At 36.8% G+C, this 72,089-nt stretch overlaps 4 protein-coding genes across 10 annotated transcripts; 3 read left to right on the forward strand and 1 right to left on the reverse strand.

Annotated features, from left to right (window-relative positions):
- The first annotated feature begins 5,937 nt into the window (after positions 1-5,937).
- On the forward strand, positions 5,938-10,160 carry LOC135627390 (uncharacterized). 3 transcript variants are annotated; one of them, XM_065133474.1, is made up of 8 exons: positions 5,938-6,042; positions 6,138-6,304; positions 7,412-7,700; positions 7,843-7,910; positions 8,023-8,227; positions 8,327-8,423; positions 8,803-8,915; positions 9,974-10,160. In XM_065133474.1, the coding sequence occupies exons 2-7, from the start codon at positions 6,257-6,259 to the stop codon at positions 8,891-8,893; spliced, it is 798 nt and encodes a 265-aa protein (XP_064989546.1). In that variant the 5' UTR covers positions 5,938-6,042; positions 6,138-6,256; the 3' UTR covers positions 8,894-8,915; positions 9,974-10,160. The 3 variants fall into 3 exon arrangements, with proteins under 3 accessions (XP_064989546.1, XP_064989545.1, XP_064989547.1); XM_065133473.1 differs by having other exon boundaries at positions 5,944-6,042; positions 7,489-7,700; XM_065133475.1 differs by lacking the exon at positions 5,938-6,042 and having other exon boundaries at positions 6,119-6,304.
- A 3,722-nt stretch (positions 10,161-13,882) lies between these two features.
- Positions 13,883-14,495, forward strand: LOC135627321 (F-box protein SNE-like). The gene has a single exon (XM_065133379.1). It carries the CDS (start codon positions 13,883-13,885, stop codon positions 14,351-14,353), a length of 471 nt encoding a protein of 156 aa, XP_064989451.1. The 3' UTR covers positions 14,354-14,495.
- An 844-nt stretch (positions 14,496-15,339) lies between these two features.
- Positions 15,340-28,969, reverse strand: LOC135626208 (probable histidine kinase 5). 5 transcript variants are annotated; one of them, XM_065131357.1, is made up of 15 exons: positions 28,124-28,965; positions 26,460-26,579; positions 24,291-24,746; positions 23,283-23,561; positions 22,072-22,241; positions 21,766-21,978; positions 21,493-21,679; positions 21,299-21,350; positions 20,948-21,177; positions 20,746-20,844; positions 19,164-19,768; positions 17,953-18,456; positions 17,040-17,444; positions 16,094-16,159; positions 15,340-15,668 (listed from the first exon to the last, which is right to left on the reverse strand). In XM_065131357.1, exons 1-13 carry the CDS (start codon positions 28,388-28,390, stop codon positions 17,177-17,179), a joined length of 3,450 nt encoding a protein of 1,149 aa, XP_064987429.1. In that variant the 5' UTR covers positions 28,391-28,965; the 3' UTR covers positions 15,340-15,668; positions 16,094-16,159; positions 17,040-17,176. The 5 variants fall into 5 exon arrangements, with proteins under 5 accessions (XP_064987429.1, XP_064987432.1, XP_064987428.1 ...); XM_065131360.1 differs by having other exon boundaries at positions 16,094-16,185; XM_065131356.1 differs by having other exon boundaries at positions 15,340-16,159.
- Positions 28,970-41,248: 12,279 nt separating this feature from the next.
- Positions 41,249-49,432, forward strand: LOC135626209 (probable LL-diaminopimelate aminotransferase, chloroplastic). The gene is made up of 9 exons (XM_065131362.1): positions 41,249-41,365; positions 41,445-41,524; positions 43,520-43,636; positions 46,404-46,508; positions 46,653-46,756; positions 46,934-46,985; positions 47,264-47,584; positions 48,663-48,869; positions 48,941-49,432. Exons 2-9 carry the CDS (start codon positions 41,477-41,479, stop codon positions 49,169-49,171), a joined length of 1,185 nt encoding a protein of 394 aa, XP_064987434.1. The 5' UTR covers positions 41,249-41,365; positions 41,445-41,476; the 3' UTR covers positions 49,172-49,432.
- Positions 49,433-72,089: the final 22,657 nt, after the last annotated feature.

Consider the following 72,089-nt stretch of genomic DNA (forward strand, 5'->3'; position numbering starts at 1 on the left):
AAAGCAAGTAGTTACGTTCTTTTTGTTCTTTAATTTTTGTTTCATAAACTTTTTAAATTTTATTTGTAGTTCAAGTTCACCATCACTTGAGCTTATGCTCAAGTGGTCTTCAATTGTTCTATGTCCCAAATCCTTCCTATTTTTTGGAAGATGGTTCTCAAGTTCTTTACACGTAATGCACGTCATTTCATAGGTCATCAAGGATGCGATAAGTTTTTCAAGAGGGAAATGGTTCAAATCTTTTGATTTTTGTAAAGCCGTAACTTTTGAATTCTAAGTTTTAGAAAGTGATCCTAAGATCTTGTTAACGAGTTCAAAATGCAAAAAAATTTTACCAAGAGCTTTTAAACTATTGACGACATTTGTAAAATGAGTGTAAATGTCTCCAATAGTCTTGCTTGGTTTCATTTAAAACAGCTCAAAATCATACATTAAAAAATTAATCTTTGAATCTTTAACTTTGCTAGTGCCTTTGTATGTGATTTTAAGAGTGTGCCATATGTCGAAAGCCATTTCGCACATAGAAACACGATTACACTCATTTCTATCTAAGGCGCAAAATAAGGCATTCATAGCCGTTGCATTTAGAGAAAACGTCTTCTTCTCCAAATCATTCCAATGGTTCATTGGAAGAGAAGATATTTGAAAACCGGATTCGACTATGTGCCATAAATCGAGATTCAATGAAAGCAAGAAAACTCTCATTCGGGTTTTCTAATAAGTGTAGTTCATCCCATTGAAAAAGGGAGGACGAATAAGAGAGTGACCCTCTTGAAAGCCAAAAAGAGCCATTTCTATTTGGGTGTTAAAGCAAATTAAAAAACCGTGGCTCTGATACCAATTGTTAGGATCAGAGTCGGCACTAAGAGGGGGGGTGAATTAGTGCAGAGGTAAAATCATGTCTTCAAAAAAACTTTCGATTCGATAAAACTGTTTACGTTGAAAACCGATCTCGGAAATATCTTAACTTGAAACACGTTCATAAATGAATTGAAGGCAATAAACAATTAAAGAGATTTGCAGTAAGGTAAATTGCTAAACAGAAATGCAAATCAGAGAACACGCCAATTTGGTGAGTTCTAATGAGTTTCTTTGGCAAGCTCCGAGACTTCTCGGCTGGTTCCGTCAGAACTTTCGACGAACGTCCGGACTTCTGACGAACTCTCGAACTCCCAACGAAATCACGTCCTTGACTTCGGGACTTTATTTTGCTTCATGCCTTGCTATCATAGTTAATCCTACACATGTAAAATATACTTTGATCTAGATAATTAATACTAAGCATTAATCAAGTTGTCTGGCATGTCATTGGTCCCTCGACGCTTTGTCCGATTCTGCGGCGCATCGTCCTCTCTTGCGGCCTATTGTCCAATCGGCCAGTTGACTCTACAACTCTGATATCCTTGGTGCAATATCCGCTCTTCTTGGCCCGATGCCTGAATCCACGGTTCGAAGCCTTTTGTCGATACATCGACTGATCCACCGGTCCGACATCCAATCTTCTGATATGTTTTTCTCCGGCACAATATGATTCCTCCTACTTTAATTGTCTCATCTTGATCGAAGTATCCTGTATCACTCAAAACGCAGATTAAAATATAAACACTTATCGATTGGTTTCATCATCAAAATCTGAGATTCAACATCAAACAATGGAGCACTAATATAGGACATCCTTGATGTCTCAAGTTTAAGGACCAGATATACCACTAGGACTACAGAATCGTTGTTTGACAATAAGGTATCATCAACCATTTAGTATTCCGTAAGCATATCAATCAGTGAACTCATTCCCCAATAAGCACTTGTATTATATCACTAATGTCCCCACACGAGCAAGTATGAGACCAGCTACATCCATCATATGGATGGGTATACAATACACTAGTCTGTCTGGTTATCTCGATGTCCCTTTCGAGTAACCTATGACCGGTATTATTTAGGATATGTGTTTAAAGGCGAATCGGTCTCATTATCATGATCTCATCACGATCTAATTCTCATTGCTCAGATCCAATGACATATACATATATATGTATATATACATATACATATATATATATACATATATATATATATATATACATATGTATATATATACATAATATATATACATATATATATATATGTATATATACATATGTATATATATACATAATATATATATATACATATGTATATATATGTATATATATACATGTATATACATGTATATATATATATATATATATGTATATATATGTATATATATATATATGTACATATATATGTATATATATATACATGTATATACATGTATATATATATATATATATATACATGTATATATATATATAAACATGTATATATATATATACATGTATATACATATACATGTATATACATGTATATATATACATATATATACATATGTATATATACATGTATATATATACATATGTATATATACATGTATATATATACATATATATACATATGTATATATATATATACATATGTATATATATACATATATATATATATATGTATATACATGTATATATATATATATATATATGTATATATATATACATATATATACATATATATATACATATATATATATACAATAAGTAATATAAAGTGATAAATACCAAAATATAATAAGCAAAAAGACTGTGTGTCAAGTCACACGTGTCATCACTCACGTGATTGGCTTGTATGGCACATATAACTAGCAGATTCTCCCGGAGAACTCTTTCTCTCTCAATCCAAATGACATTCGCCAAGGATTTGTCTAAGCAAGAATACATGAGATATTCCTCTTATGATACTAAGAGCGGATGATCCTCTATCGACACTCAATAGCCCTTATAAAGTTGGTTGCCACTCCCAATAATCGGTTGTACTAGATTTGGAATTTCCAAACCTATAAGTCTGGTATCAAAGAGTGGAGTACTCATATAGAACATCCTTGGTGTCTCAAATCTAAGAACCAGATACACTATTGGAACTACGGAATCATTGTCTAACAATAAGGCATCATCAACCATCCATTATTCCGTGAGCGGATCAATCAATAAACTCATTCTCTAATGAGCACCTGCACTGTATCCTTAGTATCCCTACACGAGCAGCTATGAGACTAGTTGCCTCCATCATATGGATGAGTATGGAGCACACCAGTCTGTCTAGTTATCTCGATGTCCCTTTCGAGTAACCTATGACTAGGATTATTTAGGGTTTATGTTTAAAGGTAAATCAGTCTCATTATCGTGATCTCATCACGATCCGATTCCCATTGCACAAATCCATGGATATCACAACATATATATATATATATATATATATATATATATATATATATATATATATATATATATATATATATATATATATAAAGTGATAAAATACTAAAATATAATAAGCAAAAGGAATGTGTGTTCACACGTGTCATCACTCACGTGATTGGCTTGTAGGGCACCTATAACTAGCACTAGGCCACTGTGCCGCAGTCCCCAAATGATACAAGGGAATCCAATCCTTTGGACTTATCTATCCTCAATTACAATGTATCTATAGTCCATCATTCATCTAATATGTTAGAGACCGTATACCGGGTATGGTGCTGTCAGGCCCATACAATTTCTATATGAGTCTCACTCTAATCAGATTCTCCCAGAGAACTCTTTTTCTCTCAATCCAAATGACCCTAGCTAGGGATTTGTCTGAGCAAGAACATATGAGACATTCCTCTCGTAACACCGAGTGTGGATGATCCTCTATCGATACTCAATAACCCTTATAAAGTTGGTTACCACTCCCGATGACCGATTGTGCTGGATTTGAAACCTCCAGACCTATAAGTCTAGTATCAAAGAGTGGAGTACTAATACAAGACATCTTTGGTATCTCAAGTCTAAGGACCAGATATACCACCGAGACGACGGAATCATTGTTTAACAATAAGGCATCATCAACTATCCAATATTCCGTGAGCGGATCAATCAGTGAACTCATTCTCTAATAAGTACCTACACTGTATTCCTAGTGTCCCCACACGAGCAATTATGAGACCAGCTGCATCCATCATATGGACGGGTATACAACACACTAATCTATCTAGGTATCTCAATGTCCCTCTTGAGTAACCTATGACCGAGATTATTTAGGATCTGTGTTTAAAGGTGAATCGATCTCATTATCATGATATCATCACGATCATATTCCCATTGCACATATCCATAGACATCATAATAAATTCATGTAACAGGTAATATAAAGTGATAAAATATCAAATAATAATAATAATAAACAAAAAGACTGCGTGTCAAGTCACATATGTTATCACTCACGTGATTGGCTTGCAGGGCACCTATAACTAGCAATAATTACAAAAATAAAACATATAGATCCATTTATCATAACATTATCGATTTTATCAATAAAAACATAAAAATAAAAGGTAAAAAGATAATTTTAATGTTCTAGTTGATGATGATGATGGATGATGGTACCATTGGAGGCCACAGATGACTATTGTAAAGGTGAGGACAATGATAAAAGGTGAGGGTCGCTTTGCATCGCGTCAATACCGACACAATTGTCGGATGACAAAAGGATCACATATGTAGATGCGGAGCAACGAAAGGGTCGCTCGGCAACTGCGTCGACATTGAATTAGATAAAAAGCGGCCCTTACCTCTTGTTGTCGCTCTCCTCATCTATAATAGCTACCCGCGGCTCCTAGCGACATCGTCGTCCGTCATCATCGACATCGCACATGTTTTATGCGGCTCTAAACCATGTTGAGGAGGTGGAAGATGAGGGAGTTCAAACTTATTATAGAAGCTATTGATGTAGTGAGATGATATGTTTTCTCACATTTACATCTTAGATATTAGTTAGATGATAATAAACTAAATCCACTTGAGAGTTCGAAAACTTATCTTATATATTTTTATTTTAAAAATATTTTATCTTATTTTTGAAGCTATTATAAATTTCTTTGTCCCCTATATATTTTCCTTGAGATACGGAGAGTTGCTTTTCTTGTGAGAGTATATGTAACCTGTTTTCTACTCATGCAATTGGTGTGTAAGGTTTGTTGGTTGTAGTTTTTGACAAACAGTTTCTCATGAAATCAGCACTCTATTGAACGATGCTTTGGGTTGGTTTTGGAACCGTTTACATTTCTCTTCTATCACCATCACATTGGTGAAGACGTGTTCATGAAAACTTCAACGTCATGATGGCTACTCAACAACAACCAAAACGATCTCATTGCATAAGAACTCCAACTCGTCACGTCTCTGACACATCACATCATAAGTATGTTGTGACGACCATTCACATCATCTCTACTGCATCATAATATACTAATGATGTAATCGAATCGAATTAATTTATTTATATTTATTCATTTTATTACTCACATTAATAAATGCTTATGGCAAGATTCGACTCGATGTTGATCAATTAGTCGAACTGGCTTATTTTTAGATTGAGAGTTTAAAATTTTACTGCATAATTTTTGTTTTGTAAAATACTAATTTGGTGATTATATATTTTAGATTGAGATGTTCAAAATAATTTTTGATGTATAACATAAATAGATATCGATGATGATATATTCGATTCACTTATATTAATATTTTTTATAAAATATAAATTGATCTAATTGAAAAAGATTTTTATTATGGATTAAGTGTCATTTTTTTTATTCTGAAAAAAAAAAAAAAGGAACTGACCGTGGTGGGATAGGACAGCCGATGCCATCTCACCACGTAGGCTTAGGTGATGGTAAGCCCCACTTTTGACGGAGTATTTAGAGCTTACCGGGTCGGATCGTGTTCTCTAGCTCTTACCGGGTCGGATCGCGTCTCTGTTCATGCACCGTCCTCTCTCCGCAGGCCACTAAGTAACGGGTCGGATCTCTACGCTTAAACCCTCGATTGACTCGTTGGACCTCGACGCGGCGTCGCCCCCATTTGTATGCGGGCGGAATGTCACGGTGCCCCTATTCGTCGAACGTCTCTTTCTGCCTGTCGATCGCTGCTCCGTGTTAGTTTCTCCTCCTGGAATTTACTAGATTTTCCATTTTTTTGGTGTGTGTTTACTTATGATGTGGTTTAGTTTGATGAAAGGATTATTTGCAGACCCTTTTTCGAAATTCGTCCTTCGGAATCATCTGTTCTGCGATTATAAGTCCTGTGAGATGGAAAAGAAGGGAACTCGATCTACTTGTGTTGTTGGCGTCGTATGCTAGTTGCAGGCGATGGATTTGGCTTGTGAGAACACTTGGGTCTGGATCCCTCTTCCGCAGGTCAGGAACTTGAATTCTTAGCATTAATTGACTTAAACTTGATATGCCACAGTTGTGGAATTGGAGTGATTCCTGGGAGCCGGTGGTGAGGGTCTTGATCGTTTCTCTGTTGACTTTGGCTGGCCTTTTATTTAAACAACGAGTCGATCTTGTCTTTGTAAAGATCATGACACAGATCTCTTTAGGTGCTTTGATTTAGGACAAGGGATTTCTCATATGTAGTGAGCTCAATCAGCAGAAAGATATCTTGTCAAATTCTAGGAGTCCTTCAATCGTTGGCTAAGTTTCATGTTGTCCAACAAAGGAAATTTTGATAGGATGTGGTTGAGCTCAAAGACTCTGCCTACGGTCAACAAATTGCTTGGCACATGGACGTTTTGTCTATTGGTGTTGGTGGAGGAAATGTTTCGAAATACTTCAATTGGTAACGCACCAGATATTGGCCAATTTGGCATGTTTTTGTTCAGTTTCTCGTCGAGGAGAATTCTTGTCAATACAAGTCCGGGGATAAAGGATACGACTAGATTAAAGACCCCCTTTAACCTCCATTTTGATTGATTGGATATCTCTCATAAGGAAGCAAAGGCAAAAAAATTAACCATCATTTGCGCTAATTTTGGTAGATAGTGCTGTGTCCTTGTCCTTTCCTTGACCTACACAGACCTTAATAGCAAGAAATGATCCATGTAGCCAACCTTTTTGTTGTTGTACGTGTTCACTTAGCTCACTGGGAGAGTTGCTTAGCTTAATCAATTTTTTTTTCTTTTTATTGAAAAGGCCACAGTAAATATGCTCACCCGAATTTTCATTAAAATAGGAGAAAGTATACAGAGAATTCATGGAGAAAAGGAACATAAAAGAACATATATGAAACCAGAAATATAGAAGCAACAAGGACACCGACTCCTTCAAAAGAAGAATTAAGATATCACCAGTCATGATAATGGCAACTCTCTTTTTTTTTCTCCTTCTTGCTGTGTGAAATAAGGTTAAAGGCCACATACTAAGATAGTTTTCAATTCTTTTAGTTTTTATTGTTTGTTATTTCTTTTGAACAGAATAATCTGAACAAATACTATTTTTTGCTTCTTTTTGGCTCTTGGTCAGAAATTCCAGTCCCCCATGATTTTGAAGTTGATACTGGGTTTTTGTTGGTATTTGCTGCATCTGATGGTCAATCTCAGGCATATGGGGTCGTCTGTTAATGATTTACTGTTTTGCTACATCATTTCAATGGGACTGCTACTGAAACATCAAAATCTCCAGCTGGATAAGCTTAACTCCCTTGCTGTTGTGGTTGATAGTGAAGAAGCAAAAAATACAACAAAGATAAAACAACTTTTGTGCTGGTTATCATCTATAGGTATCAAGTACGTCATCCTTTATGACATGCAAGGTAAGCATGCTTACATGAAATCATACTTGAAATGGCACAGTGTACCTCACCTACTTCTGCTGTTAATCATAATGTTTACTTGCAAAATTACATAGCATGGCCACGGGCATGACATTAATCTGTTATTAGATTGACTTTTAAGGTGTGCTGAAGCAGACTATTGGAACTGATTTGGAGAGCTTGACAAATACAAGCATGACAACATGTTCTGTAAGTTGCAAATTCTCGGTTTTTCATGCTTAGGATTTCTTCTTGTGTTAAATAACTGTTCATCATTGGATATACATTCGTGACAATGTCCGAGTCCTGGCTCAACATGTAGGTCGTTGATGCAAAGATGGCGACTTCACTTTTTCATTTTGACAAAATGGCAATTGAGATTATTTCTTTATCTGATGGTAAAGAAGGGGTTGCTAAAGCAGCTAGCTTCCTATATTCTGAGCACATGAAAGATGATTCTGAAATCTGCTATAGGTCAGAACCAGACTTCACAGAATCAGATGTAGCTAATGCTTTAAAAGCAACAGGTATGTGGTTCCACATGGTAGATTCAGATTATATTTGCATTTTGTATTTCGTTCTTCATCTTTTGCGTGTCATGAGTTAAAAATTATCTTTCTTCTCAGGTTCTGCCGGAGCTGAACCTGATCTTCTTCTTGTATATGGGCCTGCTAGATGCCATTTAGGATTTCCTGCATGGAGATTACGATATACAGAGATTGTGTAAGTTCCTTTCTCATGTAACCAAAAGTTGATATTGGGGCAGTAAAATTTGTTTGTTAGTATTCCTATAATCAAATTAATTTGATACCTTTTATGCTAGATCAGCAACATGGCTAAAATTTGGAACTTGATACTGTGATTGTAGAGTCACTATAATACACAAACTACTCAATCTCTTGGTTCCTTGTCAAGATTTATTTCTGGTTTATGTTGTACTAATATTTTTTGAGGCTTATGAAGTTTAGACTCGTGTTCTTTATGCTCATTCTGGGTTTTATTCAGTATTGATTTGTGACCCTAAATTGAATATTTTACTAACTGCTGTTGCCTTATTATAGTGAAAGTATCACAACATTAGTTTGTTTACTATTTTTTCTAGGCATATGGGGCGACTGAGATCCATGAAGTTTGCTGCTATCGTAAAGACGATGCATGACTTCTCAAAGAAGCATCAGAACTACGGCAAATAGTACAAAGTTATATGTTTACCAGGTAATCAATATAGAATACTATCTCTGCTAGTCAAATGTTATATTAATACTTGAATGTTTTGATTCTTCGTTACACTCTTATAAGCCAATCAAAGTCTTTATCCATTTTTGATGTGGGACCAAGTCGGAGAGTTATATAATTTTTTCCACTTAAAAGCTTGACATCTTCATCAAGGTCTAGCATAACCCAAAATTAAATCCTAGTATGGTGCATGTAAGACTATCCATTGATAGTTTCATGTCGTGACGTGCCCAATGACCTCATCCTCTGATCGTCCTTTCTTGCTTAAGCCTTTCACCAAATTCGAATACTATATTGATTCTGATACCCATTGTCGCAGTCTGATCTGATGGGATAACTTACCTATTAACTCTATTAGCATTGTTGTACTTGAATTACTTTCTCAAAATAATTATGCACAAGTTAATAGTACACTTATTAGGATCATATAAGTCAATCTAAGATTTATTTCACTTTTTAATGAGGGAGTAAATAGAGGTGTTACATTTCGATTCTTTGAATTTGTGACAAGTATAAATAGAAATGAACTGACAAAGTATTATCGGAAAAATTCTATCATGTTTGCTCATCAAGTCGTCTATGAAAAGTTACAATTCATTCAATTTTTACTTGTTATTATAATATTACGATCAAAATCATTGTGTATAAAAAAAGGATTCAAGATAAAATTGAATTTCTATGAATAAGATAAAAAAAAAGATAGGAACAGTATAGAGTTTCCCTTTTTAGCATACCTAATTTTATTTGAATATCATTTCATGTTAAAAAAAAGTTTTTGTATTCCTTTTTTACAAGTAGAATATATAAAACATGATATGAGTAGTATAAAAAAACTGCATGCCAGTACAACTGTTTATGGAACCGCATCTTTACTGGAATTTAGGCATGTTTGTTGCATGTTCATATTTTATAAGCATAAACATCTCAATTTATTCAAATTATTCTCGTGAAAGACATATTACAGATCTAAGGTGAAAAAATGTTATTATTATTAGGTGCTCTTTGTTATCTAACCAATTTATTCTTTATGCTCTTAGGTGATAAGGTAGATACCTGTTATAACCAAACATAAAGAAGCTATGGAGATCAAATTGCACTGCCGTGGCTGGGAGCTTCTCCAAAAGCTTGACAGATAATGAGCAGTTATAGCACACCTAATCTTTCCCTGCACTTGTTGAACAAATGTAGATAACTATTGCTTCTAATATCTTCCTTTATAATCTAGTCTCTCTCTTAAGTTTCTTATATATATATACATATATATATATATACATATAAATACATATACATATATATATATATATACATATAAATACATATACATATATATATATATATATATATATATACATACATATATATATATATATACATATATATATATATATACATATAAATACATACATATATATATATATACATATAAATACATACATATATATATATATATACACATATAAATACATACATATATATATATACATATATATATATATATACATATACATATATATATATATATATATGGGTTGAAATATATTTTGTCATTTGAACATGCCTCGAAAACCATTTTCTTTTAAGATATCAACTAGCTTACAAATTGACTCTAGATAGAAAGATCCTTGGCCCGAATTCCATTTTCACCATTTTTTTGCAAAAAAAAAAAAAAAAGTAAAGCCATGCTATTTGCCTCATCTCCAATATTCTTCCCTAAGTTCCAGTTCACAGAAATATACTAATGCAATGCAGCTTATTTATCATCCCACACAGCATATCTCACATGCAATGCAAGTGTAAACTATAGTAAATCCAATAGAAGGAAATGCTTGTTCTCTCCGACAGCAGGAAAAGTACTGCTCCTCAATAAAACAGTGAAGCAATTGTATTTGTCTCAGCACCAAGTTAATGTAGGTTTGACATTGGCAGCATGACATTTGCTGTGTATCAAAACCATTATGCATGCATTACAAAGAAATGCTATTTATTTAGTACATACAGTGGTCCATCCCACACTGTTGTCAATGGAAGTTTACCCTTGGAACCTCACGGAGGTTCTGAATCCCAACGCAGAAACAGCAAGACACAACCAAAACCCTAAACCCTGCCTACGGGAAGAGGACACACATAATCCAAGCACAGTTCTTTGCTCAGCTGAACTCACTGCAGCAGCTGATCAAGTCACAGAGAGAGAGAGAGAGAGAGAGAGAGAGAGAGAGAGGATACCTCCTTCCTAGCTTCCAAGAAAGGAGTTAATGCCTGTGGAGGACTTCCAACACTTTCCTCCATGCATGCAGGTGTTGCAGCATCCCTGTAAGTGACCACTCATGGGCTCCAATCTGGGGAACACCATGTCTCTGCCTCAGCTCGCCACCTCTTGTTGTTTCTTCTGCAAGATACATGCTCGTGAAGTTATACCCGGTGATGCATCCATGTTAGGAAAATATTTATTGATGGTGAAGATTTAAAGATAGATAAAGGAATGGTCTTAGGTGATCTATATTGAGTTTATTCCACAACTTACTAATTTATCCTACAATCTTATGTTAGTTTACACAACTTAATATGTTTGGCTTAGATTCCTCTAATTTAAGATATATATATATATATATATATATATATATATATATATATATATATATATATATATATATATATATATATGAAGGTTGATGGATGAAATTTTGAGTAAAAAGCTAAAAGTTCAAAATATTTATGAAATTAGTCGCTGTCCAGTTTTAGGTTATTTGTAACTTGATTTACCCACCCTATAAAGAGATTAGAAAATAGATTATTTTCCTACAAAATCCTCATATTTCAGATATATTATAATCGGTAATCTCATTTTATTTTTTTTCAGACAGTATCCCTAATTTCAAAAATACCCAAACTATTCCTTAGAAATTTTTTTTACCTATTACAGTATTTTGGCCACCATCATCATAGCAAAAATACTGTAAACGAGCCAAATGAAATCAAAATATACTGAGAGTCATTTGTTACATCATACTATAATTCAAATAGATATTTAAAATATTTAAGGAACAATATCACCCAAATATAAAAACTAATTTATTATAATATTTTGATCATCATAATAAAAACACTATAAAATATACTAAAAAATACTGTAAATGATCCAAATAGACTCGTAACCTTAACCGAACTAATCATAAGCTTAAAAATATAATATCATAATAGTATGTGAGCAATGAAAACTAAAGAGACGATATCACTTACAGTATTTTTTTAATATTTATAATATTTTTAGTAACTTAATAAAAATATTATAAATATTATAAAAATATTATAAACGAGCTAAATGGAAACATTATAATAATCCTTTTAAATTAGTAAAAATAAAAATAAAAGATATTTTAAATATTTTTTTAAAAATTAGAGGTATTGTTTGAGAAAAAAACAAAAGAGGTGTGGATTGAGAAATCTCAAACCTGTATTTTTTTTTTTTTTCCTAAAGGGAAAGTAAATGTGAATTTTATTTTTTTAGATTTCTTAAACACTTATGTTTGAACGTTGAAATCAACAAACACAAAAAATACAAGAAACGTTCTGAATATTGTCATTCATTGAAATTAGGAACATGTGAACTGTATTCTTTTCAGTTTTTATCTTCATGTTGTTGTGATGGGATTGTGATAACATTTTATGCATCAGCTTTTACTGATCTCTCTCGTTTAAAAGGTGACTGCAGAAGCACAGAGCTGCTGCTGTCTCTTTTGTTCTTATGCTTAACCAACTGCTGCTCACTTTTCTTCACCTTTCTTTGCTCTCGATGCTTTTTTTACAACCGCATGGGTTTCCCTTTGCTCGTCGGTTCCTATTCCCCTCGTTTATTGGATCCTCAGTTTCCATGTCATTCTCTTCTCACCCGAGTAGTGATGTCAATGGGGTGAGACAAAGATGGAGAGTGCTTCCGCATCACTCTCCTCGTCTTCATCTCATTTTATCTTCACACATTTTTCATTTAGGCAATTGGGGGATAAGTAATCAATCGTATTCTCTTAATTAATTTATTTTTTGTTTAAAAATAAAATTATTATCAAATTTAATTAATAATATTAATTTTATAAAATAATAATAATAATAATAATAATAATAATAATTTATAAATTTATTTATTTTTTGTCACATAGATAGCGATGGAGAGAGTATTATTGTTGAATATTGATATTATCTCAATCTAATTTGATTTGAATCAAGTAGAAACGTTTTGACCCAACATTTAGGGAAACACTACTCAATTCTCGCCCAATATTCATTATCTTAATACCCGTATAATTGACATCTGTATGCCCAAGCAATATTTATATCAATAAAAGAATCAAAATATATAGGATTACCTCTATATTTAAAAAGATTATTAAAAAATAAACTTCGAACCTCCCACCAATATATATATATATATATATATATATATATATATATAAACAAAATAATGACAGCATCTCAAGACATAACATATACATTTATATGGCCATAGCAAACTTAGTGACTCAAAATGCATTTGTAGATATCCTTTAATAAATCGTACACTAAGAAGCAAAATTGCAGGATCCTCATCAAATCATCATGACCTACACGCATGTAGGTCTTCTGTCGACCCATCGCAGTAACTGAGATGGAGCAGCAGAGGCAGAAACAGCTGCTCGATCTCTGATGTAGCAGGAAGGCGTTCAGATCACTGTACAAGAAACAAAGCTTTGGGAGTCCCCAGCGACAGTACTTATCGCCTTGTTTGCGTCTTCCGAGACCGAGGGAAGGAGAAGTCTTCGCTGCCGTTCCCCCATTTTTGCGCATCTCCAAGCTCTTGGATCTTCCTGGTTGGCCGCTTGTTCTCGTCCCCGGAGATGCCTTCTCATTCTCCCTCCGAACACCGCGTTCCCTCATCCATATATGCTGTGGTGCAACCTCAGCAACCAACAATGGCCATGGACGCAAGTTCAGTATACGAGCAGCAGCAGCAGCAGCAGCAGGAAGGAAGGGTGGAGGAGGTGTTTGCGGTGATCAATGACAACGGGGACCTGTTGGCGGAGGTGCTGGGGAGGCTGGACGGCCGGTCGCTGGCGGCGGCGGGTTGCGTGTGCAGGGTGTGGGCGGCCGTGAGCAGGCGGGAGAGCGTGTGGGAGGCGGTGTGCGGGCGGCACGTGGAGGGCGGGGCGGCGGCGGGGGCAGGGGCGCGACCCGTTGTGGCAGCCCTCGGCGGGTACCGCCGCCTCTACCGGCTCTGCCTCGGCCCCGCTGCCGACCGGCTCGGCGCCGCCGCCCGCCTCTCCCTCTCCCTCTCCCTCTCCCTCTTCTCCATCGACTGCTACGAGCGGCGCCTCGGCCGGGAGCGCGGCCACCCCAGGCCGGCCTCGCTGCTCTTCCTCGACCACAACAATCCCGTGGACGTGTCGTGATCCCCACCGTCGAGTTCCTCGTCGTGCTCGTACCATCTAATGCTAATAATATATTAGAGAACAAAATAGATAATAAAGGATATATGTTATATCTTTTCTTGTCTTCTGCATTCTCTTTGTTTTCACCGCTATCCATGGTGTACTGATTCCATTGGCTCGTTCTGCTTGTCTTTGTTTCATCTTATTGATCTCTAACATGTGACACTGTTTGCTACGTGAAAATTTTGTGATGTGATCGCCATCAATTTTGGAAGGTTTAAACCATTTGATGCTCTTGCAACGGCAAAAGGGACCCCGAGTTGCTGACATTTTCGAGACACATTAGTAATAGATATAGCGTTCTAAACCAATCGATTACATTTTAATTAGTTTTTTTTCCTCGGCTTTAATTTTATATTAGTATAACCGAGAAACATTATGACATAAGATCATTATATTATTAACTCTCTTCCTTTTTTCTTTTTTTTTATATACATTATGACCAAAATTATCTCTTTGATGAAATATGTAAAACTCTTCAAGTTTATATGAAAGATTTTTTTTTTTAATTTGAATATGAAATGAGCTAAAGAGTTTAGAGGTTTTTTCTCCGTAAATATAAACTTTAACAAGTGTCGTTGATTCATTCTATTGTTCTTTTGGTATCAAACTCCTCTTGATATGATTGTGTTGCATGAGAAAGAAACATGGGAGAAATTGACAGCTGCATAGGAATGTTGTCTGCTGCTTCAGACAAGAACAAAGCAGAGAAGTAGAAGAACCCATCCAATAATTTCCTCTTTCAACTCCTGAATGCAATCAGTTTCATCATTCTTCTACCAATTTTGTCACCAATCTATCTCTACAAGTCATAATGTAATAATAATAACAACGACAAAATCATAAGATCTTTTGCTGTTATTAAGCTCTATAAAGTGTCTAACACAAAATAATAGAAAAGCCAGCTTTCACTGATAATTACAGCATAGTTTTTATCAGATCAATCACAAAGAAATTTCAATAAATAATTAATTGAATGTTATAGCAGGTAACAACAACTTGTTAAAACAGCAATAATCTTTTGACCAGCTCTTCAACAGTGTAATTGCATCCTCAGATATTACAGCCATCATTTCCAATATACTCCTCAGACCAAGATGTCATTTGTATGCAAAATGTTGATAAGATATGAATTTAATCCATGGTTACAGTCTCATGGATAATGTGATATCAAGTCGATCTGGACTGCCTTGTTAACTTTTGCGACTAAAAGTACTGCCCCACTCTGCTGTCGGCATACATGATGTTCATTGGAGACTAAAAGTACTGCCCCACTCTGCCATCGGCGTACATGATGTTCATTGGAGATCAGAAGTGAACGAATAAGCTTACACATGCAAAAGAACAATGCGGATAAACAGATACAAATACAGCATATGTTAATCTGTTACCAAATGACTAAGATTGCAAGAAGAAGAGATGATAAGAAAATGATCCAAGTTCAACAAAAGCCTCCATTAAATTAACATTGATCGTATAATATATCACAAAAGTCATGGTAGTCCTAGTAGTATACAATGCAAATTCATTCCTTTGGACATAACTACAGCCTGCTATCTAGAACTCTCAGTAGACCAAAAATGCTAAATATCCGATGCTGATCTCAAATTCACAGCCAAAACAGTGTGAACAAATAGAATATAATTGCTTCATATTTTTACAATAAGAATACAACATCAGTGGGAAGAGATCAAGCTTTACCTCTAGTTTGAGTGGTACCTTATGTTTGACATGAATCTGCTATAATGTGCTGGTACCTGAGTGCCCCTGGATACAAGTTACAATCAGTAAACCTGCTCAAGCATACAATATTCATCCAATCTTAATGACAAGATATTTGAATTTGGAGGATTTAAAAAAACAGAAATTTGAGACTAAATTCATTCAGCTGGGCACATATCAAACAATTAAAGATATTCAGATATAAGTTCATAAATGGTATGTATGACATAGCTTTAAAGAAAAAAGGATAGGATAGAGGGACAGAAGTCTCAAAAGTGAAATAACAATTTACTCTATGGCTTAAAAATGAACACAGGGCAACAATTTACCTTGTTGCTCTTGTGTTTATTGGCTCAGAGGCTCTTGAATACAGTAAAGAAGAAGCTGGATTGCTGATTGCTTATTGATATGTACTGAGTTCCTGATCATCATGGTTTAACCAATTCTATTTAACTTCTTGCAATCTCAGTGTCTCCAATGAAACAAGTCAGTAGATAAGGATATGTTCTGGTTTATATACTGCAACCAATACACTTGGTCTGTGGAAAAGTATCTCTTAGGGAATCATGTACTTTGATCAAAGGCATTTGATAGGTCTACCAACAAGAAATCTGACTCGGTGCCTGATGTGCTACTGTGTTTGTAGTCATACATGACATTATTTTCCGAGGAAACAAGAACGATCTCACACAGAAACAAGGGGCCGTCGCACATTTATGGGGCCTAATGCCCCTTGACCCCTGCAAAGGTTCTAGAGAATGGTTCTTACGAATCTAAACCACTATTAGATTAGGTAAGGAAAAGCAGCTGCCAATTCTTAGCCACAAAAATCAAAGCTCAAGGAGCCATGTACTAATCAATGCATTTAAGAAAGTTGAGAAATACTGCTAAGAGAAAAGGTAAAAAAACATGTGATAAGGCTTACCAAACCAGGAAGCCCACAAATTTGAAGCTTCTTCCTGCTTTCTCATGTTGGCCACTATTTGCTGTCACTCCTCAACACCTTGGCAATCACTAGATAAGTGCAAGAAGAATAACTTAGCAATCACAAAGCATCATCTCTTATGACACTCCATCAACCACATCAAACTCAAAGAAACGTGCCACAGCAGAATAGAGTTGCTGTTCTTCGAAGGGCTTCAACACATAATCATCCATACCACACCGCAAACACTCTTCATGAGTTGCCTGAATTATGTCAGCAGTCATAGCCAGTATAGGTACATGCCAATGAGCTATATTGCCGTACATCTCCAATGATGCATCTCCAGAGTTAATCAACTCTTTGGCTCTATCTTCCATGAGACGGATCTGTCTCGTGGCTTCGAAGCTGCAGAAGGTTGTATAACCAGTAAGAAATATATCTAGAAACCTAAACCAAAATATATGTAACCATATTAGTCAACTCTTAAGTAAAGATTTTGGATATCCGAGCATGGAGAACCATAATGATTTCTTTATTACCACATACAAACTATAAGTTCATTTCAAAATGCATATATGGTTAAGTGATTTGAAAGTAATAAGAAAAGGAGCAACAACTAGTAGTTAATTGATTGAATAGGGAAGTACCAATATACAAACTAGCAAGCAAGAAGTACTTCCATAGCAAGTAACATAAAATATAGATTAAAAAAAATGGCCGAAAGGAGAAAAGAAGAAAACATAAAATAGATAAACTACAATAATTTTGAGTTTTGGAGAAAAAAGAGATTGCAAAAGCTCTCATGACATGAATGGACATGAGTTTAGACCTCATGCAGCATAGCAAAATCAAATAACCAAACCAAAAAATATATCCATCTTTTATAACAGTTCAAAAAAAAAAGGAGAAATACCCATCCATCTCTGGCATCTGAACATCCATAAAGCATGCATCAAAATTGTGTGGAGGCTGGAGCATTCTAATAGCCTCCTTCCCACTGTGTGCACAAGTAACTGTAGCACCAAATTTCTTTAAAGCACAAGCAGCCACTTTTCGGTTGACTGCATTGTCATCAACAACTAGGACATTTTTTCCAATAAGAAGTTTATGAAGTGCCATTGGTTGCCCTTTCAATTGCTGCCTCTTACTCCCTACACCTAGTGCTTTCCGAATACAAGCAGCAATCATACTCAGACGCAATGGTTTCAGTATGCTATCAACATATCCTGCTGACTTCTGGTCATGAACCTCGGTGGGGCTTAGGAAAGTAGCTACCAGAAACATCTTTGGTAGACTTTCTTGATGCACAACTGCACCATTTTTCCTGCGCTCTAAAAGAAGGCGAGGAAAAGAAATCCCTGAACCCCCACCCCATGCATCTTTATCAACAAGTACCATATCCAAACGCTCTTTCCCACTGCAAAAGAAATATTACAAGCATTACCAATAATGCATAAAATTATAATTGTCACCTTATTAATCTACAAAATCTCAAGCTAAAACTGAGTTATCATCAAACTTTTACTATGTGGTCAATGGAACAAATCACATTGTGCCTTATTTTACTTGAAAAATAAAGATAGATTCCTCTATGGTACTTAGAAACTCTGAACCCAGTAATCAAGCTCTGTTTGGAAGTTCTAAGAGACAAAATGAGATAATGCAGATAAAATTTTATCCACTGTATAAAACTTATTTGTGGCTTACTCATCAATGGAAAATAACAGATGATAGATTTTTTTTAATTTATATTTTATTGCGAGGAAAATTGTTTTTACTTTACTTTCAATAGGTATTAAACTTGTATGATTGAAATAATATTTTGGGTTGATTTACTTGTTATAACAAAGCTGAATTTTGCAGCAACACAGCCTCTCAAGTTGGTTCTGAACCCACCATTAGCAATAAGAAGATCCATCAGGAAACATGCATGGAACACTGAACAAGTATAGGAAATTTTGATGAGTTGCGACAGTATACAGCTGCTGAATACTGAATATACAGGAGGATTCAAGCATTTTTGTGTTTTAAGGATTTATGGCAATAATGTTACTTTAGCTGAACTTATGTACCTTCAAGCCTAAAGGTGCTTCCTTGGTATATTTAATAGTAAAAGCAAAATACCTGTTACTGCACACATCCAATATGGTATTAATTGCAGAGTCTTGGTCAATTGCAATATGGACATGTATTCCTAATCTTTTCAAATGATACGCAGTACTTTCAGCACGTATGCTTCTCCCATCAGTAACCAGTGCTCTCATACCTTGGAAATCTGATAAAGCTGGGTCAGAATGGTGCCTCTTTATATCATCTGAACTTTTGCATCGATCCCTGAAAACAGCAGTGAAAGAAAATGTACTGCCAATCCCAGGTTTACTAATAAAGCCTATTTCTCCCCCCATCAGTTCCACTAAGCATTTGCTAATGCTCAGTCCTAATCCAGTTCCACCGTATGTCCGCGAGGTAGAGCTGTCAGCTTGCATGAATGGTGTGAATATACGGATCTGAGCATCTTGAGGTATGCCGACACCAGTGTCTTCAACAGTCACCATCAAGCTAACTGCATCATTAGCTTCGTTTGAATATTTAACCATTGAGAAATTCTCCCAGATTTTTCTTTTGTCTACTACATGAAACCCACTCAATGTTTCACACTGTCCAACTTTGACACTCTTTGCATCTTCAACTAGATGTACTGACACATATATATGCCCCTCTCTTGTGAACTGAAAAAATATGTGAAACTCAAATTAACAATGATATATGTACTTGCATGCTTTCCAGAACATGCAACTAGTAGGAGGCAATTATTAAATATACTATGTGATACAGTAAATGCAATTGACAACACAAGTTTTCATATAAAAGATTGGCTTGAAATAGACTTGGAAATCTAAATGAATTGAAGCAAAATTGAGATGGCATAAATTGCCAAGAGGTTGCTTCTGGTGCCTTTTCTATTAAAATAACATATTTTATCATTTGAAAATCAGATCTGCAGGTTGTTCTGAAGATTGCTCTCTCATGGAACTACGAAACATGAGAGTTAGTGTCTCTTCAGCGTTAAAGTATAGATTAAGAAGCAACTATGTCAAATATCAAATCATACATCTCCTCTTGGTTTCCATGTCCAGTCGTGTTAGAATTCCATCTTGCTGACATAGGCATTTTACACAGTGCCTGTTATGGTATTGTCTCCATAAATGAAGAAAATGTGGAGAAGAACTTATTATTACTTACTTTAGTACAATGGAGCAATACATAGAATAACAGTTGTGGCTCATCTGTAATGGTAGTCATAGTTAAAATGAAAATAAGACTACAACTTAACCAGAACAGCTAAATGACAAGAAAATAGTGCTCATATTGCTAAGAGATGCTAATTCACCGTATGACTACCTAAACAACAAACTCAGCGTTGACCACTTGAGCTAAGTCATATGTAAACAGATATGGAAAACATTCTTTTAAGAGAATTTGAAATTGTAAAGAAGACCAACATTATCATCAAGATATACAGTACCAATGTAAATGTCGGTGCATGAATATTTAATGATGGTAAAACATACTCTTGAATCTTGATTATCACAAACTTTCAAGAATAGGTAAGTTGCATGAATTGATATTTAACATTCTACAAATATAATTAATGAATGAACATGTAATGCTACTTATGATTAATGACATCAGGCAAGCAATTAACCTTCACTGAGTTTCCAACAAGATTTGTGATGATCTGCCTGAATCGTCCAGGATCTCCAATTAGAATATCTGGAACTTGTTGAGATACACAGACTGCCATCTACTCACCAGGAAGTAAAATGAACACCAGAAAAAGATTCAGAAGTGATAATATGGTGAAAAAGAATTTGAAAAGATTATAAACTTGTTGCTTCAGTTTTCACCTCTATGCCTTTGGCTTGTGGTTTATCAGAAAATAGAAATAGAACATTGTCCAAAATATCACGAAGATCAAAAGGAACAGCCTCTAGCTCAAGCCTGCCAGATTCTATCTTAGCCTGATCAAGGACCTCATTTATCAGAGCTATTAGAGCTTTTCCACTTGATTGGGCAGTCATAGCAAAATCCTCTTGGGTTGCATCAAGATCTGTGTCCATCAGCATCCGTAACATACCTGATATGGCAGAAAAATTCTTCATTACTTTATTTTCTATAGAATCTTTCACGAATGAGGAAAACCAACTGTAGAAACCAATATATTATGTAAAAGATAATTTTGAAGCTCTTAGACCAACCCAAGACGCCATTCATTGGAGTCCTGATTTCATGCGAAACTGTTGCCAAAAACTGCAACCAACAAATATGACACATTAGTCAGAGAGTAGAAAACAGGGTACACATTATGATAAGAAGTGCAACTCTCAGATCTCAAGGAAAATCTGTAAGGGACAGAAAATTATAAGAAAGGCAAAAAAAGAGAGAATATCACTTGAGATTTTGCTACATCAGCAGCTTCTGCTCGGACTTTCAGCTCTCTCATTTGACGATAATCATCTTCCACCTCCTCAATGCGGTCTAGAGCTGCATGAAATATATGCCCAACAAGCAGAACAATTACTGCAACCCCTAGTGACGTTGTTATTGCTGACCAAGGTGGTGGAGGCTTGTGCTTGAATCTAGACCAAAATAACTAACTCCAAATAAGAGAATAATTTTTGAATTTTATTATTATATGTGCAAGCCTTTAGATTAGGATGGCTACCTGCAATGCATTTCATGCTTATGGGTTGGATCCCCAAAGTCAACATTACTAATATGCATCTCACTAGCACTAGCTAAATCAGGGCCATACATCCTAATAGGTGCAGAAACATTTGTTGTGTCATACAGATTTACAACAATAGTGTGCTTGCTGGCAAGCTGGTGAAGAAGCTTTTCCACCAAAGATGGGACATCAAATGATGCACCAAGGTATCTGTTCAAGAAAATAATTGCATAAAAAGAAAATAAATTTAAAAAATGGTCCCTTTCTGCTGCACTTCAAAAGCAAAAAAAAGGTAGAGCTCACCCTACAGTAGCCTCAATGCGCTCTTTTGGTGTAGCATTTGCAGGCAGATTAGTGTTATACACCGCGAACGTAAGCACCACACCAAGGTGATTGGACTTCAAAAGATTAAAAGGAGACGTTAAGACTCCCTTCCCATTAGCCCTTGCTCGCAATATGTTTTCACGGTCTTCCTGGGCACAACATTAATTGAGAAGGTTAACTTCAACATTGCAATGTCATTTATGATCAATTTCTAGGTCAAAAAAGTAACCGCCATTAAATATTTAATATTGTAATAGTTTTGAGTTGCTTTTTGCACAATTTGCACTTGTCAAAAAAATGTTCATATATGTTAAAACAAGTAATACAAATTAGACTTTTTAAACAACTCACATAGATAAAGTTTTAATCTTGAAATGCATATGACAAGAACATGACCAAGAAGCCTTCTCCCAATTATAGGTATCCTTATATATAGTTTCTTCCACACAATGAATGTACTAAAGTAAAACTGTCAGATACTTCATCATGACTATGTTTTAGCCTTTTTACAACCTTGTTTTCTTTTTATATGTACATGTACTCCAACCAATCTAGACACCTCTACCTTCTAAGAATCTTAATCTCTATAAAATCATGTATATAACATGCCAATCAGCTTCAAAGTAACTCAGTCCCCTAGGGCAACGTGAACTCATACAATTCTGCAGTTCAATTTCTATCCTTCTTACACTTAGATGCTCTAACTTAAAGGTATCTCATGTTTCGATAGTGTTCGACAAATGTTCAACACTTCAGGAATTCTTGGGCTCTGCCTTCATCATTTGAGAGTGCATAGAACAAAAATCATAATTATAATTATAAATAAACATGAAAAACCACAGTATAGGGGATCACCTTATACAATCCAATGCAGTAAAATACTTCCAAGTTTAAACTCATCCATGGGCAACTTGGTGAATTGGACTAGAATGTCCTTGACATTGGTTTCCACAGAAAGAATTGGCATATAGGATTACAGATAACTGAATTAATTTAATGTCATAAAATGTAAATGAACATCAAAGATATGGTCTTGCATATTATGCAAAGTTAATTTAACATGTCTTAAATGTTTGATAGTTGATTTATTTGAATACTAATTGCTTCTTTCTATGAAAGAAAAAGCAGAAAGAAGGCTTCTTGATTGAAGCACGTAAATCTATTTTACTAAAGCTCACCAAAGAAGTTACCTTGCCGGACATCATATCAATAGAAACAATGTGAGATACAGTTTCCTGTGAGAATATAACAGGTGCATATTCATCTTGAACAGGTGAGGGATCAAGCTTCTCAGGGTTGTAGTCATCTTTAACTAGGCACTGATACTCGGTTTTCATCTTCTTTATCTTCCAACCATGCTGCTTCTCGAACTCCTCCCTCTCCCTGTGTAATACTCTCAAAGCATAGGCAACACCACTCATCAGTGGCCTTTCAAATGCTGTTCTTGCTGTGAACTCTGCAAATGTTTTCTACCACAAAGATAACAAAAAGATTAAACAATTGGGATGTTCAATTATTCTAAATTATAGGTCTCAGGGAATTTTATTCAATTTTTTAGTTATTAGCTAATGAAAAACTTATGATACTCCACATTGATATTCTAAATGTAAGAGGACATATATCTTCTGAAACATAGGTTCGTCATACTCTGCATTGTAAGAAACGGGAAGAAAAGTAGTGTAATTACCTGCACAAACCATCCTTAGTGCACGAGCCGGGGGAGGGTCAATGTACACAGCCTTGGGGCTATTTTCCATGACTCAAACCCTAGTCTCCTAAGTCACGAAGGAGCAATCTTACAGTTGTACCAAGGCTCGTCCTCATCCTTCTATCTATATCTCCTAAGAATATATTTAATAGACCTATGATATTTTCCCAAAAGCTGACAATGGAAACAGCCAGCTCTATATGCAATGCCCATTGTAACTTGAGCTTGTACTGAGTTTTCTAGAAATGGCCAGAAGTTTCAAAAGAAAATTCTCATAAAAACTTAATTGAGGCGTTCCAGTTATTGAAATTTCATAAGTTTTTACATTATTCTCAGGAAATAATTGACATGATCCCAAACTAAAACAAGCAAGAAAAGTACACGACCAGAATGCACCAGATAACTAAAAAGATGACGAGCAATTTGCTTATCTTCCAATCACAGTCAAAAACTTTAATATGAAAGATGGAATGAATCAACAAACAGGTACCTGATCAATAGCAGAAGGTTGCTTCCCATGGTGAAAAGTTGAGACCAGAATGGCTAACGCATGCACATGATTCATGCTCACATTGAATTGATCCTGGAGCATTCGAGCTCTCTCATCACACATATTTACCAGAGTCTCTTTCCTCCTTTCAGTAATATCTGCCTTCATACTCAGAAATATCCATACAGCCACTAAGAGCCCAAGCAATACTCCTAGAAATAGGAACTTCTTACTCCATTTACCTCTACCCTTTGAATTCTGTGGTTTGTAATGCTTCTGCTGCTGAAATTGTTGGCATGAGGACTTAAAGAATATGCCAAGAGCAAATCCCATAGAAAAGACCACCATTTCCACTATAACGAGATAAAGTATGTTCAACAAAGGCTCTGGAAAAAATTGGTGAGTCTCCTGCATGATTTCTACTGACACCTTCTCATGAGACATATTTTCACGGCCCTATACAAATAGTTTATGAATATTTCATTAATATAGAATTTCAAATCTCCAAAACTACAAAGTATATGGATACCAAATTAGTAAAGAATATCAAATGACAAGACTACCAAACTATAGCCAAGTGTTTAGATTAAAATGGAAGCAATAAAAACACAGTATGCTGTCACTTCCAGACCTGAACTTGCATAACAGTCAGCATGAACTCTAGAATGCCACTTATGTTCAGTACATACACATTTCTTTTTATAACATGAAACAGAATTATCCAAATTAACAGCTTCAACTACATTTTGGGACTGAAACTCTCAAAAGCAATTAGTGCCATTGCCAACAGCTGGCACATGCTTTATGCCAGGTCAGTTTTCTGTTGGCAAATCCTTCATCTTAGATTGCCAAGTGCCAGTATTATGCTAGCACGACTTAGATGAATGCCACAACTTAGTTTTGTCCAGTTTCCTCTAAGAGAATTTTCCTCTTTCATATGCTAACTGATTTATTTGAAAATGATCTGCATCTGAAGTTTTGAGTCTGCTGTCAATTCAACAATCAGTCACTTAACTGGTTAATGGCTCATTCATACCTTTCCATCAAAACTAGAAAGATCATTGCAGATCCCACAAGTTTAGTGATCAAGGGCAACAAAGCAATTTCAGTTGATTTAAATTATTGACATGGTATTCACCAAAAAGCATAAGAAAACTTAGTTGATGGTAAGTTGTCCTGATTTGATCTTTCTGTGCATCTTTGGCTAAAGAATTTCTCGAACTTGCAACCAAAAGTGGGAATCTGAATTTGAAGTAATTTTATCAATAGAACCAGCACAGATAATCATGGCAGCCAATCTAAAGCTTAATTGTTTGGATGTACAACTTTCGACCTGCAGAACACTGGTGTAATGGTACGAGATCAGGAGATGGATGATCATGAAGATTGAAGAACATGATAATTTAGTCCCCGTAGATAATTGGCATGGGTACTCTTTCTACCTTATCCAAGTTAGGTCTTCAGGTACAATTAATTGGCAAATATTAACACGCCTGTGAGTAGCAATTTGATAAGGATGCACTGTTGAAGATATCACAAAAGATGTCATGAAAGCCTCCAATTTAAGTGAAGACATTATGTTCATTATTGATTAATGGATTGCTATGGAAGGAACAAATGAGCTGGAAAGACTTGTGTATAAAGAAAATATAGAAAAAGTCTTAGTTGGTCAACAAATCTGTAAAGCATCCATGAGCAGGACCCCAGTAGGTTCAAAATCCATTGCATTTAGCAGCACAACACTCTATGTTGCAAAAAATTGTTCATGGTAGTGCAATGAAGAAAAACTCATAAAGGGTATTACTACTTAAGTGAAGAAAATTTATCTACATCAGGAAAACAAAATTCCTTCCATGGATGATATAAAAACATGAAATAATTTATACATATAAACAAATGATACTGATATTTCTTTGTCAGATATGCCAATTTTTTATTTTATAATTTAAAAAAAAAGCATGCAGAATAATCTGATCCTTCCATTGAGTGCAACACAGAAACTGAGCAGACCTTGAAGCAGATAACATCATTGTTTGTTGTGAAAGGTATAATATTTTGAGGGATGAAATCTGGCATATGTTCATTCCTAGGTGATGACTGTGCAGATCTAACAAGCATGCAGTCAGTTTGAATTGGACATTGATCATAAAATAAAGACTTATTGCTCACCCAATGTTGCTGATCTTGAGACTGATCTATCTCTGGATGATGTTCTCTTAGGGCTTGTAAGAGGCTACTGCCAAGTCTTTCATCTGCTACAGACTTGCTCATGCACTCATAGAATCTTCCCTGTAACAAGAGAAAATATCTAAGATTGGATATAAAATAGAAACCAATCTTAGCAAGGCAGCAACAATCTTTTGATGGATACCTGGGAAAGCTATTGCAATCTTTTTAACAAGGGAACCCATAGAGTCAATTTCAACTATGCTTTACGATGAGGTAGGCCATAGTTACATTACATCTTCCAATAAAATATACAAGGCAATTTTCTTACTATCACTAAAGGTGCATATCGATGAACTTGATACTTATCTTCTGCACATGTTTTTCTCTAAAAGCTTTTGTCTAAATTATAATAATCACAAGTTTTTAAATCTTTGTCATTTGGAAAGAACCAGGTAAGTAGTAAAATTCACTTCCTAGATTGTTAAGGGCATGCCTACTTAGATATTCATCCTCCTTAAGATTGTACATCTACACATGGATAGACAATGCACTTCAATTTGAAAATTGTAAATATAGTGTTCTTAGTAAACCTTAAACATGACAGCATACCACAGTGATCTTGTATCCTGTGACATGATCCTTCTTTTGATTGCCTAAGCATGCTTCAGAATAAGAAAATCACTTCCTAAAGCCAACGTGAATATGCTGACACAAACAACATAAAGTTAACAGTGAAGTTTATGGACACTGTACACTTGAGCACACATCTAGAGGTTAGAGTCCTCAAACGACAGAAATTTAGTAGATAAGTAAAAAGTTGGGAAAAGTCCAGAACAATCCCAAGGTTGTATATCTTATAAGGTGATAAAAATGGTAAGAAATAAGGGTAAGATGAAGGATTTTGAGTAGCAACCGTAAAATCTACAGGTAAATATATGCATGTTTTGAAAGATAGTTGGAGTTATTGCACTAAATAAGATTAAACTATTTATTCCTTTTAGGAATAACTGCTTTTCATGCAAGTGGCTTGCTGCTGTGCCAATCCTATTTAGTCCCAGTGGGACTTTACATTATATAACTATCCTCTTGATGGGTATAAGGATTTCTTTTGAGATCTTTTATGAGGGAGATTCCAAATTGGAACTTTACATGCTAGAGGACATATTTTCTATGGACTTATGTGTCATCACAAAGATCAATTCAAGTGCATTTCAGGATGCTTAATCTGTGAAGTGCAGAGGCTTTCTAAAGCATCTTTTGCTTCTAACATGTTTATGTAGAAAAGATTTCGTGACCTATGTTGACTAGAAGGCATTTAAATTCAAGAAATGATCTAAGTTCTCCTGACAAAGGACTCTATTTATCGTCCACTTTGGAACACAATTACCACGAAAATCATTTGATTCAACAGTCCATCTCCCGACACTCAAGGACTAATATTAATTATAACTGTAGTCCATATATATAACAAGCTGTTCTTGTTACATAAAGCTTGCATGTACCACTCATAAAGTTTCAGGTGTTGGAAGCAATCTTGAGCATCGGCAGAGCAAGATAAAGTCACTTAAAATTACCTGGGTATCAAAGTGTCCCAAGCAGACTCTCTTATCCCACAAATCTAGATCAGGATAGAAGGGGAAGAGGGAGGGGAGGGTAAGTGGTACCTGATTCAACGAAGAGATTAGCAAAGCCAAGGCCTGAACCCGATCTTTGCTGAGGTTGTATTGATCAAGCAGCGTCTTCTCTCTCTCATCTCCCAAAGCCCTAACTCTCACTTTCCTTTCTAATATCCCATAGACCTCCAATCCCCATAACAAACATATGGAGCAACCAACACAACAGAGAACAAATAGAACCACCAACGGGTTGCTCCACCTTCGGCCACCCTTGCATTGCTTGCCATCAGAAAAGGAAACCCTGCGCCGTGACATCCTAACAAGAACTCACGCACAAACAAGCTCGAGATCCGCAGGAAGGATCCAAACAATCTCCAATCCAAGATCACAACTTTTCCAGAGGAACAGCTGCAAGATGGATTTTTGAGAGGAGTGGAGTCAATCTTTCTCTAATCCACCAGAATATATCATCAAGTAGAGGAGGATTGATCTTTCCCCCTCTTATTCTAAGTCAGCTGCCCACTGCTTCCCTCTATGTTCTACTCTTTGCTGTCTTTAGGACCAAGGATAGATCTTGAAGCAACACCCAGTTGCTTGACTGGAATATATAATCAAGACCGGCAGTTTTCGCCGTCCTGCCCTTCTTCAGCTACCCACTATTGCCAACTCACTTTCCGGGTCTTCGCTGCCTCCAAACCAAGAACGCATCAAGATCACACCTTTTGGAGAAGCCACTCACGGGAAAGCCCAGAATCCACAGGGGAGGGGCATGAGAAGGATGGCTCCCCTGCTTTCCTTTCTTTTACACCAGCTCTGCTTTCTTCTTCTTTGTTTCTTTCCTTTCTTTGCTTCTTTCCTTCCCTACAGCCCCTAGTAGACATCAAGGTTATACCTTTTAAAACCCCCACTACAGAAAAGTCCAAGAATATGACAAATCACAGAGACACCCAGTAGCAAGGCCATTGATCAGGCCGCATAAGTTGAGGTAAAAGGGCGAAAAAGGAAGAGGCAAAACAAACCATTTATATTTTCAACAGAAGAACTAAAAAGAGGTTCTCTGTCTCTCTCTCTCTATTTTCAACAGAAGAACTAAAAAGAGGCTCTCTCTCTCTCTCTCTCTCTCTCTCTCCTCAAATTAGATAAAAGGTTAGTAATGAAACATCATTTAATGGGTGTGGGATGTATGATTATCCCATCATCTGGTGGGGGCTGGCAAGTAAATAAATGCAGCTAACACAAGCATAAAATCAAACGAAAGAAGAATAAAGGAAGATACATGCAAAAGTTGTTTATTAAAAAGATAATAAGCCTATATTCCCACTCTTTTGAGGCAAAAGTGAAATACCTTCTTCCTCTTTAAGGTGACATATACACGATCAAAACATGAAAATTTGATTTTTATATTTGCTATACTTAAAGAAATAGGATTAATTTTTATAAAAAACTTTATTATTTTTAAATATCATATAAAATGTTGATATTTTAAAAAAATTCTAAAATTTTTTTTTTTAACATGATCGTTCTATACCTCATCGGTTGCTCCCTTGACCTTGTCTCCACTCAACCCAACTCATCGACCATTGTTTTTATTATCGTCCTCATCCAAACTACAACTTATGATGACGATACTTACTTAGAGTTTGTGGAGAGCAATCAAGCATCGTACGAAGATTACAAGTAAAAAGGATAACCTTATGCTTAGCGAATAAGGACAATCAACTGACCGTAAAGTAAATAAGGAACTACGAATTATTATGAGTGTTTGTACGAGAGCTAGAATGATAACAGGCGGACCAAGGCCATAGTGAAGTTTGGAGATAAAATAATCTTTTTTTATAGAATATGGGGTTTTGCTTCAGATTTTTCAAATTTTTTTTTTTCTTCAAAACTTCACCCAAAGTATTGCACAAAGTGGTAAATGCAGTATATTTAAGCATCATAAGAGATAGAGGCAATGTTCCACTTGCATTGTTTTCTCATCATCCTCTTTTTTTCTCTTTGAAGTCTCCTTTTCCTCTGTGAGCATTATTAAAGGTAAAGATGTCAGTTACTTAGAAATAATATAAAATTAGAAAGAAGTGGTAAAGGAAACCGATGGAGAGAGAGAGAGAGAGATAGAGAGGAGGGTAGGGACACACAACAATGTTCCTCCTGTATTGCCCTTTTTTTTTTCTCCTTCAAGTGTCTTTTGCTCTGTGGGCATGAAAGGTAAAGATGCCAGTTACTCATCACCATATACAATTTTGAAGGGGGGTGGTAAATGGCAAGAAAGATGGTGATGGAGAGGCAGGAGGGTAGGGACACACAACAGTGTGCATCTCCTCTCTGCCCTTTTCAGATGACAGCATAAAAGTGGACATAAATGCATTAAATTGTCAGTTGAGTGACTGTTTCCCTCACATACAGCTCATAAATTGAACGACAAAGAAAGATGGATGACTGTTCTATAACTCTCTCTTTCCCAAAGAAAGATGTATCCATTGTTTGTGGTCCAACACCACAACTGGTCTCTACCTCCAGATTTGGCACAAAAAAATGAAAAAAAGAAATAGCCTGCTGGACTTAAAAAGATGGATTAAAGTAATGCAGCTGCAATAGCCACCACCTACTGGTTTAGTTGCAGGCAAGGAGAACACATAGGTTTGCCTAAATATGAAAGCTACAAGTAACACCAGACACTTTAGATGTTCAGGGTTTGAAATGGTAATCATAAGAGACCATAGTTAGGTTGACAGACCATTCATGGACTAGCAAAAGAAAATCTACTTGTCTTTTATACCAAATTTAAACCAGTTGGAAAGCAAGAATAAAGATGCATTCTTTAGTGTGTATTCTCAATAGTAATCACCAATTCCTGAAGAAATAAGCAAAAACATATCTCAATTTTCCTTTTATTTGTGAAAAATAGACATCATTTTATAGTTTACATTTCTATGCACTAGAATCTTGCAACAGTTTGAAGAAGTTCAAGCACCATTTTGCTGTCATATTAGATTATACAACACAAAGTATCAAATACTTTTGGTACTGTCTTTCAAAAAAAAAAAAAAGTCATTAAATATATTTGGTTGGCTATATTATTGTTACCCAAGAATGTTATACTTGATCTATTAATTTATTGAGCCCCAGTCGTTGAATTAAAATATTTATATCCAAATTATGAGGTAATTTAAAATTTTAATGACTTTTGATGTGGAACAATATTGGGGTGCTATAATCTCTCTCACCTAAAAGACAATGTCAAAATCTAACATATGTCAAAATTCAACATAGTCCAAATTAAATTCTAACATAATTCTTCTATCTTATAAGATAACTAATCCATAAAATAACGATAGTTAATGATAATATATCCATTAACTCTTTATAAGATAATCTAAATTTTTAAACCATTTTTAGTATGAGACTAAATCAAAATAGATGATTGTGAACCACCATTTCATACCTATTTAATTATTTATAATTATTCATATGATTATTCGACTCGTTATAAACAGGTGAAAGATTAAGAGAAAAATATCATAAAACCCCTTACATGATTGTGCGTGTTTCGGTAAGATGCTGATAGCTTTACTCCCCAAAACATAGAAGACAAGTGAATGGAAGGTTGCTAGATTTAGCCCATTTGTCCTGTTTCATGCTTCCTTTTCCTGCACAAGGAAACCACAAAGCTTGCAAACACTCTTCGGTTCTCACACACTCCTAAGTCTGAAATGTATGCCCTTCATGCCCTCTAGGTAATTATACAATGTTAAAAGTAGTAGTACTAAATTACAAGTGCAACTTGTTTTATGGCACTTGCAGGGCAAGTTGGATCCCTGTTCATCGATTAATAGCAGTGCAGTCTGAGCAGAAACGATGCATATGCAGTGGCAATAATAGTAATTATAGAAGGTAGAAAGGAAGAAAGTAGAATTGGAAAACTTTGATTCATTGTTGAATTTATGATATGATCTTAAGATGTTAGATTATAGAAATATTTACATAATATGATCTAACTTTCGAATGCAAGGATTTACTGACTTGAAGGGAATTACAGATGAACCTTAGAGAGTGACATTATCCATATTATGGACATTCTCAGTGGAAGCAATACTCCATCTTAAGTATTGATAGTATGATCTTGGGATTAAGTCTCCCTTTTATCATTTACCATTTGCCAAAAACAATAGAATAATATATAATTTTGAAACTAATTCTAAAGTATTGATGGACATCCCTAACGGAAGTGCTACTACAACTTCGAAAATTTTGACAAGTATACATAAAATCTATGTTGTTTTATAGAATTCAAAATATCATATGTATTCCACGAAGGAAATGGTATAGCTAATCGTCGATTGACTTTACACATTAGAGCTAATAAATTTCTTTGTATATAGATGATGAATTATCGATAGAAATATTTGTGTTTATTTACATAGATGATAAATTATCTTTTAATTTCGATATAAACAATTTTTTTTTATCTGCATTGCATCATTAAACCTTAATCTGATGTTTGGAAAAGAAAAAAAAAGCTTTAGAAAGGGATATTGGAAAAAAAAAAAAAAAAAAAACCTTAGAAAGAAAACCTGAATCTCCATTACATATTTCTTTCAAACTCTCCATTAGTAAGTCCTTTTGGCTTCTTTCCATAGCACAGTCTGGAGCTTTCAAGATTCCAGTCATGGTTTGCTGCTGATCTACAAGTACCAAAGAAACAAAGAATGACTGATAGGATTAGGACAGGTAAAAACCTACTCCTACTATTACCACTACTACCCATGAGTAGGTGCTATCCAAAACCCTACAACCAGTATAGCAAACTTTTAATCATTCCAGCCACCACCATAATGCCTAATCCAGTGTCTTAACTGCAGGTGCAGGTGAGCAGGAGTCACCAGCTACTGTTAACACCTTTTGGCCTCCTTCGGGCACCAACATTTTACGATTGATTTTGACCTTGTTTTCCTTGAGCAGAACCCTAAAAGGAAAACACCTGCAGAGATGGAAAAGAAACTATGAGATCATAGGTGTACCAACCAAAAGAGAGAGCAGAAACTTACACCATATATAGCATGAGAGAGACCTGCTAAATGCTGTCTGGATAAAAAGAAAGGAATCAAGCACAAGTTTTATAGCGTGGTGAAGGGACAAAGAAGAAGAGGAAGGCATGTATACAGTGAGGCTTTTGATGAGAAGGTTAAAAATGGTGTTGCTGGCTATTCGAGAAGCCATATATATCAAAACTTACCATTGAAACTGATGCGGAATAATTGGGAATGAGTTATCAAGATTTTGAGTAGAAAGAACATCCTCCATAGTTTCTTCATAATCATATTGGATGTAATTTAGATCTTCCTAAACATTCCGTGGAATCATGTATTTAGAGAAGACAACAAAAGTGCTCCTTGGCCAATTTCTTGAATTAGATTGGATATGGAATGAGAATTAGCACCCCGAATTGTTTTCAATTTCATAGTTTGTAATAGGATTTTCAAGTAATGCAATTTTTTTTTTTTCTCTTCTGACAAAACAAAAATCAAGCCCTCCATCAATTGGTTACATGTGGAGATTAGACTTTTTGAGGTGATAAAGCAGATGAGTTTGAGATCATGGTGGAGTGTGTAAGAAATCATTGAAACCAACTTGTGTTTCTAAATCATTATAATAGAAACACAATAAAAACTGATGCGGAAACAAAATAGCGTACCTCCGGCCATCGTTGTCAAGAATTTCTACAGAGGTTTTTTCTTGAACTTTGGTACTTCTCGACTCAGAACTCTTGCTTTAGATGGTGTAGGAAAGCATTTCGCTTCAAAGAGATGATTGAGCCCAGGGACCAAAATTCTCATATATATATATAGATGTTATCCCATCAAAAACATTTATTATCACCAAATCATAACGTTCAAGAATTAATTCAAATTTGTAATGTTTGAACCATAATTAAGAACTTTAATGATATTAAATATTTAATTTAATAATAACGGTTTCATGCATAAAGAATAAAAAACTGAAATCATTTAAATCATAATAAATGAAGAAATTCATGATAATGAATTATGAATCATAATGAGAACAGTTATATTATTATTAAATTAAATATTTAATAATAACGGTTACATTCTCCCACTAGGTCCATACGTTTATCTTAATAATTTGAATTAATTTTTCTTGAACAACTTTCTTAAGAAATAAATACATGAATCATAGTGATAAGTCCTCTAAGAGTGAGTATTATCATCCATGTATCACGATGTATTTAGTTTCTTAATCTTAATATGGTAATATTACTTAATGAATAAACCTTATGTTTATTCTTGGTCCAGTAACAATATATTTTCTCAAAATAATGTGCACATGAATGAGAAAATTGCATAATATATAAGAGTTTCAATATCATTACAAAGTGGAACCAAGTCTCATTTTCTCTACATGATCCTTGAATTTCAGAGGTGGCATGCCTTTAGTCAAAGGATCAGCAATCATCAATTCAGTACTAATATGCTCAATGACCACTTTCTTTTCCTTTACACGTTCTCTTATGGCTAGATACTTAATGTCGATATGTTTACTTCAACTTCTACTTTTATTGTTTTTAGCCATAAAGACAGCAGCTGAATTGTCACAGAAAATTCTTAATGACTTAGAAATAGAATCCATGATTCTAAGCCCAGAAATGAAACTCTTAATCCATACACCATGTGAAGTAGCCTCAAAACAGGAGACAAACTTAGCTTCCATGGTAGAAGTAGCAATCAAGGTCTGCTTAGCGCTTCTCCAAGAAATAGCTCCACCGGCCATCATAAAAATATATCCTGATGTTGATTTACGAGAATCAACACAACCGGCGAAGTCTGAATATGGGTAACCAATCACATCCAGATTGTCTGTATGTCTATACATAAGCATGTAATCTTTGGTTCCTTGTAGATACCTCATCACTTTCTTTGCAGCTCTCCAGTGGTCTGTACCTGGATTACTCTGATATCGACCTAGCATCCCCACAATAAATGCAATATCAGGTCTTGTACAGACCTGAGTATACATAAGGCTTCCTACGATAGAAGCATATGGGATGTTTTTCATTGATTCCCTTTCAAAGTTGTTCTTTGGGCATTGGTTCAAATTGAACCTATCACCTTTTATAATGGGAGCAACACTTGGTGAACAATCCTTCATCCGAAATCTTTCTAAAAGTTTATCAATATAGGTTTCTTGTGATAGACCTAAAATGCCTCGAGGTCTATGTTTATGGATCTTAATGCCAATAACATAAGATGCATCACCCATATTCTTCATATCAAAATTTTTAGAAAGGAATTGTTTCACCTCATGCAGTAAACCCTTTTCGTTGGTTGCAAGCAAAATATCATCTACGTATAAAACAAGGAAACATATTTTACTCCCACTAACCTTTTGGTATATGCATTGATCCATGGGATTTTCAACAAATCCGAATGAAGAAATCACTTCATGAAATTTAAAATACCATTGGCGGGAGGCTTATTTTAAGCCGTATATAGACGTCCCAAGTTTGCAAACCAAGTGTTCACCAACACTAGAGGAGAAACCTTCAGGTTGTTTCATATAAACCTCTTCCTCTAGATCTCCATTTAGAAATGCCGTTTTCACATTCATTTGTTGCAATTCAAGGTCAAAATGAGCAACTAATGCCAAAATTATACGTAGAGAATCTTTCTTAGATATAGGAGAAAACGTCTCCATATAATCGATTCCCTCTTTTTGAGTAAATCCCTTTGCAACAAGTCTTGCCTTGTATCTCTCAATGTTGCCTAACAAATCTTTCTTTGTTTTAAAGACCCATTTGCAACCAATAGCCTTTGCTTCATTAGGCAACTCTACAAGATCCCAAACTCCATTGCTCATCATGGAATTCATCTCTTCTTTCATGGCATCATGCCACAAATTTGACTCTTTACAAATCATGGCTTGTGAAAATGTTTCAGGATCATTTTTTGCTCCAATATTATAATCAGATTCTTGTAGATATACAACATAATCACTAGGAATTGCTGATCTTTTATTTCTAGTAGATCTTCTTAATGTTGCACCAATGGTTCCTTGAGGAACTTGTGGTTCAACTAGTTGTTCAGGAGCTTATTGTAATTCCTGAACTGCTTGTTCTATTAGAATACTATCAACAACTTATGGAATTTCAATGATTGGTTGTTCAGCACTAGTTTATACTTGAGGAGTGTTGTGAACTATAACCAATCTATCATTTGATGTGGAAGGTTGAGATTCTATATGATCATGTGCGGAAACTATGTTCTTGATATGATCGCTCCCACTAATCACATCATCCTCAAAAAATTTAGCGTTTCTTGATTCCACAATCCTAGTTGTGTGAGATGGACAATAAAATCTGTAACCTTTGGACTTTTCGGCATATCCAATGAAATACCCACTAACAGTCCTCGGGTCAAGTTTCTTCTCTTGTGGATTATATACCTTGACTTCAGACGGACATCCCCAAATGCGCATATGTCGCAAACTCGGTTTCCAACCTTTCCATAATTCAAATGGTGTCTTTTGGACAGCCTTAGTTGGAACTCGGTTTAATATATACACAGTCGTCTTTAGTACTTCAGTCCACAAGAACTTAGGAAGACTGGAGTTGCTAAGCATACTCCGCACCATGTCTAATAAGATTCGGTTTCTTCTTTCTGCAACACCATTCTGGTCTGGAGAACCAGGCATAGTGTATTGGGCAATAATCCCATGTTCTTGAAGAAACTTAGCAAAAGGACCAGGTGCTTATCCATTTTCAGTATATCTACCATAATATTCTCCACCCCTATCTGATCTCACAATTTTAATTTGCTTACCACATTGGTTCTCAACTTCAGCCTTAAAGACTTTGAAGACATCAAATGCTTCATTTTTGTTATGAAGCAAATATATATACATATATCGTGAGTAATCATCTATAAAAGAGATGAAGTATTTCTGACCATGTATGTCCATGTCTGGACAACATATATCAGTATGAATTATCTCTAATAAGTCTGAACTCCTATTAGCACCCTTTTTGGACTTATTGGTCTGCTTTCCCTTAATACAGTCCACACAAGTCTTAAAATTAGTAAAATCAAGAGTACTAAGTACCCCATCTTTAACTAATCTCTTAATTCTCTCTATGGAGATATGTTCTAATCTCCGATGCCATAATATAGAGGAGTCCTCATTAATATTACACCTCTTAATGCCAGCGTGAACATGCATTGAACTTTGAGTATTATCATTTTGTAATAAAATACGGTAAAGACCATCAAACAAAATACAATTCCCAACATAATCAGATTTATGTAATAAACAAAATGATGTGTCTTTAAAATTAAAGGAATACCCAAATGGTACGAGTCTGGAAATAGAAATTAAGTTTCGTGAGAAACTTGGTACATAAAAGGTTCTTTCCAATTTTAAAACAAAACCACTACTTAAAGTTAAAATGCATGTTCCAATTGCTTCCACATGTGAGCCCATCTTATTTCCTGATAAGATGCTTTGCTCACTTCCCACTGGCTTCCTTAGGTTTTGCATACCCTACAAAGAGTTTGCAATATGGATTGTTGATCCAGAGTCAATCCACCAAGTGTTAATATTAACATTGACCATATTAGATTCATAACATACCTATAAGGTTGGTTTACCTTTCTTTTCAAGCCATTGTTGGAATTTCGTGTATTCCTTCTTCACGTGTCCCTTTCTTTTACAAAAGAAACACCTTACTTCTTTCTTAATATCAGCTTGGAGTGGTATTTTACCTTTTCCCTATTGATGAGCTTTCTAATTGGCTTGATGTTTGTCAGTTTTGTTTTTCCCTTGAGTGGTTACTACTAATGCATTCTCACTCAATTCCATCACTAGCCTCTCTTCTTCTTGAACACACATGGTCATTAATTCATTGATTGACCATTTGTCCTTATGTGTATTGTATGAAATTTTAAAAGGGCTATATTGAGGTGGAAGGGTGTTCAGAATATAGTGCACTAAGAAGGATTCTGACATATTAACCTCAAGTTTCTTAAGTTGAGCCGCAATATCTCGTATTTGCATTATGTGCTCACGCACACCCTTTATGTTGGTGAGTCTAAGGGATAAAAATTTCATAATAAGGGTACTTGCTAGTGCCTTATCCGAAGTGACGAATTGTTCATCAATAGCTTTTAGCAAGTCTCGGACATTTTCATGCTGGTCAATAGAACCACGTATGCCAGCATTCATCTTAGTTTTGATAAACATCACGCTGAGCCGATTGGATCGCTCCCATCGCTCATATAACGTGATATCAGTTGGAGTGCTGGTATTAGTGACTATAGGTGGTTCGTCTTTCCTAATAGCATAATCGATATCCATCCACCCTAAATGGAGGAGAACCCTCTCCTTCCATATCTTATAGTTATCACCATTAAGTTCAGGAATATCACATCGAATATCAAAGAAATTAACAGTTTGAGAAACTGCATAAAATCAAACATGCTTATGTCAAAATTTGAAGCTTAATAGACTAAATTACATGTTTTACCAATGTGAAACATGCAAAAAAATATGAATCTCATGACATAAAAATTGCTTGTGGGCTAAATTCTTAATTCAAATAGATTCATATGGTCTTTATGATAAAACTATCAAATTATATTCCAATTCATAATCCCTATGGGTAAATTATGAAAATAATCTGATATTTTATCCTGATTAATTATATTAAATATAATAAAAGATCTTATGGGATAACAATTATTATATAAAATATAATCAGTCACAATATGATGTCTAATTATTTATATGATCCTTATTTTAACTTTATATATAATTTTAATTAATTAAGGATGTTGTGGCTAATTCTTAATTAATTAAGATTATATGGATCACTAGACATTTTAAACATAAAAAATTTGCTCATAAGCATAATTTAATATAACTAAATATGCATACGAGCATTTTACCAACTAAAATGTTGAAAATGATATTTCCTCGTGATTTTCAATAAAATATATCAAGAAGAAACCAAAATCAAATCATTTTCATGGCATAAAAAATAAAAACTCTTTCGTATCAAGGCAAAGGTCAAAAGGCTCTTGATACCAAATGTAAGAAATCATTGAAACCAACTTGTGTTTCTAAATCATTATAATAGAAACACAATAGAAACTGATGCGGAAACAAAATAGCGTACCTCCAGCCATCGTCGCCAAGAATTTCTACATAGGTTTCTTCTTGAACTTTGGTACTTCTTGGCTCAGAACTCTCGCTTTAGATGGTGTAGGAAAGTCTTTCGCTTCAAAGAGATGATTGAGCCCAGGGACCAAAATTCTTATATATATAGATGTTCTCCCATCAAGAACATTTATTATCACCAAATCATAATGTTCAAGAATTAATTCAAATTTGTAACGTTTGGACCATAATTAAGAACTTTAATGATATTAAATATTTAATTTAATAATAACGGTTTCATGCATAAAAATAAAAAACTAAAATCATTTAAATCATAATAAATGAAGAAATTCATGATAATAAACATAATGAGAACAGTTATATTATTATTAAATTAAATATTTAATAATAACGGTTACAGAGTGGTCCTTTGGTTCCCCTTGGATTGGATTTGCACATTCTATTTGTTTTGCCCATTAGATGGTTGCTGGTGTCACTAGACAATTATTTCGTTTCTTCTTCCCTTCGACGAACACGGGACAAAGGTTTCATGATGGCCAAAGCTTCAGGATCAGAGCACTAACTGCTGTGTTGCATGCATGCCTTTCCTCGTCAATCTTGGGATCTCATCTTTTTTATGCATGGGACCTCCATTACATGATGGACAGCTTTCATGTAATGCAGTGACTGTGTAGCACGGAGTAGTGGTTAAACCCATATATTTCATAGTTTATCATGGTATCTTGCCCAGAGCAAGTCCTCTTCTCCTCACACAATCTTGTCAGCGGAGACGCTCGACGTCGATGCTGCCACTTTGCGTTGGTGCCTCGACACTAGTACTTCTTTTGTCATCGATGCTGTTGCTCCATCCTCGCCATCATCCTCGCTAGCAACAGCAAACCACCTCCCTGCAATTGTTGTTGATCCGATCTCCGGATCTGATTCCGCTGAGACTTTGTCATCCACCACCGAATCACTATTGGTAGAATTTCCTATCGCAACCTTTGCTCACGTCGCAGCAGTAGTTGTTGTCGCTACGCCCACTACATCGACACTTCTTCCGTGGGCAACACTTCTAAAAAATAATTGCACGATTTATAACTGAAACTGAATACCATGCCATCGCCACCGTCGTTGAACTCAATTGGGTTACAAATCTGCTCAAGAAACTCAACGTCAACTCCACAGTTACTCTTACAATCGACATGATAGCAAATAAGATTTCCTCAAGTCAATTGAGAAAATCTCTGAGTAGTTAAGGAAATCCTCCCTACTGATAAATAGTTATCAAAAACTCACAATCTAAATGAACTATGTTGTAATTATGTTTCATATATTTCATAGTTTATCAAAACGTACGAGAGAGAGATTTGCCTTGGTTCACGCATTCCACCCCAACAGTTAAAAACATTTAATTAGTTTATAGGAATTTGATGGATTTATTATTATGGGCCCAAGTATTTGAATATTTGGTTCACCCTAAATAAATAATAAATGAATAGGTTAATCTTCTCATTAGATCATATTATGATAAATTATTAAAACTGATACAGTAGTGGATAAGATGCGAGGCTCAAGTAGAAGAAATTTATGATGCTAAAGATATATCATGATACAGCCATTAGACTAAGCTTGATAGGATTTAATTTTGGACTAAATTGGTCCCTAACGACTTGAAACCCTTAAATGGGATGTGTCTAAATTAATATAGTTCATAAAATTTGATGAGTAAATTACCATTAATTTGGACAAAAGAATTTTAGGCTTAATAAATTAATAAATCATAAATTGGACATAACATATTGTAGATTTTGTATCGATTTCAATTATATACTATCTATTTTTAGACCTAATTAGACATCCAATTCAAACTTTTATTTTCCTACCCGCATCTGTATTCTTATTCAATTTAAACGGATACGGGTATGCGTCTAGCAAACCCGACCCGTGATTTCTACCTGCCATATATAAGACGCACGGTTTGAGAGGCAACGGCGGCCGACTCGTTCGCCCCGTTTAGGGTTCCATCACGATGGCATCGTTCGCGCTGCAGATTCCCGCGGCCATCAAGTCGAGCTCCTCCGCTTTCTCCGGACGGCTCCCATCCACCAACAACATCGGGTTCTTGGATCGCTTGAGCTCCATTTTCATCCCTTGCAGTTTGATTACAGTCTTTTCTCAGGGAATGATTTGGTTGCAGGTCGTCTACGGTATCTCTGTCGGTTAGGAAAAATGGGGTTTGCAAGTGCGTGGATGCTCCTCCTGCGGAGCAGTAGACCGGTAATTCTATATACTCCCTTCATTCCGAAGTATTATGCTGGTAAGTTTTGGTTTGTCGTCGCGGGCATACATTTTTAACTCGGCATATCAAGATTGCTGCCCTGATAGCCAGTATCTCGGCTATTCTGTTTTTGTTTCAAGTTAATCGATAGAGTTCTTGCTGCAGCAAGTGCCCGTTTACTTTTCTGTACTTCTGTAATGTTTTAGGAGCTAATTTTCTGCTCCATTCTTCAGATTCGTAAGTTTAGTTTTTCAATAAAATTATCGTTTCTTAGCGTTTTCGGGTAGGATGGGTGGAACCATTTTGAAGAATTTAGGGAGAACATTCCGTAGCTCAAGCAAGTTCAGAACTGGGAGATCATAAATACATAGAACAAAGTTCGGAACTTTGGCCTAGGTCAGGGGCATGTTAGGCCTTCTAAATATAATCTCGTGGCAGGATGGAAGGCTATATATTTCAGTTTGACAAAGCTGAACTTAGATAACTTGGATATCCAGCATATCCCAATGTTGTTAAAAGGGGTACTTATGTATCTGAAGTAGTCCTCGGTATTGTTGGCTACATGTTGATCTTGGGTTTGGAACAAGAGATTGAACAAATGAAAGGCCCAATCACTATGAGCACAGAACTAAATGTGCAATTTCATGCCCTTTCTTTTCTGCCACATATGTGTAGCTACTTGTTCTGTTAGGTCACTTTATCTGCATTTGTTGCTTCTTATATTTTACATAACATAACCAAATCCTTGGTTTTGGAATGCTTTGTTTCAAAAAGGACTATATATTTGATGAGGTGAACTTGCAGAAAATGTTCTTTTGTGTTTTGCTTGATTCTGATTTAATGCAGGTGGTTTTGTTGGTGGATAACTTTTTCTTTGCATACAGGCTAATCAGTTTATTTCATTACTTGTTGTTACTGTTCTTTGCACTTGTGTTTATCAGAGAAATGTATTTTTTCATGTTTTTAATTATCTCATTATGCGTAGTTGGATCAGCCTATCCGCTCATCATTTATCTGTGTTCATATCGATGACTTCAGGAGAGGTCAACAAGTCTAAAAATGCCCTTATTCTAATAATGTGATAAAATCAGTTGCCTAGATAACATGCATCATGATGATTATTCTACATTGTTCAGCACACTGAAACATATGGTTAAACTTCAAGCAGGTTATCTGTTCCCAGAGGTTAGTAGTCTTCTTTATTATGGTTTATTTTAATGATGATGTTGACTATGATATGTTAAAATGCTCTTGTAGGAAAATGCTTGGGGTCCTTGTGCAGTGGTCATGCTGCTGTAATTCATTTCACAAACTGGCATGGTAAAAGGTTTAATCTATGGTTTATGACCTCTGATGAATCATGTTGGGGGATAAGGAACCTTCCTATCCACCTAGCCACCCTGCTTAACTTATTTCCATTTTTCCACCTATGACACCACATCCTCATTTCTTATGTATCGCTGCCCATCCAGTGTTTCTTGCACCCATTTTTTGAAGTGGTAATCAGAGTGCTTGATCCCTAAATTTTATTTTTGTATTATATGGAACTGGATATTCTTTAAAGGCTTAATACCAAGGAGTGTACCAGTATATATGGCAATAAATTTATGCCTGTTACAACGGTGAATACCTCATGTCTGTTGCTTGACTATGCCACCCAACGATTAGTTGAAATCTGGTTAGTTACTAGTTCTGAATTGTGCTTGGACATGTTAGCATGCTGGCAAATCATGCTTTTCGATAGCATTTGAGCATACTATGCTATAATCCTAGAGCAGATACTTGTATATACTGTGCACTTTTAAAATGTTAGCCTTGTATTCACTTTTTCTCTTCATAGTTATGACTTATGATGCAAGAGATTTAAAATTGCTACCTAACATATTTTTTAACATATTGTGTCGAGTTTCCAGGTTTTATTTGTTTGACTGAATATTATTTTCTGTTGCATTACGTTGGAACACTTATGTTTTTCTCAAATTGCTTGAAGCTAGATCGCCAGAAGAAGAGCAGCACACATTTCAAAGTACCCTGATGCACAAGTCATAAGCCTTGGCATTGGTGACACCACAGAACCCATTCCAGAAGTTATAACTTCTGCCATGGCTATGGTAAAACTTGTCTCTTGTATTGGAATAAACGTGATCTTTTATAGGTTATTTATATTCTTTATGTTATGCCAATGTCTGCATAAACTTGAATTTTATAACCTTATTATATGTAGAAATACTGTTACTATGTTTATTGTAAATGAAATGCATTGCTGCACAATGATCTTTAATTGAAATACATCAAATCTAGTCTCATTAAAAAACTATATGATAAGACCCTAAAGTCTTATCGTAGGCTCTGATACCAAATGATAAGACCCTAAAGTCTTATCATGGAAGAAAGGGGAGAAATGAGGATGATAATGATCGCTTCGAGGGGATCGGCCTCCTTGATCGCTTCGAGGGGATCGGCCCTCCTTGATCGCTTCGAGGGGATCGGCCTCCTAGGGTTTGTCCAAAGACAAAATAATATTTTTCATAGATTACCGAAAAGAAGTAGTTACATCCCTATTTATAGAGTTCCACCCAGGGTCCATCAGGACTTGAACTCTAATAATAAATAAATATTAAATAAACCTTTACTTGACTCTAACCGAACCAAACCGACTCAATAAACAACTGGACTAAACAGACTCAATAAACATTATTCAAAAGCTGAGAAAAAGGTTCCTAACAGTTCCTCCCTCTTCAAATCAGCCTTGTCCTCAAGGCTGAGCAGCATCAATCTCGGGGAGCTTCTCTTTCAGCACTTTAGCCATAGACTATCTGCAACGCATCACAACCTGTTGATCAAGTAAGTATGGTATCCACTTTTTGAGAGTGTAAGCAACAGGTCGATCTTTCAGTGTAGTAATCGTTGCATGAAACTTCTGGCCCTGTATAATCAATTTTATCTTTGAACCTTTGCCATCACAAGTGAAAATCCGTCCATCAATGATCTTTACTTCGAATCTGTCATAGTCTTCAATGTGATGGGCCAATCGGTCAACAGTCTCACTATCCATAGAATTGTTAGTGCTACCAGTATCAATCAAAACTATAATAGGCTGATGCTCTAGAGTTCCGGCAACTTCCATAGTTTGCGGGTTAGAGTAGTCGGCTAATATATGCATTGTATGTACGGTAGGTTCAACGTCTTCATTATAATTTATACCTTCATGATTGGAGTCCAACTCTTCTGCTTTCGGTTCCTCTCCAATTGGCTCAATCATTATATGCTGTCCTTGTTTACATTGGTGCTCCATACTCCACTTTTCATCATAGTACAAACCCTTTGCTGAATTTTTCTTGAGTTCTTCTTGGGTTAGTCCTCGGGTGTCAAGGCTTTGGTTGGGAATAGATATGGTGGGTGGCATATTGATCATCTGGTGGTTATCACTTCTGTTTCCATGATTTTCCCTGTTGATTTTTTTTTCATGTAGATGTGCGAATGAGATCGCAGCTATCATAGTGCGAGGTTGACGAGCCTTAACTTCACACCGGATCTCTGGAATAAGACCTTCAATAAATGTATCCAGAAGTTGTCGTTCCGACCAATCTCTAGCTTGATTTGATAATCTTTCAAACCTACTCTAATATTCCAACACTGTAGAAGTCTGACAAATTTTTGAGAGCTGTCCATCCACCTACATGTATGAGTAGATTGTGTCACAATCTTGGGGCCCTTTTCCTGTATTTTCAGATCTATGCAGTGTAGAACTTGATCCCCCATTTTGTTGAAATTTGCTAAGGCTCTCCAGTAGGCTCTTTTTGAAATCATTAAGTGTTTCTTGCAGTCGGTTCTCAATTCTGATTTCCAATGCTTCAATTTGTGCTTTCACCGAGTTATCAGTGGTCATTGCGTAAGACTGCAAATCTGTAATCTCAACTCCTGTTTTTGGTGTTGGTCAAGGGCATCAACACTGTCGATGCGAAGTTGCGAGGAGGTGGACGCCAAGGGCAGTGCTGCAGTCACTGCGTTGGAGGAAGAGTGCTGCCCTGTTTCTATCGCTGCGTGGGGTGAGAGCACCGGGGTTGGAAGGCGACTGCGTTGATGTGGCTGCAGCTGGGGGCAGCGTCGCCCCTGTCGCTGCGATGGTTGCGACGGTGCGGATGGAAGGCAGCGTTGCTCTGTCTCTACCGCACTATGGAAGGAGGCGTTGGTGACGTCGAGGGATCACGTTCGGTTGAGGACACAACGGTGCCGTTGAAGCGGCCGAGGTTGAGAAGATTGTATGATTTTCTTAAGTTCGTGAGACACTTGCCAATCAATTTTGTATATGATTGTTATTTTCATATTTATCTACTTTTAACCAAAATTTGTCGAACAAAGTACTTCTTGAATGTAGTTTTCTGCTTGCTGAGAAGTTTTATAATAATCAAAGCTATGGTGAGAGTGATGACATTGTGTAAATAAAGTTGTATTTTCACTAAGGTTCATGTTTAACAGCAACAAACAGATGAAAAGGAGTTGTATCATATCTAAAGTCTGTCATATGGCTTGTGTCCGAGGTCAACAACAAATACAACAACAAGATGCAAGGTTAGATGAGGTCAAATGGCAAATCATTGAATATTATCACAAGATGGCATGAGGATGAGTCTATTATTTCCAGAGAATCAGTTTGTTAATTAACTTGACAGCTCCTGAAGTTTTAACTAAAACTTCACTTTCTTGGTTACAATTTTTTTTTTCAGTGGTTTCTGTCAGTATTTTTATAGAGATTTTACTAAAAGGTTAACAATATTAGACTTTTAATTTAGTGTAGGTCATATTTGTTTGAATTATTCATGGATCTTTGCTTATTCTGCATGTATAAAAATTGAACTTATTATATTATTTATGCAGAGAGCACATTCTCTCTCAACTGTTGAGGGATATAGTGGTTATGGAGCTGAACAAGGGGACAAGGTAACTAATTATAGTGGTTATGGAGCTGAACAAGGGGACAAGGTAACTAATTATATTTCACACCATTCTCTCTCTCTTTTTTTGTTTTTTAACCACCTTTTTCTGTAACAATTTGTGAATTCTTTGAAGTTGAATGTAATATGTATTGTTTTGATAATTCGTTTACTTGTTGGACTTTTTCTGCAGAAACTAAGGGCTGCTATAGCCTCAACATATTACAAAGACCTTGCTATTGATGAAACTGATATATTTGTCTCAGATGGTGCAAAATGTGATATATCTCGGCTTCAGGTTGTTTTTCGTTTCATGTTTTCACTTTGTTTTTGTTCTATTTCCTATATTGAAATTGATGATGACTAATCTCTATGAGTCTACAAGTTGAGGAACTTTTTGTGGTTCAGAGGGAAGGGGGTGGTTTGTATGGATAAACTGGTTTTATACGCCTTATCTTTCTTATACATTCTACGGGTCCTTTTTGGATCTGAAGTGAAGATGGCAGTTCAAGATCCATCGTACCCTGTAAGACTACACTGCACACCCTTAATTTATGCTTTTCTCTCTTTTTAATTATAGAAGGCTACTTTTGAAATTTGTACATGGTTAATGCTATTATAGTATGTGGTTTTGATTCTTATTTGGAGTAGGAGCATCAACATTAGGCATTTGTATTCAGTGGATAGGTTGATGTCAATGCAACGTGTATATTTCTATGTTTATGGTCATCTATTAGGGAGTTAAATCTTCAAACTTCAAGGTATATGTAAAATATGTCTACTTAAGGACCACTGTTATTACAGGCATATGTAGATTCAAGTGTTATTGTGGGACAAACTAGCTTATTTCAGAAGGATATTGAGAAATATGGAAACATTGAATACATGAGATGTGTACCTGAGAATGGATTTTTCCCAGATTTGTCAACCATTTCACATGTTGATATTATATTTTTTTGTTCACCAAACAATCCCACGGGTTCAGCAACGACAAGAGACCAGCTGATCCATCTGGTTCAGTTTGCACAGGACAATGGCTCAATTGTTCTTTTTGATTCTGCTTATTCCCTGTATATTTCAGACGACAGTCCACGTTCTATTTATGAGATTCCTGGAGCAAAAGAGGTGAGTTCAGTGCTGGAACAATCTTCTTTTTGCAAACTGACTTATGATTATAGTAAAAAAAATGCAATATTATGCTTAAGTAAATGCATCTATACACATGATTATGGTTAGGATAGATTTATATACTGGATGATATACAGACTTTTACCATCTGACATCATTGAATTAAATAATAAAAATTAAAATGAATGGCTGATGTTAGTGTCGAGCTTTATGTTTCGGTATTTATGTATTGGTTTGACCAGTGTATAAGTCCTTGCTTATTGCCATCTTGAATTTATTATCTGTATCAAATGAAATATTGTTCACATGATTACATACTTATACCAAGGTCCAAGCTGTACTTACCACCTGTGAAAACCATGAAGAACCCTTTGTTTTTCCTTGCATTCAGTGAGGATATTGGATTGATACATTTTTATTTCTGATGCATACGTACAAATGCCAAATCCTAGGAATAAATGTTGGAATTTGCTTTTTAATGTAATGGGAGCATCCTAGGGTTCAGACTGCATTAATGTCTAGAATTGTATTTCCAACCATTCAACTTGAAATGCTGCCAACTGCTGCTGTCTATCTAGGTGTCATTTTGTATATATGTAATTCTATGTTTCATCCAAAGGTTTCATTATTCGAAGGATATTGTAGAGGGTGGTCTTCGGTACAATACGGTAAAGTTGCTGATTTGCAACCTGGGAGACTAGGGTTCAACTCTTGATTTTGAGGGGTACGTTCACTTTCATTGGCTCTCCCCAAACTTATCGTCAAGAGCCGTGCATGGTGTACACCCTATAAGGACATTCTATAGCAAACAACTGCTTCTTTTTGCTATGTGCTAAACATGGGGTTTCTGAAGCACTTGACTTGACACGTAGACTACCTTCGTGTATCTAAATCTGAGCAAGTATCCATTATGTAAATGCTAATCTTGGAGCTCCACTAGTGAATATATTCTTAAAAGTTACTTGGGTAAGAAAATTAATATCAAACCTATATGGCCTCAACTTCCAGTTTCAATAGCTGCAGCATCCATTTATTTACATTAAAATATGAGGAAAAGTGAGCTTTTCTTTTGTAGGTAGCAATTGAAACATCATCCTTTTCTAAATATGCTGGATTCACTGGTGTTCGCCTTGGCTGGACTGTTGTCCTGAAGGAACTACTTTTCTCTGATGGTTTTCCTGTTGCCAAGGATTTTAATCGTATAGTTTGTACCTGTTTTAATGGTGCATCGAACATAGCACAAGCTGGAGGCCTGGCTTGCCTTTCTCCCGAGGGTCTGAAGGTTAGTTTTGTTGACATTGAGCTGCTTAGCATAGGTGATACATGCTTACCAGATTCCTTGGTATTGTACAGGCCATGGTTGAAACAATCAAATTCTACAAAGAGAACACCGAGATAATTGTTGACACATTTAAATCGCTTGGCTTTGGGTACACTTTCCAGGCTGAAGCGGGTTTGGATGTGGTCACCACCCCAGGAAGCGGGTTTGGACCTGCAGGTGAGGGCTTTGTTAGGGTCAGCGCCTTTGGTCACAGAGCAAACATAATGGAAGCTGCCAAAAGAATCAAACAGCTTTACAAGTGATCTAGATTGCTGTTGAAGACTGTTTTGGAATGGTACAATTGTGATGCAGCAACACGTTGGTTTGGTTTGTTCATCATCACATGTCTTGATTTTAAAAAGATACATTTGTTCGCAGGGAGGAGGAATAAGCAGCCTCTAGGGCAAAATATGAGACACCGTGAATTTTCTGTGGCTTTTGGAATGTTCTGTAAGGTTTAATCACAAGGCTATCATGTTTTTGTTGATTTTATTTGAGAAATGCCTGTTGAGTAGCTGAATTTACTTGTTCTTTGGAAGAAGCTTTTTGATGTTACCTTCTGATTATGATCAACTCATGCTCTCATTTAGCACATGAAACAGCATAGTTTTCTGGATTTTGTCTGTGCATAGGAATTTGATTAAGTAATATCGCAAAGGCATGCAACAAGGAACGGTAATGTGAGACAGGTCCTAGAGAATGCCTCTCTCTCTCTCTCTCTCTCTCTCTCTCTCTATGAAGTCATGTTTCATGGAATGATTAACCCTTGCCCGTATCCTTCTTATCATTTGGACTCTAGTCATCATACCTAATAAGCGCAAGATGCTACCGCCATAGTTCATGCCTTTGTTACAAACAATTGCGGACTTGTCATGCAAATGCAAAATTTATAATAATAATTTTTTTTGCAAAGATAAATGATGAAGACATAATTTGATCGATAAGGGTGCATAAGATAATATTTGATTCTTAGCGGACACATTTGACGCTTTCCGAAATGTATATATTAGGCAACATTTGACAATCTTCGCTTGGCTTAAGAATAGGGCACATTGGACATATTGGGTAACCTTTTATACTAAGGATAGGGCACATTGGACAATCTTCGCTTGGCTTAAGAATGACACATCATATAACAATTTGACAGCAAGTTAGAAGTTTTTTTTTGATAAGTACAGCAAGTTAGAAATTCGTGTTGATCAATCTCTTCGTTGAGCATAAAGTTGATGAGCCAAAAAAATAAGTGAGAAGTTGATGAGCAAAATTCAAATGACAAGACGTCTAGTAGGTAAAACAATATCTAAAGTTATAAGGGCCCTTCCCGAAACAGGAGAGGCACACTTTTGCATTTTGAGCCCTCGAGCCTTTTTGAGTTCTTAGCCTTCCCTACCTCTAGTCCATCCTCTCTTTTGCTTTGTTTAAGTCCCAAATCCCTAGTCAACAAATGGTTGAGGGGGTTGAGGTAAATAGTCTAAGGTTAGGAAGGGTCTGATCTTCTTCTTCTTCTTCAGAGGGGATGACAAGGGTGAAGGATTTCACCTTGATTCCGAGTTCTTGAAGCACTAGCACATCAAGTGCTCGATCGCCATTTAGTGCCAAATGCCATTATCTCAACTTGCAATTCGTCCCTATAAGTGATATGTAGATACTTGTGCTTACATGTTGATACTTTGAAGGTTCAATTTTAGTTCTCGCCTGATCGACTCATTCTAACATGCCTTTGCTAGTGAAGAATATTACATTCTCATATGTCAAATATTGCCATGCTAGCATAACTCTAATCTTAAATCTTTTCTTTGTCTATTTTTGAATCTATAAGAGAGCTAGGGGTATTGTCATGTAACACAAGAAGGGTTTAAAATCAAGGGTGTCCTGACCTCTAATAAAGGTCGAAAGGGGTGATTTTTTTATATGAAAGAATCGAATTTGAGATTTTAGTTTTAACTATTTGCCTAGTACATCTCCGATTCCCGTTTCTCTTCTTGACCTTTTAGGAAAATGGTTAGGTATTTTAATTGATAAAGGTTTTATCCTCTTTCTTAGCCATCAAATCAAATGGATGGAAGACTTGTTGATTGGTGTTGTCTAAGCTCGATTCCTCGAGGTACATTTTTAGCACCTTATTTCTTTTCTTTTCTAGTACTGTTCTCCCAACACCTGACTTAGATGTTTTTATTGCAAGAATTGATCTCAAGATTCTGAAGCAAGAGAAGGGAGCAGCCTTAGCCACTCATGTTGACCCAAAGCCCCTATCACTCCTATTTCCTTAACCGAGGAGTTGAATCCCTCCATGACTCCTACGAAAGGGAGTGCTCCAACTGAGGTGCCACTAAGGAAATACTATGTTGTGGTGAAGAAGACGTTGTCAAGAATTTATGACATTGCTCTTGTGAAGAAGAGGAAATATGTTAGGACTCTAGCTAGGAGAGTCCTAATTGAGAGGGACATTCATATAAAACTTACCTAAGCCGACCCCTATTAAAGAGGTGAAGAGGCTGGCTAGGGTTAGAAGGTTGTTTCTTAGAGAAGAATTAGGAGTTGTAAAGGAATAGGAGTCTTGAGTAGAAGTCCTATTAGGAGTTGATTAGAAGTAGGAGTCTTGAGTAGGAGTCCTATTAGGAGGTAGGGTTTAGAAACCCTATAAATAGCCATGTATTTCTCCTCTTTTGATAAGCAATAAATGAATCTTTTCTGCAGCCTTTGAGTAGCAACTTAGAGGGAGGAACCCCTATAGAGTTCCAAGGAGGCCGATCCCCTAAAAAGATCAATCCCAAGTTTAGAATCTGCAAGGGTTCTAACACCTGGTATCAGAGCAGCGTTCTTGGCATCTCGCTGCCCTTCCACATCCATCCATCAACCCTCCACAACCGCCCAAAGCAATTCTAACAATTGCTTAAGAGATTGTTGCCAAATTCCGTCGTCATCTCCACCACCACGGATCATCCTTTGATCTCCCCGTGAATTGCAACAGATTCTGATTTTCTACCTTATTGCTGCTGCAATTTAGTTATCCTTATTTGAAAATCCCAAAAAAATTATTCCTATATTGCTGCATAAACTTTTCGTCATAAAGTTTTCATCTCTACGACGAAAGATACATTGCAGAAATCCAACCGTATAGCACCGTCTGTTTGATCTTGTTACTGTGTTTTTTTATCCAAATCTCTACGAAATTTTTATGACATCTTTGACATTTCCTAACAGCAGATTTTCTTTGGTTTCATCAAAAAATTCTCAATATAAACTACTGATCTTTTATGTCCAATCTGCTATACTTAAAAATCTGTGCTGCAGAAAATTTCAGCCGCATATTGTTGCCTTAACCCATCTATTTGCAATCTTTTTTGAATGAAATTTCTTATGCACTTCATAGATCATCTTGATTTCTATATAAGATTGATCTATTAAGAAATTTATCTCTAAAAACGATTTTGTGTTGCTGTAAATTTTCGTTGTAACCCGTTGAAATTTTTCGACGAGAATTCTGCAATCGCAATTTGCACCAATTTCCTTCCTGTTATACTACCAAAATTTTCTTGATTAAATTAGATATCCTTGCTGTCATATAAACTGTGATTTTACTGCCAATTCCCTCCTCAATTCTCTCAAGTCTTTGATGGAAATTACGTCGAGAAACCGTTGTTTCTTCGACGACAATTCTACTATTACAAGACAGCACATACTTGCTGCAACTTCCACTGATTTCTATCAAACCTTTGCTACCATCTACCACAGATCCAAAACTTTCACCTATAGCCCTAAAATTCCATCAAACCACACCCTCAAACTGCACCCAAAATAGCCACAAAATAAGCCTAAACCGCAGCCTACATCCACCAATCCACCAACCCTTTCGACCATCACCTCTCTCAACCAATACATACCTTTAACTCGACAACAAAAGAGAGATCTTAACATCACAGAAACAAGAAAAATAAATCTGGTATCGTAGTTAGAAACAAGGCTAGATTAGTGGCCAAAGGTTTCAACCAAGAAGAAGGTATCGATTATGAAGAAACCTTCGCTCCCGTGGCTAGATTAGAAGCCACAAGGATGCTCCTTGCTTATGCTAGTAATAACAATTTTAAATTATTTCAAATGGATGTTAAAAGCACTTTTCTTAATGGCTTTATTTCTGAAGAAGTTTATGTTGAACAACCTCCCGGATTTGAAAATAAAAGCCTCCCTAATTATGTATTTAAATTAACCAAATCTCTCTATGGTTTAAAACAAGCCCCAAGAGCTTGGTATGATAGATTAAGTACTTTTCTTATTGAAAATAATTTCACAAAAGGCAAGGTCGATACTACATTGTTTATCAAAAATTTTGAAAATAATTTTCTCATTGTTCAGATTTATGTTGATGATATTATCTTCGATTCTACGAATGAATCTCTTTGTGAATCTTTTGCTGAAACCATGAGTCTCGAATTTGAAATGAGTTTGATGAGAGAATTAACCTTTTTCTTAGGCTTACAAATTAAGCAACTAAGCAATGACATCTTTATTAGTCAAACTAAATATGCCTTAGATTTGCTAAAAAGATTTAATATGAATAGCTCAAAAGCTATTAATACTCCTATGACCACCTCCACTACGTTAGAAGATTTAATATGAATAGCTCACTGCAACTAGACCAGATATCATGTTTAGTGTAGGACTTTGTCCTAGGTTTCAGTCGAACCCTAAGATATCTTATTTTAAAGCGGTTAAAAGAATACTTAGTTATCTTAAAGGTATCACAAATATAGGATTATGATATCCAAAATCTGAGAATTTTGAATTAATTACGTATGCTGATGCGGATTTTGCTGGGTGTAGATTAGATAGAAAAAACACATCAGTATCATGTCAATTTTTGGGACATTCCCTTGTTTCCTGGTCATCTAAGAAACAAAACTCGGTTACACTATCAACAACCGAAGCTGAGTATATTGCAGCTAGTGCATGCTGTGCACAAGTTGTGTGGATGAAAAATACCTTAGAAGATTATAAAGTCCATCTTAAAAACATTCCCATTAAATGTGATAACACAAGTGCAATATGTTTAACAAAGAATCCCATTCAACACTCAAGAACAAAACATATTGATATTAGACACCACTTCATACGAGATCATGTCACTAATCATGATGTAATCATAGAGTTCATTGATACTAAGCATCAACTAGCTGATATTTTTACAAAACCTCTAAGCGAAGAACAATTTGATTTCATTATAAGAGAATTAGGAATGTTAATGTGTCTGAATGCATAAACTTGTTAAAATCATTTTTCGGACTTTATTGATTGAATGATCAAATCACTTGATTGCCATTACATACCTAAAATTACATGTTGGAAATTATGTTTTTTGGATACAAAAATTTCCATAACAATGACCATGTTTTGTCTTCATGATTGTATTTAAAAATCAATAGTATAGTCTTGTCCGAATGCATGAAAGTGTTAATTTCATTTTTGGATTCTCTTAACTAGTGGTATCCTAACAATCGGATTTTCTCAATACATTATCCTTTTCTGAACTTAATAAGCATATGCATATCGAGTTTGATTCTCATCATTGATTTTTGACATATGGAATCAACTAGCAAAAACATCTCTCATACACTTATCATGTGAAAAATAATTTTTGAGAAATGGATTTGATAAAATGATTCCTGCATATAAATTCCTTTTTGAAATATGGATGATAGTGTTTTTACTTGCAAGGATTTACATATCTTGATCCTTATAAAAATGGAATATGATTTAATCTCTCATCAATTTTAACTTCATTCAAAATAAACTCACAAATAGCTGGTATCACAAATAGCCTTCCTCATTCATGCAAAAAGATAATAACAAATGAAAAGGAAGAAGTATTAAAAACTATCTCCATGTCATGTTTTCCTTGAGATGTTTGCATAATTGGTATCCTATCACTCACTATTGGAAAATGACATGAACATAGTTATGGCATGAATAAAACCGCACTTATGCTTAAAAATTGTTTATATCATTTTTCTTTTTGTTGATAACAAAGGGGGAGAGATATATGAATTGATGCCATGATTATGCCATGCTTGCATCATCGAAAATATATGAATCGATGATAACTATGATTGACATATTTGCATTATGCCATGTTTGTATTATATTAAGATATCAAGAACTTGCATCGTAATTTTACATGTTGATATCTTATGTTGAACTGCTACAATCTTTTTTTGATAAGTAAAAGTAAATTGATTTTGTGTAAAGTTTCTACAAATAGCTTTGTCTATACAAGTTATAGACGAAGCAAGGTAACTCATAGAGTACTCATGCGGTAGTTATGACTACACATGCTGTAGACTATAACTCTTAACTGTGACCAACAAATAAAATTTAAAGTCCAGATATGCCAAGATTTCCTCTGGGTATAGCTTTTGACATCATGCCCAAGATCTTTAGCTAATAGCAAAATTGAATTTGATAAAAATATCTTTTTCTCTCTGTGTAAGGTGCTCCATTTTGAGATCGTTCTCCATACATGATCTTGAGTCTCTAATAATCTCTGTCAAGAGCTGAGCATTGTTTGTGTTTTGACACTCAAAGATTCTGCTACATCTTTCCTTCCACATCCACCAAATAGCGCATCTGAATATAACCTTTGTCAATTGTGTAAGAGGCCATTTTCTTGAAAAACATTGCATGAGGTCAGCTAATTCTTGATGCAAGTTTGGTTGCGACATTCTATTGAGTTCGAATCGCTGGAGAATCTCCTTCCATATCCATTTAGTATAGTCATAAGCAAAATAGAGATGGTCAACAGTTTCTTCTTGTTGCATGCAAAGGAAGCATCGGTTAACATGATGGATACCTCTTCTTTTCATATTGTCTATTGTAGGTAGTTTATTCAGAAGGACCTGCCATGTACATAAGGAATGTCTCTATAATCCCGGTCAATCCCATGTCCAACTGCTTGGGAGCCACTTGTTATTTCTTTGCCTAATTTGATTACATGCGGATGTGGCACTAAATTTATCATTGTCATGAAGCCAAATAAGTACATATGAAGGGTTGTTCCTGATTGGAATAGCTGTGATAGTCGGCCAAAGTGATAACATTTCAGGAGAAATAGGAGTAGGGAGCCACCAGGTACCATTAGCAATGAACTCGAAAACCTTCCAATCTTTGGGAGCCCCAAGGTCTTTTCGTATTCTGTCACCATATAATTGAAATATACGTTTCCCATTCACCCAAGGATCGTACCACAAATTAGTATTAGTTCCAGTAGAGATTGTATAAGAAATGTGTTTGATTAGCCAATTCCTTGCCTTTAAAATTCCTTTCCAAGCTGCAGAGTGGTATGTTCTTGTTGAAATTTCCCAAATCGATTCCTTTGAAAGATACCAAGCAGAAACCCATTGTGACCATAAGGAACATTTGTTTTGCAAAAGGTCCCACAATTGCTTTACCAAACATGCTTTATTCCAATCTCTAGTATTTCTCAGGTTCAGCCCCCCTTTATCTTTCGGTTTGCAGATGCTGTCCCAATTTACCATATGCATTGTCTTATCATTTGTGCTATTCCAGAATAAGTTTATTAATAACCGTTCAATATCTTGGAGAAGTCCAATAGGCAGAAGAAATGTATTAGACCAATATATAGAGTAAGAGTACAACACCGAACGGATGAGTTCAAGTCGTCCTACTTTTGAAAGAAGCCAATTTTTCCAAGAGGAAATTCTATTCTTTATTTTTTGCAGGATAGGCTGTGTCACGCCCCCTCAAATAATATCGATAATATTAAAATTTTTCAACACATACCAATCCAGGATCCAAACTAACATTTGAGGACACTGAAAAACATTCTATCAAATTCATATCTATAAAACCTGTGCAGTTTATAATCATATATCACATCACTCGATAATTCATATTTATGGCAATCCAAGCCAACTTAACAAACATGAACAACATTTATAAATCTACAAGCTATGTAATTTATACAATCAAAACTCCAAACATTTACCACAAGTCCATATCATCGTAAACTAGACTTAACATTTCGAAATTCCAAATAAGAGAGATCTTCTAACACTTTTACAAGGTATATCCATTTCGGTTCATCGATAACATTTCATTACATACAAAATATACTTATACAATAATAACATAATAACCAACAAGACTTGCCCATAATTCAGAATAGCTCTCAACTACCTCAACCCAATTCAAATATCTCAAAGAGTGACAAGCTGACCTGAAAGATTTATATAACAATGGAGTGAGCTAAAAACAGCTCAGCAAGTAACAAAGCATATATAGCATGAGAAGGGACAGTTTCAAACAAACAAGATATCACAATGCAAGACAGAATCCAAGAGATTCAAAGATATCATCTCATTAGATATAGAATCGCAAATGTCATTTCATTCATAACATATTTGGTTCATAGCAAATGGAGCATAGAGTAATTGGAGCATATCAATAGCGTATGAAATGTTCCGGAGCATATCAACAACATATGGAATATTTCAAAGCATAATAATAGCAAATTAAACATTTCGGAGCATATCAAAGGCGTATGAAATGTTTCAGAGCTTATCAATAACAAATGGGACATTTCGAAACATATCAATGGCATATGGACCATTTCGGAGCATATCAAAGAACGAATACAAAATAGAAGCTCAAACGTCGAATTGACGTTGCATTCATTTCATTCTTATCCAAAGCATGTATAGAAACACATAACCAAAGCTCTGGATATCATATCAAACATACAGAAGGTGAAGTGGGACCATACATAATATGGTACATCCATTTCTGAATGACCACCAAACATAAGTCTCCACGTTTGGGAGCTCCATCCACCCACGTCTGAGTGAAGTCATAGGGGCCGGCAGAGCATCTCAGGCTCTATGCATAACTCCCTTCACCATTTCTGGCGAAGGTTCACAATATCCCACAAACACCAGAGTTCAAAAGGATAGTATGAACAATGAATAGTACATATCGGAAGCACACGCGGAACAACCAAACGTACATGTGCCTTTACGAGTCAATACGAAGTAAACAATAATCTTTCACAATTGTATTCACATTTGAAAGGAAATGAAAGCAAGAGCATTCAAGGATTCCAAGCAATCACATATAACTCAATTCAAATAAGAAGGTTAGATGAATTCAATGTCCAAAGGAATGAAATTGGAATAGGCACATATCGAAAGCAAATGCGGAACAATGAGATATACATGTGCCTATACGAGTCAATACGATATAGCATAAACGTTACATAATAGTTTTCAAGAATGCAAATAATTTTAAGGACAAGAGCATAGAAGAATTCAAAGTAGTAATATAAAGCTCAATTGAATAAGAAAGCTAAAGGATATCAATTTCGAAAGGAATGAAACCAGAATATGCGAAATCGACCAAAGCTCGATTTATGGTAGAATTCAAGAGGCACATTGAACAAATGATTCAAACTATCAATTGTGCTCCAATATACTCAAGAAAGCTATTGTTAAAAGATATTTCAATCTTGTTTCTGATGAAACAAGTTTCATATGAATTGAATTGTCCAACAGAGAGAGTTATAAATAATTTGGTAAACAAGGGTTGCATAACAAAATCTCGGCAGAATTCATAAGGTCAGATTCAACAGATAACTGGGTAGGTGTTTGGATTCCAAATCTTTCAATCCATATATCAAACGAAAGATCTACGAGTCTAGTTTCCAATGAAATCAGGTTTGAATAAATGAAAGTTTTCAACAAGACTTATAGGCAGTTCAGTATTAAAAGGTCAGAATATCAAACGTTGCACAGACTCGAATCGTTACGTCTAAACAGGAGATATATCAAATGCAAGGCTAGAACAATTCAAAGTTCTTCATATTCAAAGCAAATGTAGAGATAAAATTACAGTAAGGAAAGATCAAGACACTTGCAATAGGAAAGATTAGAAAGCTTGTAATAGGAAGGATCGGAACACTTGCAAAAGGAAATGCAATAGGAAAGATAAGAACACTTGCACGAGGAAGATCATAATACTTGCAATAAGAAAAATTAGAACAATTACAGGAGAACGATCGGGACACTTGCCTTTCAAATATTTTGATCCGAAGATCCAAAGAAGGTGTCAGCCCAAATCCTTCTACTTTTCCTCCATAACTGCAGCTCATGCAGAACATAGAGGCATAGTCACCTGCTCTCTCTTACTCTCATTCCTTCGTTTTCTTTTTTCAAACGCAGCTATCACAACCACCGCCGCTGCCACTGCTGCATACGCAGTCTCTACCGCTGCGGCCGTAATCCCGTCCGCAGCCCCTTTTTCCCCCTTTCCTTTCCTTTCTTTCCCAACTGCAACTGCCGTAGTCGCAGTTGCAGCCATGGCCGCAGCCACCACAATCGTAGCCTCTTCTTCCTCCCCTGCTCTATTTCCTCTCCTTCTTTTCCAGCTGCAGCTGCCACTGCCACAGCTGCCTCCCCTTCTCCTCTTCCTCTCTTCTTCCCTTTTCCTTTCTCTTCTTCTTCCTTTCCTTCTCTTCTTTCCCAGCTGCACTGCTGCAGTCGCAGCCTCAGCCACGGCTGCAACCTCTTCTTCCTCCCGTGCTCATTTTCCTCTCCTTCTTCTCTTCCAACTGCAGCTGCCATCGCCACAGCCGCAGCCCCTTCTTCCCCTTCACTTCTTCCTCTCCTTCCCTTCTTTCTTCCTCTTCCTATTTCCCTGCCACAGCTGCAGCTGCCACAGCCGCAGCCGTAGGTACTTCTTTCCCTTCTCCTCTTCTTTCTCCTTCCTTTCTTCTTCTTCTCTTCTTCTCCTTCTTCCCCTTCTTCTCCCCGACGAACAACACCTCCTTTCCTCTGTTTCCTCTTGCAGGAAATAGAGGTGCCACCTCTTCACCCGCTTCTACTTCTTCTCTTCCTCTCTTCTTCCCTTCTTCCTTCCTCTTCCTCTTTCCCTGCCACAGCTGCAGCTGCCACAGCCGCAGCCGCAACGACTTCTTTCCCTTCTCATCTTCCTTCTCGTTCCTTTCTTCTTCTTCTCTTTTTCTCCTTCCTCCCCTTCTTCTCCCCGACGAACAGCACCTCCTCTCCTCTGTTTCCTCCTGCAGGAAACAGAGGTGTCACCTCTTCACCCGCTTCTATTTCTTCTCTTCCTCTTCTTCTTCTTCTCCTTCTTCTTCTCCTCTTCTTCCTTCTCCTACCCGACACCCCACACCTTCTCACTGTAGCCCATGCCGCAGCCATCCTCTTCTTCTTCTTCTCGTCCCCAATGCCCCACACCTCGTCTCCTCTGTTTCCGCCTGTAGGAAACAGAGGTGCTGCAGCCCTAGTTGCTGCCACCTCTCGCTCCTCTCCCACTTCCCTCTCTTTTTTCTTCTTCTATTCTTCTCTTCTCCCTCTTCGTCCTCCTCTCTTCTTTTCCCTCTTCTTCTTCTCCTCTTCTTCCTTTCTCCTCCCCAACGCCCCACAGCTCCTCGCTGCGGCCCTTACCGCAACCACCTTCTCTTTTCTTCTTCTTCTTCTTCTTCTTCTTCTTCTTCTTCTCTTCCTCTGCTTCTCTTCTTCTCCTCTTCTTCCCTTCTCCTCCCCGACGCCCCACACATGAACTCCTCTATTTCCTCCTACACGAAACAAAGGTGCTGCAGCCCTAGCTGCTGTAGCTATCTCTGTTTCCTCTCCCTCTTCTTTTCTTCTCTTCTCCCTCTTCTTCCTCTCTTCTTTTCCCTCTTCTTCTTCTTTTCTTCTCTTCTCCCTCAACTACTCTTCTCTTCGTCTCCCCACGCCCCACTGCTCCTCTCTCTATTCGAGAAACAGAGAGCGTGGGAGGCGGTGGGATAAAACCAAAATTTTCGGTTTTCTTTATTTTTTTTCTTTTTGCAACTTAACAGTTTAGTCCTTGAAATTTCTATATTTACATATAGGTCCTCCAATTTACATATAAATCCTTATTAATAAATTTTTAAAAGTGAGGGATATTACACTCTCCCCCCCTTAAAAGAAAATTTAGTCCTCTAAATTGGTCATAGCTCAATCGATGAAAAGATGAGGATTATGATTTCTTTATTTCCTCCTCCTACTCTCAAATAATTTCATCAATACAATACAATTACCCAATTTTCCAAGAGTGACCGAAATATTCTCCTCATTGATCCTCAATAGATGGTAACCCGACCTTCAATCAATCTTTGAAAATACTTGTGCACCCTGCAGTTAATCAAATAAGTCGTCACTTTAGAGAATACTCATTTTTTTATGATCACCTGATTCAACTGTCTATAATCAATATAAAGTCTCAATGTTCCATCCATCTTTTTAACTAATACCGGAGCACCCCATGATGAAATATTAAGCCACATAAAATCCTTATTTAATAGTCCTTGTAGTTGCTTTTTCAATTCCACTTACTTAAATGATATTATTTTGTAGAGAGGCTTAGATATTAGGATTGTCCCAATGACCAAATCAAAAACAAAGTCATGTTTGGAGGTAATCCAAGCAAGTCATCCTGGGATACATTAGGCAAGGAGATAAATCATGTCCAATACTCTCAAAATAAAAGATCGGTTGATCATTTATGCAAAAAGTGATCATTTGTTATATACCAATCCATACTGGTATGATAGAAAGATAGCCAATCCATAACAAGTATGATATCAAAACTCCAAATCTCTAGGAGAACTAAATTAGCAAAAGTTCAAATTCTCCAATAAAAATCAGACAAGAGGACCAGATTCAAGTTTGTTATCAAAGAATCTCCAATGATCGTATTTACATATAACACATAATGCAGTGGTCTAGGTTAAATACCCAAATGATAAGCAAAATATTACGAATCAAATCGTAGATGGGACCCATGGTCAAACAAATATTTACATTCTTTCATAAACATGCATAATACCTTCGATCACTAATTCAGAAGTTTTAGAATCATATTCAGTGATAGCATACACTCTGACATGGGCTGATGATTTATGAGGCAGTGACTCTTTCTTCTTGTTCAAAGGGCAGTCTTTTATTTTATGATCCAACATTTCACAAGCAAAATAGACTCCAGTCACCCGAAAACACAAACTTGTTTCATAATTTAACTTGCAATCCACACGTGATTGAGTCTTTTGTGGTGACTTCCCATTTAAAATCCAAATGTCTTGACACTATTGTTATTACTTTCTGATTCATTTTCAATTATATTTTTATTGGTAAACTTGTCCTTATCATTCTTGCCACTAATCTCCAAAAATTCTTTTCATTGTTACCATTAATGATCAGCCTCTATTTCTAATATAAGGTGGCAAAAGAAAATTTTTTATCATCAGAACAATTTTGTACATCAAATATATTCTCCGTTTGCATCATCCATTTTTCTACCACTAATGAAATTCGGTTCACCGTGCTTTCATTACGCTATTCTGATTTAGTATCTTCGATCAACCCTTTCATCCCCTTAATTAATCAGAAACAAATGAAATAGGAGGACCAAATGTCCTCATCATCCTAGATTCCTAAAATGCATCAAAGAAAATTTTCACGAATCACTATAGTTCACAAGACCTCAATATATTTTGCACGTCAACATATCAAATATTTCAGTAATCCTCAAATCATGCTCTGATACCACCATTGTCACGCCCCTTCAAATAATATCGATAATATTAAAATTTTTCAACACATACCAATCCAGGATCCAAACTAACATATGAGGACACTGAAAAACATTCTATCAAATTCATATCTATAAAACCTGTGCATTTTATAATCATATATCACATCACTCGATAATTCATATTTATGGCAATCCAAGCCAACTTAACAAACATGAACAACATTTATAAATCCACAAGCTATGTAATTTATACAATCAGAACTCTAACCATTTACCACAAGTCCATATCATCATAAACTAGACTTAACATTCCGAAATTCCAAATAAGAGAGATCTTCTAACACTTTTACAAGGTATATCCATTTCGGTTCATCGACAACATTTCATTACATACAAAATATACTTATACAACAATAACATAATAACCAACAAGACTTGCCCATAATTCAGAATAGCTCTTCCCTACCTCAACCCAATTCAAACATCTCAAAGAGTGACAAGCTGACCTGAAAGATTAATATAACAACGGAGTGAGCTAAAAACAACTCAGCAAGTAACAAAGCATATATAGCACGAGAAAGGACAGTTTCAAACAAACAAGATATCACAATGCAAGACAGAATCCAAGAGATTCAAAGATATCATCTCATTAAATACAGAATCACAAATGTCATTTCATTCATAACATATTTGATTCATAACAAATGGAGCATAGAGTAATTGGAGCATATCAATAGCGTATGAAATGTTCCAGAGCATATCAACAACATATGGAACATTTCGAAGCATAACAATAGCAAATGAAACATTTCGGAGCATATCAAAGGCGTATGAAATGTTTCGGAGCTTATCAATAACAAATGGGACATTTCGAAACATATCAATGGCATATGGACCATTTCGGAGCATATCAAAGAACGAATACAAAATAGAAGCTCAAACGTCGAATTGACGTTGCATTCACTTCATTCTTATCCAAAGCATGTATAGAAACACATAACCAAAGCTCTGGATATCATATCAAACATACAAAAGGTGAAGTGGGACCATATATAATATGGTACATCCATTTCTGAATGACCACAAAACATAAGTCTCACACGTCTGGGAGGTCTCCCACGTTTGGGAGCTCCATCCACCCACGTCTGAGTGAAGTCATAAGGGCCGGCAGAGCATCTCGGGCTCTATGCATAACTCCCTTCACCATTTCTGGCGAAGGTTCACAATATCCCACAAACACCAGAGTACAAAAGGATAGTATGAACAATGAATAGCACATATCAGAAGCACACGCGGAACAACCAAACGTACATGTGCCTTTACGAGTCAATACGAAGTAAATAATAATCTTTCACAATTGTATTCAGATCTGAAAGGAAATGAAAGCAAGAGCATTCAAGGATTCCAAGCAATCACATATAACTTAATTCAAATAAGAAGGTTAGATGAATTCAATGTCCAAAGGAATGAAACTGGAATAGGCACATATCGAAAGCAAATGCGGAACAATGAGATATACATGTGCCTATATGAGTTAATACGATATAGCATAAACATTACACAACAGTTTTCAAGAATGCAAATAATTTTAAGGACAAGAGCATAGAAGAATTCAAAGTAGTAATATAAAGCTCAATTGAATAAGAACCACCACAACCGCAACTGCCGTAGTCACAGTCACAGCCATGGCCGCAACCACCACAACCGCAACCTCTTCTTCCTCCCCTACTCTATTTCCTCTCCTTCTTTTCCAGCTGCAGCTGCCACTGCCACAACTGCCTCCCCTTCTCCTCTTCCTCTCTTCTTCCCTTTTCCTTTCTCTTCTTCTTCCTTTCCTTCTCTTCTTTCCCAGCTGCACTGCTGTAGTCGCAGCCTCAGCCACGACTGCAACCTCTTCTTCCTCCCCTGCTCATTTTCCTCTCCTTCTTCTCTTCCAACTGCAGCTGCCATCGCCGTAGCCGCAGCCCCTTCTTCCCCTTCACTTCTTCCTCTCCTTCCCTTCTTTCTTCCTCTTCCTATTTCCCTACCACAGTTGCAGCTGCCACAGCCGCAGCCGCAGCTACTTCTTTCCCTTCTCCTCTTCTTTCTCCTTCCTTTCTTCTTCTTCTCTTCTTCTCCTTCCTCCCCTTCTTCTCCCCGATGAACGCACCTCCTTTCCTCTGTTTCCTCTTATAGGAAACAGAGGTGCCACCTCTTCACCCGCTTCTACTTCTTCTCTTCCTCTCTTCTTCCCTTCTTCCTTCCTCTTCCTCTTTCCCTGCCATAGCTGCAGCTGCCACAGCCGTAGCCGCAGCGACTTCTTTCCCTTCTCATCTTCCTTCTCCTTCCTTTCTTCTTCTTCTCCTTCCTCCCCTTCTTCTCCCCGACGAACAACACCTCCTCTCCTCTGTTTCCTCCTGCAGGAAACAGAGGTGTCGCCTCTTCACCCGCTTCTACTTCTTCTCTTCCTCTTCTTCTTCTTCTCCTTCTTCTCCTTCTTCTTCTCCTCTTCTTCCTTCTCCTACCCGACACCCCACCCCTTCTCACTGCAGCCCATGCCGCAGCCATCCTCTTCTTCTTCTTCTCGTCCCCAATGCCCCACACCTCGTCTCCTCTGTTTCCACCTGCAGGAAACAGAGGTGCTGCAGCCCTAACTGCTGCCACCTCTCGCTCCTCTCCCACTTCCCTCTCTTTTTTTCTTCTTCTATTCTTCTCTTCTCCCTCTTCTTCCTCCTCTCTTCTTTTCCCTCTTCTTCTTCTTTTCTTCTTCTCCTCTTCTTCCTTTCTCCTCCCCAATGCCCCACAGCTCCTCGTTGCAGCCCTTACCGCAGCCACCTTCTCTTTTCTTCTTCTTCTTCTTCTCTTCCTTTGCTTCTCTTCTTCTCCTCTTCTTCCCTTCTCCTCCCCGATGCCCCACACATGAACTCCTATGTTTCCTCCTACACGAAACAGAGGTGCTGCAGCCCTAGCTACTGCAGCTATCTCTGTTTCCTCTCCCTCTTCTTCTTCTTTTCTTCTCTTCTCCCTCTTCTTCCTCTCTTCTTTTCCCTCTTCTTCTTCTTTTCTTCTCTTCTCCCTCAACTACTCTTCTCTTCGTCTCCCCACGCCCCACTGCTCCTCTCTCTATTCGAGAAACATAGAGCGTGGGAGGCGGTAGGATAAAACCAAAATTTTCGGTTTTCTTTATTTTTTTTCTTTTTGTAACTTAACAGTTTAGTCCTTGAAATTTTTATATTTACATATAGGTCCTCTAATTTACATATAAATCCTTATTAATAAATTTTCAAAAGTGAGGGATATTATAGGCTGACAATGGGTTTTGTGAATGCCAGTGGATATGAGTGGGAGACCAAGATATGTAACTGGCAGATTTCCCTCACTAACCCCTAGGGTATGTGCAATAACATTTTTGTCCTTAATGCAAGGGCTCATGTAGACTTTACTTTTCGCATGATTTAACTGAAGGCCAGAAACTATACCAAAATCAATCAGAATAGTAGCCAGGTTTCTTACTGAAGTTAAATCATTCTGAAGAAAGATAAGAAGATCATCTGCAAAGATTATATGTGATATATGAATAGGGCCAGCATGGGGTACCTTAATACTGCCATCAGAGACCGCATATTCCAACATATAGCTAAGTCCTTCCATTGTAATAGTAAACAGATATGGAGAGAGTGGATCGCCTTGTCGGATGCCATTCTTGCTCCCAAAAAAACCAATAGGTGAGCCGTTGAAGAGTATTGAAAACTTTGGAGTTTCTAAGCAACATTGAATCCAATTAACCCATTGCTGAGGGAAGTTCATACCATGGAGCATCTTATAGATAAAGTTCCTATTAACTGAGTCAAAGGCTTTTCGTAGATCAGCTTTAAAACAGATTTTTGTCCCTTTTGCTTTTGAGTGCAGATCCTTGACCAAGTCATTAGCAAGCAGAATATTATGATGTATACTTCTTCCTTTGATGAAAGCAGCCTAATTTGGACTAATTATCTTGTGTATTACCTTTTGCAATTTATCTGCTAACAGTTTGGAGATGATCTTGTAAATAAAGTTGCATAAAGATATGGGTCGATAGTTCTCTAGTGAATCAGCCCCTGCATTCTTGGGAATTAAAGAAATAAAAGTGCAATTCATCTCTCTAAGAATATGACCTGAAGAGAAAAAATGTTGGCAAGCTTTAATCACATCATTACCAATAATAGACCATGTAATTTGGTAAAATTCAGTAGGAAATTCGTCTGGACCAGGGCTTTTGTGCTTTGGTGACTTAAAGACAACTCTTACTATTTCATCATCTGTAATTGGGGCATTGAGGATAGAAATGGCACTCGAATCAAGCTTTCTAGTTGGCTCCACATGAATATTATTAGGTTGCCCCGCTTGGTTAAGTAAGGAATAAAAAAATTGCTCAGTGTATGCTTTAACCTCATCTAAATTCTCAATAAGATTGTTATCTTGGTCTGTGCATTTCCTGATGCGGTTAATGGCTCTTCGAGTAGCAATGAAAGCATAAAAAAACTTAGTATTGGAATCCCCTAAAGTAAGCCAATGCTGTCGAGACTTATGTTTTGCAAAACTTTCCTCCTGCTTTAAGGCTTGCATGAAGTTATTTCTAGCTTCTGTCTCTTTTTCGATAAGATTCTCATCATGGGGCTGAAATTGCAGCTCATGTTGCATTACTATTAGTTCCTTTCTGCAAAATTGAACTCGGGTGGTAATATTGCCAACGATATTTGTATTCCACTCCTTAAGTGCTGCTTTGCAGGCTTTGAGTTTTTGACATAAGATGTAAGGGGGGGATCCATGCACATTAACATTCCAAGCTGATCTAATAACATCAAGGAACTGAGGATGAGTACTCCACATGTTAAAGAATCTAAACGGTTTCTTACCTTTTGGTGTTGCTTTATCTGCGTGTATGTACATTAAAGAATGATCAGAAAACAATGGAGCATCATACTCAAGAAGTGAATCAGAGTAAACTATTAACCATTCTTGATTAATCAGACATCTATCGAGTCGAGCTATTATTTTTCTGTTAGCAGCACATTGATTACTCCAGGAGAGCCAATTACCCACTGATTTCATATCAGTCAATGCAGCAGTATCTATGTAATCATTAAAACTCTGAAGCTGACTTTCTGAAAGCTGTCTACCCCCCACTTTTTCATTTGTGTACTGAACAGTATTAAAGTCACCAAGAACAATCCAAGGTACATTAAGACAGCCATCTGCAATGTTAGTTAGATCAGACCACAGTGTATTTCTTTCTTGCATCCTGTTTGAAGCATATATACCAGTGAAATTGAATTGACAGCCATTCTTTTTGTCCTCTACCTTAAGATGAATGAATTGATCAATAGCAGAAATAAACCAAGCATTAATAGAGTTAGGATGCCATAAGACCCATATTCTACCAAAAGTTTCATTTGAATCATTGGTAAATAGTTCTGCGTCCGACCATATTAAATTCTTTTGAGCTTGAACGCGTGATTGTTTAATTTTCGTTTCCACTAGAATAACAATATCACATGCGGCAGACTTGATTATTCTATTGAGCACTCGACATTTCTCAGGCTTATTAAGTCCATGAATATTCCAGCATGTTATCTTCATCAGTAATAAACAAATGAAAAAGGTGGTAAGGTATTCATCTTACGACTTTGGATGGACTGTACCATCCTTTTTCTTATCCTTTGGTTTTGTATTTTCCTCCCGCATAATATCCTTACCTTTTATGGCTTTATTCTTATATTTATCCACTTCATCTACAGCTTGCAGATGTTTAAACTTTAAAATACCTTGAATCATGTGGTCTTGATTGGCAGGGTTTGTTGAAGCATGATAAGATTGTTGCGGCAACTTGGACATACTTCTTTAGGGCATCATCAGTTCTCGGCCTTTTTGAAAAGAAGTATGTCCAAGTTGGGCGACTGTACTATAGCGGCGACAACACTGTAGCGGTGACCAGATCTCCCTAGGGCGATCTGACTCCTGCAGCGTCGGCTTTCTCCCACAGGCGAAGGGCGATGACACTGTAGCAGCGACCAAATCTAGGGCGACGGTACTATAGCGGCGACGACACTGTAGCGGTTACCAGATCTCCCTAGGGCGATTTGACTCCTGCAGCGTCGGCTTTCTCCCACGGGCGAAGGGCGACAACACTGTAGCGGCGATCAGATCTCCCAACGGCGACGGTACTGTAGCGGCGGCGACGAAACTGTAGCAGCGACCAGATCTAGGGCGACGGTACTGTAGCGGCGACAACACTGTAGCGGCGACGAGATCTCCCTAGGGCGATCTGACTCCTACAGCGTTGGCTTTCCCCCACGGGCGACGGTACTGTAGCAGCGATCTGATCTCCCTTATTGTAGTGCTGATCAGATCTCCTGTAGCGTCGGCTTCTCCCCAAGGCCGACGATACTGTAGTGGCGACCAGATCTCCCTAGGGCGACGGTACTGCAGCGACGATCTGATATACTACGGTGGTGGCTTTTCCCTATGGCGACGATTCTGTAGCGGCGACCAGAAGAGGGAGGGTTGATACGATGGCAAGACTACCTACCGTTACCCCTCAATTTGCTCCTCCACCATATCCTCTCTAGAGAGAAACTCCTTCGACGAAGCAGCATCGAAGTAGGTCGTGCTCTAGATCGCGGCAGCCTGCTCTCATTTCCAGTGACCCTCGGCCTTGGACTAGCCTCTTCAAGGCTCCGGTTGGAAGTCCGGATCTAAGCTTATAATTCTTTACTCCAGAAGTTCAGGCTGATAAAAAGATTGCTGTATACGAGACTGCTGAATCAGCAGAGCATATTGAGACATGGTCTAGACAAGATGATAGATAAAAAAAAAAATGAAATTGTAAAGAGTAGGTAAAACAATGAGAAGAGGAAGGAAAGATTTTACCTTATGGAGTGTTTCTTGGAGGATGGAGAGCTTGGTCCAATAAGAATCCCTCTCCAAGACTTCTAGAGGTTAGAATGAGAGTTAGAAAGTTTTTGGGAGAGTTTGAGCGAGGCCTTCACGGGTTGGGGGCGGTGTCACCGCCGGCCCTAACCCTTCGGTATTTAAAGGGTGTCTCAGGCGGTGCCACCGTTGGTGTGCCGCGGAAGAAGAAAAAAAATCCTTTCTTCCCCCTTTTGTTTTTCAGAGGTGTTTGACTCAAGATAGGTTAAGATAATGAGTTGTACTTTAATATATCATTTTGAATCGAAGGAGAATGATGAAGTCAAATCCATAGAAGAACGGAAAAGGATGAGACATTTTTCGGAAAATACATTCAAACAAGCTTATTTTCAGGGACAATTTAACATGCCTAGTTCCCTTCTAATGAATTCAAATTGGTTTTCATTTAAGGCTTTTGTAAAAATATCAGCCAATTGATGCTTTGTGTCAATAAATTCTAAAACAACATTATTGTTAAGGATATGATCGCGTATGAAATGATGCCTAATATCGATATGCTTAGTTCTAGAGTGCTGAATTGGATTTTTGGTAAGACATATGACACTAGTATTATCACATTTTATGGGAACGTTTTTGAAGTGAATTTCATAGTCTTCTAATGTATTTTTTATCTAAACAACTTGTGCATAGCATGCACTTGCAGCAATGTATTCGGCTTCCGCCGTAGATAGTGTAACTGAATTGTGTTTCTTGGAAGTCCAAGAAACAAGTGCATGTCTTAAAAATTGGCATGTTCCGGATGTACTTTTTCTATCTATCCTGCATCCGCCAAAATTGGCATCTGCATAAGCTATTAAATCGAATTTTTCAGATTTTGGATACCACAATCCTAAATTTGGAGTTCCTTTAAGATACCTAAATATTCTTTTAACACTCTTAATATAAGATAATTTAGACTCCTGCAGCGTTAGCTTTCTCCCACGGGCGAAGGTACTGTAGCAGCGATCTGATCTCCCTTACTGTAGTGGTGATCAGATCTCCTATAGTGTCGGCTTCTCCCCAAGGGCGACGACACTATAGCGACAACTAGATCTCCCTAGGGCGACGGTACTATAGCGGCGATCTGATATACTGCGGCGATGGCTTTTCCTTATGGCGACGATTCTATAGCGGTGACCAGAAGAGGGATAAAACATGGCAGCGACGGCCCCTAGGGCTGGCGATGGTGGCAGGAGGGTTGATACGATGGCAAGACTCCCTACCGTTACCCCTCAATCTGCTCCTCCACCATATCCTCTCCAGAGAGAAACTCCTTCGACGAAGCAGCATCGAAGTAGGTCGTGCTCTAGATCGCGGCAGCCTGCTCTCATTTCCAGTGACCCTCGGCCTTGGACTAGCCTCTTCAAGGCTCCAGTTGGAAGTCTGGATCTAAGCTTGGAATTCTTTACTCCAGAAGTTCAAGCTGATAAGAAGATTGCTGTATACGAGACTGCTGATTCAGCAGAGCTTATTGAGACATGGTCTATGGCGAGTGTTGGCTATGTGGTAGGTCTCAAAACATCTTATTTCCCACTATCCTCATTTATCAAAACTCGATTGGGAATATCATCATTTGATCTTCATATGCTGGAGAACAGATTCTTTGTTTGCAAGCTATACTCTGAAGAAGATTTGCAACGGGTCCTTGAAGGATTCTGGACTATTCGCGGCCATCCAATGATTCTACGATGCTGGTCTCCTGATGTTCGCTTAGAGTTAGATAGCCTACAGTCTATTCCATTATGGGTAGCCTTTCAAGGTCTTCCACTACATCTTTGGAGTCGACGCTTTATTGCAAAGTTATGCAGCACTCTGGGACAGCCACTCTACATCGACAAAGCAATAGCAGCTCAGACGAGATTAGCATTTGCACGAGCATATGTATTGGTTTCTTCCGACAAAGATCTTCCAAATGAGGTTTTCTATCGTGATCTTGACGGGAACACTCGGAAGGTACATATCTCATATTCCTGGAAGCCCCAACGATGTCAGCATTGCTTATCTTTTGGTCATGCAAATGGAGCTTGTCAGCAAACTCCAAAACCGATCACAAAGGTCTATCGACCACGTCAAGTGCCTCAACAACAAAGCGAGTCTTCTCTAATGGCGAAGACTATTGAGCATTCTGACTCGCAAGAAGTTTCCCATGGTACTAGTGGATAGGAGTAGCATAAGTCAGGAGCTTCATCTCTTCCAATATCTTTGGATCCGTCCACAATAGCTCAACGAACTCAGGCCCAAACAAATCTCGCCAGCAAGGATATTCTTCCTCAACAAACTCAAGCCGCAACAAACATCGCCAACAAGGATATTCTGTCTCAACAAACTCATGCCCCAACAAACCTCTCTAGCCAGGCTACTCCGACAAGTACTAACCAGGATATTGTGCCGCAACAATCTTATCATGCTTCAACAAACCCTGCCAATCAAGACCACATGATTCAAGGTATTTTAAAGTTTAAACATCTGTAAGCTGTAGATGAAGTGGATAAATATAGGAATAAAGCTATAAAAGGTAAGGATATTGTGCGGGAGGAAAATACAAAACCAAAGGATAAGAAAAAGGATGGTACAGTCCATCTAAAGTCGTAGGATGAATACCTTACCACCTTTTTCATTTGTTTATTACTGATGAAGATAACATGCTGGAATGTTCGTGGACTTAATAAG

This window comes from Musa acuminata, chromosome BXJ2-11 (genome assembly GCF_036884655.1).
Source record: "Musa acuminata AAA Group cultivar baxijiao chromosome BXJ2-11, Cavendish_Baxijiao_AAA, whole genome shotgun sequence".
Taxonomy (NCBI): Eukaryota; Viridiplantae; Streptophyta; class Magnoliopsida; order Zingiberales; family Musaceae; genus Musa; species Musa acuminata.

Coding starts and splice junctions, on each gene's coding strand:
- LOC135626208 (XM_065131357.1), bottom strand. CDS start 28,390: ATGTCACGGCGCAGGGTTTCCTTTTCTGATGGCAAGCAATGCAAGGGT. Junction 21,680..21,765: donor AAGCATGAAATGCATTGCAG/GTAGCCATCCTA, acceptor ATTTTGGTCTAG/ATTCAAGCACAAGCCTCCAC. Junction 21,351..21,492: donor CTGATGTAGCAAAATCTCAA/GTGATATTCTCT, acceptor TGTTGGTTGCAG/TTTTTGGCAACAGTTTCGCA.
- LOC135627321 (XM_065133379.1), top strand. CDS start 13,883: ATGGACGCAAGTTCAGTATACGAGCAGCAGCAGCAGCAGCAGCAGGAA.
- LOC135626209 (XM_065131362.1), top strand. CDS start 41,477: ATGGGGTTTGCAAGTGCGTGGATGCTCCTCCTGCGGAGCAGTAGACCG. Junction 41,525..43,519: donor TCCTGCGGAGCAGTAGACCG/GTAATTCTATAT, acceptor GCTTGAAGCTAG/ATCGCCAGAAGAAGAGCAGC. Junction 46,509..46,652: donor GAGCTGAACAAGGGGACAAG/GTAACTAATTAT, acceptor CTTTTTCTGCAG/AAACTAAGGGCTGCTATAGC.
- LOC135627390 (XM_065133473.1), top strand. CDS start 5,974: ATGCGGGCGGAATGTCACGGTGCCCCTATTCGTCGAACGTCTCTTTCT. Junction 6,305..7,488: donor TCTGGATCCCTCTTCCGCAG/GTCAGGAACTTG, acceptor GGTCAATCTCAG/GCATATGGGGTCGTCTGTTA. Junction 8,228..8,326: donor TAATGCTTTAAAAGCAACAG/GTATGTGGTTCC, acceptor CTTTCTTCTCAG/GTTCTGCCGGAGCTGAACCT.